The sequence below is a fragment of the Rhinatrema bivittatum genome, unplaced genomic scaffold (genome assembly GCF_901001135.1).
Source record: "Rhinatrema bivittatum unplaced genomic scaffold, aRhiBiv1.1, whole genome shotgun sequence".
Classification (NCBI taxonomy): Eukaryota; Metazoa; Chordata; class Amphibia; order Gymnophiona; family Rhinatrematidae; genus Rhinatrema; species Rhinatrema bivittatum.
Window position 1 is genome coordinate 23,304 of NW_021820532.1, and position 71,764 is coordinate 95,067.

Consider the following 71,764-nt stretch of genomic DNA (forward strand, 5'->3'; position numbering starts at 1 on the left):
TGGCAGGTCTGGTACTGATGGTATCGGACTGGGGATGTGGGGTGTTGGGGGCATGGCAGGTCTGGTACTGATGGTATCAGACTGGGGATGTGGGGTGTTGGGGGGGCATGGCAGGGTGTGGTACTGATGGTATCAAACTAGGGATGTGGGGTGTTGGGGGCATGGCAGGTGTGGTATTGATGGTATCAGACTGGGGATGTGGGGTGTTGGGGGCAGGGCAGGTTGTGGTACTGATGGTATCAGACTGGGGATGTGGGGTGTTGGGGGCATGGCAGGTGTGGTATTGATGGTATCAGACTGGGGATGTGGGGGTGTTGGGGGCATGGCAGGTGTGGTATTGATGGTATCAGACTGGGGATGTGGGGGTGTTGGGGGCAGGGCAGGTGTGGTACTGATGGTATCAGACTGGGGATGTGGGGGTGTTGGGGGCATGGCAGGTGTGGTATTGATGGTATCAGACTGGGGATGTGGGGGTGTTGGGGGCATGGCAAGGTGTGGTATTGATGGTATCAGACTGTGGGATGTGGGGGTGTTGGGTGGCAGGCAGGTGTGGTATTGGAATGGTATCAGACTGGGGGATGTGGGGGCATTGGGGGGCATGGTAGGTGTGGTATTGATGGTATCAGACTGGGGATGTGGGGGCGTTAGGGGCATTGGGCAGAGTGTGGTATTGATGGTATCAGACTGGGGGATGTGGGGGTTGCTGGGGGGCATTGGCAGGTGTGGTATTGATGGTATCAGACTGGGGATGTGGGGTGTTGGGAGGGCATGGCAGGTGTGGTATTGATGGTATCAGACGTGGGATGTGGGGGTGTGTTGGGGGCATGGCAGGGTGTGGTACTGAATGGTATCAGACTGGGGATGTGGGGGTGTTGGGGGCATGGCAGGTGTGGTATTGATGGTATCAGACGGGGATGTGGGGTGTTGGGGGCATGGCAGGGTGTGGTATTGATGGTATCAGACTGGGGATGTGGGGGTGTTTGGGGGCATGGCAGGTGTGGTATTGATGGTATCAGACTGGGGATGTGGGGTGGTGTTGGGGCATGGTAGGTTTGTATTGATGGTATCAGACTGGGGATGTGGGGGGTGTTGGGGGCATGGGCAGGTGTGGTATTGATGGTATCAGACTGGGGATGTGGGGTGTTGGGGCATGGCAGGTGTGGTATTGATGTTATCAGACTGGGGATGTGGGGTGTTGGGGGCATGGCAGGTGTGGTATTGATGGGTATCAGACTGGGGGATGTGGGGGTGTGGGGCATGGTAGGTTGTGGTATTGATGGTATCAGACTGGGGATGTGGGGGTGTTGGGGGCATGGCAGGTGTGGTATTGATGGTATCAGACTGGGATTGGGGTGTTGGGGGCATGGCAGGTGTGGTATTGATGGTATCAGACTGGGGATGTGGGGTGGTGGGGGCAGGTCAGGTGTGGTATTGATGGTATCAGACTGGGATGTTGGGGGTGTTGGGGGCATGGCAGGTGTGGGTATTGATGGTATCAGACTGGGGATGTGGGGATGTTGGGGCATGGCAGGTGTGGTATTGATGGTATCAGACTGGGGATGTGGGGGAGTTGGGGGCATGGCAGGTGTGGGTATTGATGGTATCAGACTGGGATGTGGGGGTGTTGGGGGCATGGTAGGTGTGGTATTGATGGTATCAGACTGGGGATGTGGGGGGTGTTGGGGGCCATGGTAGGTGTGGTATTGATGGTATCAGACTGGGGATTGTGGGGGGGTGTTGGGGGCATGGCAGGTGTGGTATGATGGTATCAGGACTGGGGATGTGGGGGTGTTGGAGGCATGGCAGGTGTGGTATTGATGGTATCAGACTGGGGATGTGGGGGCGTTGGGGGCATGGCAGGTGTGGTAATTGATGGTATCTAGACTGGGGATGTGGGGTGTTGGGGGCATGGCAGGTGTGGTATTGATGGTATCAGACTGGGGATGTGGGGGTGTTGGGGGCATGGCAGGTGGTGGTATTGATGGTATCAGACTGGGGATGTGGGGGTTGTTGGGGGCATGGCAGGTGTGGTATTGATGGTATCAGACTGGGGATGTGGGGGTGTTGGGGGGCATGGCAGGTGTGGTATTGATGGTATCAGACTGGGGATGTGGGGATGTTGGGGGCATGGCAGGTGTGGTATGATGGTATCAGTCTGGGATGTGGGGGTGTTGGGGGCATGGCAGGTGTGGTATTGATGGTATCAGACTGGGGATGTGGGGGTGTTGGGGGCATGGTAGGTTGTGGTATTGATGGTATTCAGACTGGGGATGTGGGGGTGTTGGGGGCATGGTAGGTGTGGTATTGATGGTATCAGACTGGGGATGTGGGGGGTGTTGGGGGCATGGCAGGTGTGGTATTGATGGTATCAGACTGGGGATGTGGGGGGGTGGGTGGGGGGCATGGCAGGTGTGGTATTGATGGTATCAGACTGGGGATGTGGGGGTGTTGGGGGCATGGCAGGTGTGGTACTGATGGTATCAGACTGGGGGATGTAGGGTGTTGGGGGCATGGCAGGTGTGGTATGATGGTATCAGACTGGGGATGTGGGGGTGTTGGGGGCATGGCAGGTTGTGGGGGGTGTTGGGGCATGGCAGGTGTGGGGGGTGTTGGGGGCATGGCAGGTGTGGTACTGATGGTGTCAGAGTGGGGATGTGGGGGTGTTGGGGGCAGGTGTGGTACTGATGGTGTCAGAGTGGGGATATGGGGGTGTTGGGGGCATGGTAGGCGGGGTGTTGATGGATGGTTTTGAGAGCATGGGGATGGCGGGGTGTGGTGTTGAGGGTACGCGGGTTTCTGCTTTACTAATACTGTGTATTGGCTGTTTCACTTGTCAGTAGTCTGAGAGTCCTTTTAGCAGGGTCCTGAGTGTAAGAGCAAATGCTTGTGCTTATTTTAATTTAATAATGAAAGAAGCTATGGTTTGTGTTAGGATTACCAGAGGGATCCAGGTCATCAGGGACAAGCTGCGCCCCGTCCTGGTTTTGCCCCATTGCATGCAGGGACTTGTAGTTTCGATTTCATTACCAGGGACTACAGGTTCATGGATGCATTGAGACAGCAGCAGAACCTCTGGTAACACACTCAGTTACTGGCCCAGTGCAGGGGGTGTGTGCCAGGCTGCTCAGGGGGTAGGAAGTGCAGTTAGTGGAGTTGGTGCTGGCTTTATTTTACTGGTGGTGGGGAGGCCGGCGGGGGCTTTCACATTATTTCCACTTCTTGGGCTTCCAGCTCAGTTGGAAGTGCTCTGGATTGGTCTCCAGCACCATAAGGCTACGCGAGGCTTTCCCCCTTCAGTCCAGCCATGGCAGAGACTCCTCTGACTGAGAGGCACGGGCTGCCGCCTCCCTGGAGCCATGTGCAAGTTGACCATGAGTCTGGCCACTAGGTGTCGCTAGAGTGCCCTCGCTCCTGCACATCCCCAGCCTCTGGAGCAGGAATCGGGCTTGGTCTTCCTCAGCCATCAGGGCTCGCTCCAGCTGTTGACATTGTTTGTTTCATTCTGGGGTGAATGTGCCAGAAAAGAAAACGCTGTGCAGATCCCACACAGGAAAGGGAGCAGGAGCGTCAAATGTTAAAATACAAAGAGCCTACACTCCCCAACTGACCCTGGGGAAGGAGGTGGTGCTGGTTGGGGGGGGGGGGGGGGGAGGAAGCCAGTGTAACCCAGGGTGGCCCTCAGGCCAAAATGTTTGTCCCCCCCAGAGTGAGTGGCACAGACAGACCGGGACTTTCAGGACAGCCATGTTGGATATTTCTGAGATGAGTTTGCACATGGTGGTGACTCCTCTGGTTTGGGGATAATTTGCATATTTCAGACGCTGAGCCGCTGACAGGGTCTCAGGAGGTGGGAGGGATTGTCCATGGGTGAAGAGGAGGCCCCATTTGAAATGCTACTGACAGTGCACGTCGCCAGGGGGGGGGGGGGGGAAAGGGCAAAGCGGGGGATGGGACTGCAGGAAGTAGGCGTGGGCCATTTAGAAAATCCCAGCATGCTTTGCACTGCAGTCTCAGTAAGGGGAATAAATATTTCCCACAGCTGCAGTAAAAATAGAAATCACAACAACAACTCATCTCAGCCATACTATTGCCCTATATGTGTTCTCTTTCCCCCACTACCCCTCTCTCCCTGCCCCACCACCTCATGAAGAGACAGAGGGACCCTAGGAAGAATGGTTTGAAAAGCTGCCCTATCATTTCACTTCCTTGTTAAAGTGCTGGTAACAGGAGAGTAACGCAGGGGCTTGAACCAGCCCCAGGAAAGGCGGAGGCAGAGCCCTCAGGGGAGCACGATGGGGAAATCGCCCCCAAGGCCAGCGATGGGCCTGCTCCAGACCACCAAGCCTCGGTTCGTTTTGTAAAGAAAATGCAACAGCTCTGGCTGTCAGGGGACGTTTGAAACGGATGCTCCCTGAGGCTTCAGGAGGAGAAGGACACTGAAGTCCAAGGCCTGGGATTAGTCGAAGGTGAAGGACTTGCAATAGAGAGAACAGACAGACTTAGTATGCGCCAGCCAATGGCGGGAAACGCCGGGGGGGCCTGGGGGCGAGAGAGAATGCACCACCTACTGGTGGTGCTGATGGAGGAAAATAGCACTAATTATAAATATTTATCAGTGCGTGTGGTTTGGAAACGCCTATCTGGCGGCCCTTGCTTTTTGAACTTTAAATACGGCAGAGTTAGCAGACGTATGAGCAGGGACATCTTCCTTGAGTTGTGTGTGGATGTGTCCACCTGGTTTCTTCTCCTGGGATTTGTACGTAGCTCGAGTGGTGGCTCTCAGGCGACGGGAGGAGTAATAAGCTGGGAAGGCAGGCTACGGCACGAGTCTCCTTAAACGGAGCAGAGACAGCAGGGCAAGGACACTCACTACCTCCTTCCACAGTGCAGTCTTAAAGGACACCTGCCTTTTTCTTCTTAAAGTTCATTTTAACCGCATGCCCAGAGTTTCAGCCTGAGGAAGCTTCTGCGGGCTTATTTCTTACTTGATTCTTTTTGTTGACCAGGTTAGCGCCCGTTTGCACGCGAAGGACGCCGAGAGAGAAGGGAAAGCACCCGGCCACACGCTGACCACGCCACAGCTTTCCAAGGAAGCACAGTCCAGGCCATCTCTCCCTCCAGCATCCGCTGGCAGGAACCAAGCTTCCTTCCACACCCTCCCCAACATCAGCTTCAGCAGCCTGGAGAGGAAGGAGAGGGCCGAGACGACAGAGGCTCAGAGGCTCATGGGAGTCAATCCAAAAGTTACCAAATATCACACCGTCACGTGGCCTCTCAAGCTCACCAGGAAGGAGGAACGTGGAGCACACTCAGCTTCTGGTGAATTCTTAGACGACACAAAACCCCAGCTTGGTACTGAGGGCAGACCTGTCGGACCTGCCTTAGAGTTCAGTCCCTTGGAGTCTCGAAGAAGAACCTTGAGCGCAGGCAGTTCAAAGACCGCCCAGGAAAATTTCAGCTGCCGACGTCGCTCCTTGGGATCTGTCCTGAGCGTTGATCTCCCAAAGGAGCTCGGCATGCCGGGTAACTGCCGGGATGTAATTACAGTCCCGCCCCAGGTGCCAGGAGGAAGGGAAGGAGCAGGGCGGGATCCGGGCCTCCAGCTCAGTGGATCTGCCCGTGGAGAGAGTGGCAGCCTAGAGAAAGGTCCTGAGAAGGAAAGGGTCCCCAGAGATGGGTTTTGGCAGTACTCCTGAGAGTGTGACAGGTGCACAGAGCAAAAGTTCCTGCTTTGAGAAGCCGAGCCTCCGTTTCTCCGACAGCCAGCCCAAGCCTCGAAGGTCTGGCATTGGAGAAGACAGAGCGGCCACCCAGGGCCAGTACTGCCCAGGGAAGGGTTTCCCGGACTTCAGACTGTCTCGTGTCGACATTCTCCATGAGTGGGACAGGCGGGCGGCCATGTTAAACACCTCCAGCGACAGTAGTAGACTAAATATCAAGAGGCCAAAGGAAATAATCCTCAAGCGAGGAGCTCCCTCTCCTGCCGGGCCCCCTGACCCGCACACGAGCAGCACAGCAGCTGGGCTAACTGGCACTGGGGTCAGTGAAGACTTGGAGGCAGCAGATAATCCATTAGAGCTGACCTCTTTGTACAAGGCTGAGGAACAATGCTTAACAGGTATCTCCCCAGAGTCCTCCCCCCCACTGCCACTGCTTAATACGGAGCTCAAAGCCTCAAATCCACTCTCGGTGTTTGAATATGAGACGGACCACCAGCAAGAAGATCTTTCTAAAGCCATTCAGCCCTCAGCAGAGCCCAGTGGTGGTCGTCCTTTTATGGTTTTACCAAATCTGACAAGACTGAAACCAAAGGCTGTCATTCCGGCGACTCTCATGGCATCTTCAGATGCTCTGCACCGGGGGCACGCACTCTTCCAGGAAGTTGAGAACGAGTTGGACGGCCTTTGGAGTAACGTGGAGAGATGCAGGCAGAGATCCTGCTCAGACGTGGTTCACCCAACTGCACAAAGAGAGAAGGAGAAAGGGCCATGCAAGGCCCGAACCCAAGACTATGGGCAACCGATTGTCACTTCAGCATCTGATTTACGGGATGCCGAGTTCACGCCGTCCACTTCAGCTCGGAACCGTGAGGGGGAGAGGAGGACAAGTCTCAGCGTAGACCTGAGAGAGCGCAGGCGCCAGGAAGAGCCCAGGGAGACCTCTCATCAAATAACCTTCTCAGATCTGCCGGGGGCTCCATGTACAGCAGAGGAGGAGGAGGAGACGAATATAGTGGGGGTGAGGCCTGTTTGGGTATTTCTTTATAGATATTTCCTCATTACTAAACCAGGAAAAAAAGCCCCAAGAAATTATGACCTCTCTCTAGGGAGAGCTCCTGGGGGAAAACTGGCACAATAGGATGTGGTCATTGACCCGCTGTGGCGAGGTAACTATGAGCTGCGTGTCACAGTACAATATGCACGCTACAATACAGGGCTACCAAGCTGTACTGTCAGTGCCTAGAGAACAACATGGAATGCACAGAGGGGACCGAGGGGTGCACCAGTGTGTGCGGGGGCACTGACGGGCACACCCATGTGTCAGAGAGGACTGAGGGGCACACCCATGTGTCAGGGAAGATTGAGGAGCACACCCATGTGTCAGAGGGGACTAAAGGGTGCACCAGTGTGTGCGGGGGCACTGACGGGCACACCCATGTGTAAGAGGGGACTGAGGGGCACACCCATGTGTCAGGGAAGATTGAGGAGCACACCCATGTGTCAGAGGGGACTAAAGGGTGCACCAGTGTGTGCGGGGGCACTGACGGGCACACACATGTGTTAGAGAGGACTGAGGGGCACACCCATGTGTCAGAGGGGACTAAAGGGTGCACCAGTGTGTGCGGGGGCACTGACGGGCACACACATGTGTTAGAGAGGACTGAGGGGCACACCCATGTGTCAGGGAAGATTGAGGAGCACACCCATGTGTCAGAGGGGCCTGACGGGCGCACCCATGTGTAAGAGGGACTGAGGGGCACACCCATGTGTCAGAGGGGCCTGACGGGCGCACCCATGTGTAAGAGGGACTGAGGGGCACACCCATGTGTCAGAGGGACTGAGGGGCACACCCATGTGTCAGAGGGGACTGACGGGCGCACCCATGTGTTAGAGAGGACTGAGGGGCACACCCATGTGTCAGGGAAGATTGAGGAGCACACCCATGTGTCAGAGGGGCCTGACGGGCGCACCCATGTGTAAGAGGGACTGAGGGGCACACCCATGTGTCAGAGGGACTGAGGGGCACACCCATGTGTCAGAGGGGCCTGACGGGCGCACCCATGTGTCAGAGGGACTGAGGGGCATACCCATGTGTCAGAGGGGACTGACGGGCGCACCCATGTCTCAGAGGGGCCTGACGGGTGCACCCATGTGTAAGAGGGACTGAGGGGCACACCCATGTGTCAGAGGGGACTGACGGGCGCACCCATGTGTCAGAGGGGCCTGACGGGTGCACCCATGTGTTAGAGAGGACTGAGGGGCACACCCATGTGTCAGGGAAGATTGAGGAGCACACCCATGTGTCAGAGGGGACTGACGGGCGCACCCATGTGTCAGAGGGGACTGACGGGTGCACCCATGTGTCAGAGGGGCCTGACGGGCGCACCCATGTGTTAGAGAGGACTGAGGGGCACACCCATGTGTCAGGGAAGATTGAGGAGCACACCCATGTGTCAGAGGGGACTGACGGGCGCACCCATGTGTCAGAGGGGCCTGAGGGGCGCACCCATGTGTTAGAGAGGACTGAGGGGCACACCCATGTGTCAGGGAAGATTGAGGAGCACACCCATGTGTCAGAGGGGCCTGACGGGCGCACCCATGTGTCAGAGGGACTGAGGGGCACACCCATGTGTCAGAGGGGCCTGACGGGCGCACCCATGTGTAAGAGGGACTGAGGGGCACACCCATGTGTCAGGGAAGATTGAGGAGCACACCCATGTGTCAGAGGGGACTGACGGGCGCACCCATGTGTCAGAGGGGCCTGACGGGCGCACCCATGTGTCAGAGGGGACTGACGGGTGCACCCATGTGCTAGAGAGGACTGAGGGGCACACCCATGTGTCAGGGAAGATTGAGGAGCACATCCATGTGTCAGAGGGGCCTGACGGGCGCACCCATGTGTCAGAGGGGCCTGACGGGCGCACCCATGTGTCAGAGGGACTGAGGGGCACACCCATGTGTCAGAGGGGCCTGACGGGCGCACCCATGTGTAAGAGGGACTGAGGGGCACACCCATGTGTCAGAGGGGACTGACGGGCGCACCCATGTGTCAGAGGGACTGAGGGGCACACCCATGTGTCAGAGGGGCCTGACAGGCGCACCCATGTGTAAGAGGGACTGAGGGGCGCACCCATGTGTCAGGGAAGATTGAGGAGCACAGTCATGTGTCAGAGGGGACTGACGGGCACACCCACGTGTCAGGGAAGATTGAGGAGCACACTCATGTGTCAGAGGGCACTGACGGGCACACCCATGTGTCAGAGGGGACTGAGGGGCACACCCATGTGTCAGGGAAGATTGAGGAGCACAGTCATGTGTCAGAGGGGACTGACGGGCACACCCACGTGTCAGGGAAGATTGAGGAGCACACTCATGTGTCAGAGGGCACTGACGGGCACACCCATGTGTCAGAGGGGACTGAGGGGCACACCCATGTGTCAGGGAAGATTGAGGAGCACACTCATGTGTCAGAGGGCACTGACGGGCACACCCATGTGTCAGAGGGGACTGACGGGCGCACCCATGTGTTAGAGGGGACTGAGGGGCACACCCATGTGTTAGAGGGGACTGACGGGCACACCCATGTGTCAGAGGGACTGAGGGGCGCACCCATGTTTCAGGGAAGATTGAGGAGCACAGTCATGTGTCAGAGGGGACTGACGGGCACACCCATGTGTCAGAGGGACTGAGGGGCGCACCCATGTGTCAGGGAAGATTGAGGAGCACAGTCATGTGTCAGAGGGGACTGACGGGCACACCCACGTGTCAGGGAAGATTGAGGAGCACACTCATGTGTCAGAGGGCACTGACGGGCACACCCATGTGTCAGAGGGGACTGACGGGCGCACCCATGTGTCAGAGGGGCCTGACGGGCGCACCCATGTGTTAGAGAGGACTGAGGGGCACACCCATGTGTCAGGGAAGATTGAGGAGCACACCCATGTGTCAGAGGGGACTGACGGGCGCACCCATGTGTCAGAGGGGACTGACGGGTGCACCCATGTGTCAGAGGGGCCTAACGGGCGCACCCATGTGTCAGAGGGGCCTGACGGGCACACCCATGTGTTAGAGAGGACTGACGGGCGCACCCATGTGTCAGAGGGGCCTGACGGGCGCACCCATGTGTCAGAGGGGCCTGACGGGCACACCCATGTGTCAGAGGGACTGAGGGGCGCACCCATGTGTCAGAGGGGCCTGACGGGCGCACCCATATGTAAGAGGGACTGAGGGGCACACCCATGTGTCAGAGGGGACTGACGGGCGCACCCATGTGTCAGAGGGGCCTGACGGGCGCACTCATGTGTCAGAGGGGACTGACGGGCGCACCCATGTGTCAGAGGGACTGAGGGGCGCACTCATGTGTCAGAGGGGCCTGACGGGCGCACCCATGTGTCAGAGGGACTGAGGGGCACACCCATGTGTAAGAGGGACTGAGGGGCATACCCATGTGTCAGAGGGGACTGACGGGCGCACCCATGTGTCAGAGGGGACTGACGGGCGCACCCATGTGTTAGAGGGGACTGAGGGGCACACCCATGTGTTAGAGGGGACTGACGGGCACACCCATGTGTCAGAGGGACTGAGGGGCGCACCCATGTTTCAGGGAAGATTGAGGAGCACAGTCATGTGTCAGAGGGGACTGACGGGCACACCCATGTGTCAGAGGGACTGAGGGGCGCACCCATGTGTCAGGGAAGATTGAGGAGCACAGTCATGTGTCAGAGGGGACTGACGGGCACACCCACGTGTCAGGGAAGATTGAGGAGCACACTCATGTGTCAGAGTGCACTGACGGGCACACCCATGTGTCAGAGGGGACTGAGGGGCACACCCATGTGTCAGGGAAGATTGAGGAGCACAGTCATGTGTCAGAGGGGACTGACGGGCACACCCACGTGTCAGGGAAGATTGAGGAGCACACTCATGTGTCAGAGGGCACTGACGGGCACACCCATGTGTCAGAGGGGACTGAGGGGCACACCCATGTGTCAGGGAAGATTGAGGAGCACAGTCATTTGTCAGAGGGGACTGTCGAACCTATGCGTGTGTTGCCGAGGCTCATGTCCGAGGGGAGTCACAGGTACATCTGAATGGATATCTTTGATTTTATCGCTCACTTTGTGCTTTCTTCCAGAATCCCCGTGGGGCAGAATTTCTCCTGATGGAAGGAACCTTAGGAAAGAAGCACACATTGCAGCAGGGAGGGAAAAAGGTGCACGCAGCTCGGGAAGTGCTCAGACCTAGCCTCATGAAATCATTTTTGCCTCAATTTTTGGCTTCCTCCTCATACTCTAGGTCGAGATAGGTAGGGTCCAGGCCCTGACTGCATTTTCAGATCTTTGCGTATTCTTTGGGCCCTCGGCAAGGTTGGAAGTGAAAGGACGTGTGAACTTTCTCTTTGAGAACTGGTGCAAAGCCCAAGGGTAAAATGTACACGCGGCCTTTATCCCGTGCAGCCAGGGCTGCCGGATAATCGGGCAGGAAGGGGGTATCGGTCTCCATCAGGGACGAGAGTTTGTGATTGTCGCACTGCTGTGCCCTATGCAGTCCTCAGACTAATTTGTATATTCTGCACCACCTTAACCTGAGCGTGATGAGCTCGGCCTGTGGGGTGAGTATCTCAGAACCTCCTCTAGCACTGCCCAAGGGGGGCCCCTGAGGGACTGACCCAGAAAAGGCATTGACAGATGGCCCCACGGAACGAAAGCAGGAGAGACATTTATAGGGATGGCCACGATAGGACTGACCTATGAGAGGCATTGACACTGGAGGTGCCCGAGAGACTGACCTATGAGAGGCATTGACACTGGAGGTACCTGAGAGACTGACCTATGAGAGGCATTGACACTGGAGGTGCCCGAGAAACTGACCTATGAGATGTATTGACCTGGAGGTACCCGAGAGACTGACCTATGAGAGGCATTGACACTGGAGGTGCCCGAGAAACTGACCTATGAGATGTATTGACACTGGAGGTACCTGAGAGACTGACCTATGAGAGGCATTGACACTGGAGGTACCTGAGAGACTGACCTGTGAGAGGCATTGACACTGGAGGTACCTGAGGGACTGACCTATGAGAGGCATTGACTCTCTAGGTCCCTGAGAGACTGACTTATGAGAGGCATTGACACTGGAGGTAACTGAGAGACTGACCTATGAGAGGCATTGACATGGATAGTCCATGAGAGACTGACCTATGAGAGGCATTGACATGGATAGTCCCTGAGAGACTGACCTATGAGATGTATTGACACTGGAGGTACCTGAGAGACTGACCTATGAGAGGCATTGACACTGGAGGTATCTGAGAGACTGACCTATGAGAGGCATTGACACTGGAGGTCCCTGAGAAACTGACCTATGAGAGGCATTGACACTGGAGGTACCTGAGAGACTGACCTATGAGAGGCATTGACATGGTTAGTCCCTGAGAGACTGACCTATGAGAGGCATTGACATGGATAGTCCCTGAGAGACTGACCTATGAGATGTATTGACACTGGAGGTACCTGAGAGACTGACCTATGAGAGGCATTGACACTGGAGGTATCTAAGAGACTGACCTATGAGAGGCATTGACACTGGAGGTCCCTGAGAAACTGACCTATGAGAGGCATTGACACTGGAGGTACCTGAGGGACTGACCTATGAGAGGCATTGACTCTCTAGGTCCCTGAGAGACTGACTTATGAGAGGCATTGACACTGGAGGTCCCTGAGAGACTGACATATGAGAGGCATTGACTCTCTAGGTCCCTAAGAGACTGACCTATGAGAGGCATTGACACTGGAGGTACCCAAGAGACTGACCTATGAGAGGCATTGACACTGGAGGTACCCGAGAGACTGACCTATGAGAGGCATTGACTCTGGAGGTACCCGAGAGACTGACCTATGAGAGGCATTGACTCTGGAGGTACCTGAGAGACTGACCCATGAGAGGCATTGACTCTGGAGGTACCTGAGAGTCTGACCTATGAGAGGCATTGACTCTGGAGGTACCTGAGAGTCTGACCTATGAGAGGCATTGACTCTGGAGGTACCTGAGAGACTGACCCATGAGAGGCATTGACACTGGAGGTACCTGAGAAACTGACCTATGAGAGACATTGACATGGGTGGCCCATTAGGGCACTGACCCAGGAGAGGCATTGGCATGGGTAGTCCCTGAGGTACTGATCTAGGACAGGTGGGTAGCCCCAAGGGAACTGATACAGGAGAAGCATTGACATGGATCATCTCTAGGAGGCCAATATTCAATAGGCTATTAAGTGGACAAGTTATCTGGCTAATGGTCTCCCATACTCAGTGAGATAAACGTCCCACTGAATATACCAACCTAAAGTTATCCGGTTACCTTTAGCCAGAGAACAGAACCTCTAAGAGAGCGACACATAAGGGGAGTGGCTGATAAAGGGAGACGTCACCCCCTTGCACCCTCCTAGAAACAGCTCAGTCACGCCACGGCAAAAGCCACCATGCAAGGGCAGAGACGTGTGGAGTCGCTGGCGGCCTCTTACCTGTTTCTCGTCCGTCTGGCAGGCAGCCGGTCGCTCCTGGAGCAGGTATCATGCCGTGCTGGTGAGAAGGACCCTCTGCTTCTACCAGGATCGCAAGGACTCCATGAAGGTAAGGGGGAGGGAGGCGTCCAGCTGATTTCACAAATCACGTTAGCCTCTGCGAGGGTCGTTGCTTTGGGTAACTCTGTGAGGTAAGGCGGCACTCCTGGACCCCAGGGTCCTGACTTTGTGTCACCCCCCAGCTAACTATAGCCACCTAGGTTTAGGACACCTCTTCAGCCTGACCAGGCTAAGTCATCCGACTAACTCAGCTCCTCCCAGTCACACCCCTAACTTAGCCTGGAATGGGGACCTCGGTATTTCCACCTCCTTTGTGGACTCCGTTGCCAGCGGCCCCAAGGGAACTTCCAGGATGTGCAGAGGGTTAAAATCTCCCTTTTATAGCACTCGTAGGTATGTCAGGCGACCCTTGCTCTGCCCCCCCGGTCGCTCCCCGTTTGCGGCACCACGTGGCTGCTCTTCGGCGCCCCCTACAGCTCGGCGCCCTAGGCGACCGCCGACGTTCGCCCAATGGACGCGCCGGCCCTGGATAAGTGCCGCCCCTTCTTTTCCAGATGACCCCCAGTGCTCTCTCCCCTACCCCCTTGCATTTCAGTCCCACCCGTCCTGAAGAGGTTATAGCACAGTATGGGACTCGCAGCCTCAGTCAGTGGCAGTCCGGGGATTAGAACTCAGGTGCACAGAGGGAGCCTCGCAGCTGAGGTCCCGCCCCCTCAGCAGTAACCCCATTCTTAGCTGTGATTATTGTCCTGTTATTATGTTTCTGCCTCATTGCCATTCTATCCTGTGTTTGTATTTACTTTTCTTAGTCGCTTTGAACTCCTGAGGGGAAGCAATGCAAAAATTAATAAATGATTGATTGACGAGGTGCAGGGACTATCGGGTTACTCACAAAGCACAGAGGTCCTGCTAATGTTTCTCCTCCTCCTCCCTCTCCTCTTGGCAGAGTCCTGTCTTGGTCACATCTCTGACGCTGAGAGGAGCCGTCTGCTCTCTAGAACTGGACTACACCAAGAAGCCCCACGTCTTCCGACTGCAGTGAGTACTAACACCTTACTGCCTCAGTGCAGTGCCTGGGGTAATGCCTGCAGCTGCAGTGAGTAATATATGTTACCTCTGGGCAGTGGCCAGGAAACCCCCCAGCTGCAGTGAATGTGTTACTGCCTCAGTGCAGTGCCTGGGGTAATGCCTGGCATGACGCCCAGCTGCAGTGAATGTGTTACTGCCTCAGTGCAGTGCCTGCGGTGATGCCTGGCATGGCGCCCAGCTGCAGTGAGTAATATATGTTACCTCTGGGCAGTGGCCAGGAAAACCCCCAGCTGCAGTGAATGTGTGTTACTGCCTCAGTGCAGTGCCTGGGGTAATGCCTGGCATGACGCCCAGCTGCAGTGAATGTGTGTTACTGCCTCAGTGCAGTGCCTGCGGTGATACCTCTATTCCTGCTGTTCCCATGTCCCCTGTCTGCTGCCTGCTTGGCCACTCATCTTAAGAGCCTGCGAGAGGGGAGGCGGCCAGGCAGCGGACTCACACTGTGGGGAAAAAAAAGATGAGTCTGCCGAGGAGGTCTGCAGGAGAGCAGATTTCAAGGCAGCTTGCAGTTCACACACACACACACATTCACACTCACACACACACACACACACACTCATTCATACACACACACACACACTCACACTAAGGAGGCTGAGGCAGGGCAGGGGTACAACAGGACAGGGAGCTGCTGAGTGAAAGAGGACACCTGCAGCCTACAGCAGAGCTGATTTTGAGGCAGTGGCAGGCCAGTAATCACACCACACACACACACACACACACGCACACACACGTCCACACGTCTGGGGCAAGGCGGAGAGCAGAGAAGGAGACCTAGAAGGCAGAGCCCTGCTCTTCAGTAGTAGCCTTGTCTGCTGTGACACTTGCTGGACACTATGGAATATGCAGTGGCTCCTGGACAGAGATATTGGTCCTGGGGTGGGCTGAGGGAAGACAGTGACTGAAAGAAACTTATCTTGGGGGGGCAGTTCATTGTGTCTGGTGAGAGAGAGACTGCTTTAGGGGGAGAGGGTGACAATGACTGGTGAGAGAGACTGGTCAGGGTGGAGGAGGTGACAGCGACGAGAGAGAGACTGGTTTATCAGTGGGATGATAGTGTTGGCCTTTGTGTTGGACACACTGGGCAGTCACCCGGGACACCACCAGTATCACCTATCCTGCTGCAGCATGAAGAGAGGCCCAGTGAGGCTGTGGCAGATCCAATCCCCATGCGGCCCAAAGAAATGGCAAGGCCTGAGAGTGAGAGCCGGTGTGTATGTGTGTGTGTTTGCGTGTGAGAAGGGAAGAGCCTGTATGTGTGTGCGTATGAGGGAGAATGAACATGTGTGTGTGAGAGACCCTGTGTATGTGTGTGTGAGCACTTATATGTCACAAACATGTTTACACACATAATGAGGGAGAGGGGGTGCGTGTGAGAGTATGGGTGTGTGTATGAGGGAGAATGAACGTGTGTGTGAGAGACCCTGTGTGAGTGAGCACTTATATGTCACAAACGTGTATACACACATAATGAGGGAGAGGGGGTGCGTGTGAGAGTATGGGTGTGTATATGGGAAGGGGGAGTGTGTAAGAGAACAAACGTGCCAATATGTCTGAGAAAGGGCTACGTTTGGGCATCCCCTCTCTCCCAATCCATGACGATCCCAGGTATGGAGAGTAGGAGATTTGTTAATCCTTTTTGGTTTTAATTTTGGGGAATTATTTGATGATTCTGCTGTTTTGAAATATTTTATTGGTGTTTTGGGAAATTTATAACATTTTTAAATTACTGGATGTTCTAGTCATCAGATGTTTTGAAATATGTTTTTATTTTATTAGCATGGTTTTACTAGTATTATTCTTGATTTATATTTCTTGATTTCATTGCTGTTTTATGAGGAATAGTATTGTTGCACTGCATACAGCGTCTGGCTTGCTGTGATGTCCAGTTCAGCTTTTATCTATACATTTTATAATTTATGGTTTCTTTATTCTATATTCATCTCCAAATGATACCTATGGATATATTTTGTGTAATTTATGAGGTGTTTAAATATCATCTGAGTAAGATCTTGTATCCATTTTCTAAAATTGTTGATGCAGTGTTATCAAACAATTTTACAAATAGTTTTCCTGGATGGCTAGAACGAGCCAGGGCTTTCTTAATGGCATACATGGCCCTGAGGAACTTTTCTTGTAATGACTTACAGCCAGGTTGCCAGATATAGTTAACGGCAGGCCAAGTTATCATAGTGTAGGGGTGTGCACGATGATAGAGATAAAAATGTGAAGTTTTTTTAGCTCAGCTCTGCTGATGATGTGTGATCCAGGGGCACATTATTCGATAGAAAATGAAAAGTATCTTTATTCTGTAGATGCAGCATTTCTGTATTTCTAGGGCTGGTGGTGGGGACAGCGCAGAGGTCAGGGGGAGGAGAAGTGTGCCCACCCCCTCTAATCCATGTCAGTCTGAGGGAGGAGGGTGTTTGCCCTTCATTCCCACCTCCCCCCATGTGACTTGTGAATGTCGTGGGGGGGGGGGGAGGTTACCTTGAGCTGCCCCTGGGGTCGGGTAACATATGGGGAGGGGGCAGTGGGTGGTCTCATGGAAATTTCAGCAAACTCTTTGGGCCAGTTTGGTCTTTTTCTGCCGTCAGCTGACCTTATCTGGATACTTAACTAAAGTTATCCAGATAAAATTGTCCGGGTAACTTGCTGGGCACTTCACTGAATTATTATCCATTCTGTAATTAGACAATGGGGGTCCGACAGCCCCCGTGGGGGTCTCCCTCCCTGCTGCCCAGTGCAGAAAGCAATGCGGGTGACTCAGCAGCCCCCTGAGGGACCCCCACTCCTTCCTGGCTGAAAAATAGACAAAAACGTGTGGCACCAGGAGGATCCCCTCTCCTCCCAGTCACTCCTCTAATGTTACCCAACAAAGCCCCTGCCCCGGTTCCTTCCCCAGATATCTAAATAAAATGCCAAGGCTGAGTCTGGAACTCACTCCCACCCCCCCGAACCTGCTCCTAGAGCTGTGCCGGATGCTGGCAGGACCCTGGCCAACAGCCCTTCTGCTGGGTGGGCTTGAGAGCTTTCCAGGGTGCCATCAGGAGGCTGGAGCTGGGGGGTGGCAGTAAACCTGTGGGCTTAGGCTCAGGAGCTCCTGTTTGCATCCTTACCCTCCCCTGTCTCTTCTTTCCAGTCTGGCAGACGGCTGGGAGTGTCTCCTGCAAGCTCCATCCGCAGCCCTCACTCAGGAGTGGGTCTCCAAAATCCAGCAAAACGCCGGTGAGAGGCGCAGGCAGACTCCCTGGGAAATGTGATCCCAGCTCTCTCTAGAAAGCTGCACTTTCACCAGTGCTCCCGCTACTTATCCACAGGCTGCCTGCGCAAAGCTTTTCCTTTCTGCAACTTTTTAAAAGCTGAATTCAACTTTGTGCGCTGCGAGCCAGTATAAGGCAAATAATATCGGGATTTTGAAAGCGTTATTTAATGAATGTTTTAGTAAAAATAATTCTATATTAAGTATCTCAGCATGTCATTTCTTTTAAATAAATATAATTCAAAAATACATTTGATCTGCTAAGTATAATTATATAGTAAGTGTATACTTGCTGTTATACCATTTTATGTGCGAGCTGTTTTTGCCATGCACACAGAGTTCATGACCTGTGTGTGCATGCTCAGGCACAATGCTTAGAGGGACCAATGCTTACAGCAAGCAGGTGATGTGGCCACTAACTCGAGTTATAGACACCGTAAGAAGCATCAGTCCAAGCAGCTATTAACATCTATTATTACAACCTTAAAGACATCACTTCCAGCATCTATTAACTTTTATTATATCCACTAAAAGACATAAGAACACAAGATATCCCATACTGGGTCAGACTAACGGTCCATCAAGCCCAGTATTCTGTTTCCAACTTTGACCAATCCAGGCCACAAGTACCTGGCAAGTACCCAAACATTAAGTAGATCCCATGCTACTAATGCCAGTAATAGCCATGGCTATTCCCTAAGTCAACTTGATTAATAGCAGCTTACGGACTTCTCCAAACCTTTTTTTAAACCAAGCCACACTAACTTCCCTAACCACATCCTCTGGCAATGAATTCCAGAGCTTAATTATCATTGAATGAAAAAGAATTGTCTCCAATTTGTTTTTAAATGTTGCTACTTGTTAACTTTATGGCATGTCCCCAGTCCTTCTATTATCCGAAAGAGTAAATAACTGCTTCACATTTATCCATTCTAGACCCTCTCATGATTTTAAACACCTCTATCATATCCCCCCCTCAGCCGTCGCTTCTCCAAGCTGAACAGCCCTAACCTCTTCAGCCTTTCCTCATAGGAGAGCCACTCAAAGAATCTATTAATATCTGTTATACCACACTGAGACCTCACTCCCAGCACCTATTAACTTCTATTATACACCCTAAGAGACATCACTCCCAGCACCAATTAACTTCTATTATACCCCCTAAGAGACATCACTCCCAGCACCTATTAACTTCTATTATACCCCCTAAGAGACATCACTCCCAGCACCTATTAACTTCTATTATACACTCTAAGAGACATCACTCCCAGCACCTATTAACTTCTATTATACCCCCTAAGAGACATCACTCCCAGCACCTATTAACTTCTATTATATTCCCTAAGAGACATCGCTCCCAGCACCTATTAACTTCTATTACACCCCCTAAGAGACATCGCTCCCAGCACCTATTAACTTCTATTATACCCCCTAAGAGACATCACTCCCAGCACCTATTAACTTCTATTATACCCCCTAAGAGACATCACTCCCAGCACCTATTAACTTCTATTATACACCCTAAGAGACATCACTCCCAGCACCAATTAACTTCTATTATACCCCCTAAGAGACATCACTCCCAGCACCTATTAACTTCTGTTATACCCCCTAAGAGACATCACTCCCAGCACCAATTAACTTCTATTATACAACCTAAGAGACATCACTCCCAGCACCTATTAACTTCTATTATACCCCCTAAGAGACATCACTCCCAGCACCTATTAACTTCTGTTATACCCCCTAAGAGACATCACTCCCAGCACCTATTAACTTCTATTATACACCCTAAGAGACATCACTCCCAGCACCTATTAACTTCTATTATACACCCTAAGAGACATCGCTCCCAGCACCTATTAACTTCTATTAAACAACCTAAGAGACATCACTCCCAGCACCTATTAACTTCTATTATACCCCCTAAGAGACATCACTCCCAGCACCTATTAACTTCTATTATACCCCCTAAGAGACATCGCTCCCAGCACCTATTAACTTCTATTATACCCCCTAAGAGACATCGCTCCCAGCACCTATTAACTTCTATTATACACCCTAATAGACATCTCTCCCAGCACCTATTAACTTCTATTATACACTCTAAGAGACATCACTCCCAGCACCTATTAACTTCTATTATACAACCTAAGAGACATCACTCCCAGCACCTATTAACTTCTATTGTACCCCCTAAGAGACATCACTCCCAGCACCTATTAACTTCTATTATACCCCCTAAGAGACATCACTCCCAGCACCTATTAACTTGTATTACAGAGTGTAAGGGACGTGACTTGCAGCGTGTGCTAATGTCCCTTCTTGCTCTCTCCTCTCCTGGAAGCTGTCAGCGAGGGCGATCTCTTCCAGTCATTTGTGCCGGTCCCCAGTGGGAGGAGCTGTTTGGCTGCAGGGTAAGTGCTGGGTTTTAGGGAACGGGATGTCCGATAGTGCAGAGGCTGTTGCATGTGTGTGCAGCGTGTCCTACCCTTGCCTGTCTTTACCTGTGCGTGTTTGGTGTATTAGTGCGACCTGGGTCCTTGTCTCAGCAGGACGGTGTGCAGACAGGGAAAAGGAGCGAGTCCGTGGCAGGCTGTGTAACCCTGCTCTCTCTCTCATAATGGGGCCGATGCAGTATCATGTGTGCACACAAAGCGTGTGTCCCACGCGCACGCATCCCCGGTCTTGGGCGCTGGGCTGTAATATACATAAAAGAACTGGTGTGCTGAAAGGGGCGTGCATGGGATAAATTGTGCGTCCCTAGTGCCTGCATGGCATTGCGCGCCCAGGAGGCGTGGCTGAGCACAGGTAAGGAAAGCTTTCTGTGGTTCCTCTTGCTCAGTATCGCAATGGTATTAAGTAGGAGGAACCACAGAAAAGACTTATATTTTGCTTTTCTGTCCATGGCTTGGGATTGCCTCGAAAGCTCTGGGCTGGCGTTCATTTTTGAGGGATAAAATGTGCGCGTTGGGTGCACAGTTAGGAGACGGAGAGATACTGAGGAGCTGAGGTCACTGCAGGGGGTATCTAGGGTGACGTCAGCTTTGCAACCTGACTCCGTCTCCCATCTGCTGGCAGGGGAGCACATAATTATCGTACCGGCAGTCGTTTCAGGTCTCGTTTTCATACAACCGTGGGAAATTCCGTTTCCCGTGGTTCTGATGATCCGAAAAAAAAACAAACCACCCCGATCCTTCAGATCTAATTATTTACAATCCCCCCCCCCCCCAAAAAAAAAAACTTGCCTAAAGTCCCTGGTGGTCCAGCGGGGGTCCCGGGAGCGATGTCCCCCTCTCGGGCCGTCGGCTGCCAGTAAACAAAATGGCGCCGGTGGCCCTTTGCCCTTACCATGTGACAGGGGCTATCAGTGCCATTGGTCGGTCCCTGTCACATGGTAGGAGCAATGGACGGCCGGCGCCGTAATGTGGTGCGAGCAGGCTCATCAAAGATGAGGCAGAGCTCCCAGAGAAAGTGATTCAGGTTGGACAAGAGGATCCTCCCTCTTCCAGAGGGGGGAGGCCCAAGCCAATGCTGAACCCCCCCCAACTGAAACAAAATGTTACCTTGGCTTTATCAGTCAGGAAAAGGCCCACCTGGAGGACAAAGGCCTTGCCATGAGAATGAGGTGGAGGCGGCAGGCTGTGGCACATGCCTAGGAGCTGGGCTTGGACTCCTGGAGGACGCGCAGATAGAGGCCCAACTGGTAGTGCATCCAGATGAGCCACCAGTCTCTCCAGTGACCTGATCCAAGACATTCCCAGCATGGCCCAGTAGGGCAGCCAGTTCCGCCAGGTCCATGGTCTCAGCAAACTGTAATGGAGGACTCTTGGTGCCAAGGGGTGATTGACACGGCCCAGCAGACTCACCCACTAGCATCGCCTGGTCTGCTGGCGAGCGTGCCCTGGGGCTGGCCCGACTGGAACTTTGCTTATACCAGCCACCTTCCCTGCAGGCTGAGCCCTTGCGTTCTGGCGGCCAGCAGATGTTCGGTGGCTCTCTAGGACAGCGGCAAGAATGAGAGTCCAGAAGCTGGCTGGAGGAATGCAGGACAACAGGAACGTTGGCAACACATTCTGCTACGGCAAGAGACCCGTTGTTGAGGCACTGGAGAGGCGTCTGAAGGGCCCTTAAATACTGAGCTGGATGACCTCATCAGAAGGCATCGTGGGGATTTTTCCACCGTGGCACCCTTAGGAGAGGGAGTTGCGTGCACGCGTCTTAAGCGGTCCTGGAGGAGAGGCAGCACGGGGCTGAGAGACGGCAACATCCCTGCCACAGAGGAGCATCACCGATTGTCTAGGGGTCTACTGCCAGCATTGGAGTGAGTACCACGACTCAAGGGTCCTACCCGTGAGCCACGAATCCTAACAACTAACTGCCGCTTCAGGTTACCATGCAGATTACCCCCATGTTTCTGATGTGGATAGAAACTACCATGCCATGAACATTACCCCATGCCTTCTGTTAAGGGCAGTAACTGCCGCTCTGTGCATGTTACCCCCATGCCTTCTGTTAAGGGTAGTAACTGCCGCTCTGTGCAGGTTACCCCCATGCCTTCTGTTAAGGGCAGTAACTGCCGCTCCATGCAGGTTACCCCCATGCCTTCTGTTAAGGGCAGTAACTGCCGCTCCATGCAGGTTACCCCCATGCCTTCTGTTAAGGATAGTAACTGCCGCTCCATGCAGGTTACCCCCATGCCTTCTGTTAAGGATAGTAACTGCCGCTCCATGCAGGTTACCCTCATGTCTTCTGTTAAGGGTAGTAACTGCCACTCTGTGCAGGTTACCCCATGTCTTCTGTTAAGGGTAGTAACTGCCGCTCCGTGCAGGTTACCCCATGCCTTCTGTTAAGGGTAGTAACTGCCGCTCCGTGCAGGTTACCCCATGCCTTCTGTTAAGGGTAGTAACTGCCGCTCCATGCAGGTTACCCCCATGCCTTCTGTTAGGGGTAGTAACTGCCGCTCCATGCAGGTTACCCCATGCCTTCTGTTAAGGGTAGTAACTGCCGCTCCGTGCAGGTTACCCCATGCCTTCTGTTAAGGGTAGTAACTGCCGCTCCATGCAGGTTACCCCCATGCCTTCTGTTAGGGGTAGTAACTGCCGCTCCATGCAGGTTACCCCCATGCCTTCTGTTAAGGGTAGTAACTGCCGCTCCATGCAGGTTACCCCCATGCCTTCTGTTAAGGGTAGTAACTGCCTCTCCATGCAGGTTACCCCCATGCCTTCTGTTAAGGGTAGTAACTGCCGCTCCATGCAGGTTACCCCCATGCACCCTTTTCATCATTTCCATTCCAGCCTTTAGGTTTGCACAGTGTTTATCCCATGCCCTTTTGAATTTGTTTATTGTTTTCGTCCTTGCCACCTGTTCCACAAGGGCACTCCAGGGATCCCCCCCCCCCCCCCCCCCCCGAAGAAATATTTCCTTATGTTGGTTCTGAGTATTTGCATTTGCAGGATGGGACTGCTCTCTCGTATGCATCCAGTGCAGCCCCTCTGCTGCCCCTTCCTGGCTCCCTCCACCACGACGCCTCTGTCCTTTTTGTAACTGCTGAGTCCCTGGGCCTCGGAGGCCTCCCTTTGCTAGAATGATCCTCCTCCTCCTGGTGAGCCCTAGCGCTCTCCTATCTGAATGTTTCTACCCTCCCTCCCCTTCCTTTCTCTGCTCTGCTGGACTGGATCGGAGCCGGACAGTCTGCGCCATTGGACTGGTTAAATTCGGACTTAGGCAATTGGCAGGATTTGAAAAGATAACTTTACATCCAGCTAAGAAGCTGTGCGGCTGGCCCGGGGGCAGGAAGGGGCAGGTGTGCAGCGTTGTCTGGTAAACGGAGCTGCAGTTAGCGGGAGAAGCTCAGCTCACTCTCTATCAGATAGCAGGGGACAGCCGGGAGCGCTCCCACGCCACTGAATATCCTTCCGCGCCACTGAATATCCTTCCGCCGTTACCTGCCTAACTGTGCGCAGCTCGGCCTCTCCAAGAGGAGGCGGCGGGGGAGGTTCTGCCAGCAGCAGGGGGGCATTTTCATTTGTACTTCCGAGGGGATCAGGGGGTGTTAGGCGCTCGGCGAGATGGTGAGGGAAGGCACAGACCCTTCCTCTTTATTTTGGTGAAAAGCACTACTTACCCGGTTCTCCTTTGAGGTTATCCAGGCACACAAGGCCGCATAATTTACAAAGCTAAGCGGGTTATATTCAGACATAATTGGTTAAGTTTAGGTGCGTAAGGTCAGAGGGGCGTTTAGCCCACTGAACGTGACCCCCGCCGCAGGCCGGGCACCAGCGGATCTACTTCCACCAGATCCGTCTCCTTTTCTGCATGAAATAAAAAAAAAACCTCCACCAGTTCCTACCCCCAACAGTAAGACTACTCTTAAATTATTTGATAACTTCATTCACCCAGTCCTCTTTTATATGGGAGTGAAATCTGGGGTCTATCATTAACCCCAAACTGTACAGAATGGGACAGAGCCCCACCAAAAATCCTACACTTCCGGTGCCGTTAACAGACGCTCCATGCTCCACAGAAACATCGCCAATAATAGGCAGAGCAGAGTGAGGAGGCTTCCCCTTACTGCTCACCATGCAAAAAAAATAATATTCAAATTCTGGGGTCACCTCTGTATCACACACACAAACTCCCTCCACCAGAGTCAGGCTCTCTGAAGCAACACAAAATCCTGGAAAAACCACACTCGGCACCTATAAAGAGCACTAAGACCCAGGACTCATACAGTAACAGACCTTCCTAAGAAAAGGCAGCACTGCAAATATTACACCCAGTCCTAGAACACCAGTACCCCTCCTACTGGGAACACAGAACAAGCAGGACTGCTACAGAACTCTATACAGAAAATACAGACGTGCAGAATATCTGAAGAGAGAGAACCAGAAATGCATTTCCACAAAACACAGAGTGATCAGAGACGCACAATTCCCAGGGCAGAGAGAGAAAATTCAAGACTTCCCCCAAAAGAAGGAGCAGGAAAAACTCAGCCTAATCCTGGGAGGGGAGGTGGGGGAGGGGAAGCAGCAGGAAAGCCTGTGGGATCCTGGCCCCGGGCCAGAAACGGAGCCTGAGCAGGGTCAACACGGACCAGCACCAGAACTTGTGGATTGCCTTTGTTCTTTCTCTTCTGCACTTTGCAGTTTTTTTTCCTTTTCTCACTGTGTTACTTGGCAGCGCATGAACAGTCTGTACTGCCAAGCTGTCTATGCCATTTTCCCTGCAAAGGGCAGAGATGGACAATCACTGGGCAGCTCCTCTGTTTCCCAGCTTTTGGGAAACAATATGCTCAATATCCCTCAATATCCTGCTTTCTGGTTCAATATCCTGCTTTTGGTTCAGTATCCTGCTTTTTGGTTCAATATCCTGCTTTTTGGTTCAATATCCTGCTTTTTGGTTCAATGTCCTGCTTTTTGGTTCAGTGTCCTGCTTTCTGGTTCAGTATCCTGCTTTCTGGTTCACTATCCTGCTTTTTGGTTCACTGTCCTGTTTTCTGGTTCACTATCCTGCTTTTTGGTTCACTGTCCTGCTTTCTGGTTCAATATCCTGCGTTTTGGTTCACTGTCCTGCTTTCTGGTTCAATATCCTGCTTTTTGGTTCAATATCCTGCTTTCTGGTTCAGTATCCTGCTTTCTGGTTCACTGTCCTGCTTTCTGGTTCAATATCCTGCTTTCTGGTTCACTATCCTGCTTTTTGGTTCAGTGTCCTGCTTTTTGGTTCACTATCCTGCTTTCTGGTTCAGTATCCTGCTTTTTGGTTCACTATCCTGCTTTTTGGTTCACTGTCCTGCTTTCTGGTTCACTATCCTGCTTTTTGGTTCACTATCCTGCTTTCTGGTTCACTATCCTGCTTTTTGGTTCACTATCCTGCTTTTTGGTTCACTATCCTGCTTTCTGGTTCACTATCCTGCTTTTTGGTTCACTGTCCTGTTTTCTGGTTCACTATCCTGCTTTTTGGTTCACTGTCCTGCTTTCTGGTTCAATATCCTGCTTTCTGGTTCACTATCCTGCTTTTTGGTTCACTGTCCTGCTTTCTGGTTCACTATCCTGCTTTTTGGTTCACTGTCCTGCTTTCTGGTTCAATATCCTGCTTTCTGGTTCACTATCCTGCTTTTTGGTTCAGTATCCTGCTTTCTGGTTCACTATCCTGCTTTTTGGTTCACTGTCCTGTTTTCTGGTTCACTATCCTGCTTTTTGGTTCACTGTCCTGTTTTCTGGTTCACTATCCTGCTTTTTGGTTCAGTATCCTGCTTTCTGGTTCACTATCCTGCTTTTTGGTTCACTGTCCTGTTTTCTGGTTCACTGTCCTGCTTTCTGGTTCAATATCCTGCTTTCTGGTTCAATATCCTGCTTTCTGGTTGGCTGTATTATAGAACTGTAGGAGCAGGTGCTGAGTGCCTGCAGTACTTAAATCCCAGGAGTAGAGGCTTCCGGTTAACAGCTCGATACAGTAACATTCAGTTGAAGATTTCTCGTCTGTAACGAGCTCGTTGCGCACAATTCCGACGCGTAAGGCAAACCAGCGATACAGTCTCCAGTTTCGCGCGTCCGTAGCGCTTCTTAAAACAGATGCGTAACCCTTCCCCACCCGGCATGTAAATGAACGAATTAGCTGTATAATGAAGGAATTAGCTATTCCCCTCCGATACCGTAACGCGCGCTCAGGTTATCTCATTAGTAACCCGCTGTTTTGCCGCGGCCTTAACGTGTTAGTTTACCGCCTCCCCCTAGTAGGAGTTAGGACTGTGAGTCTAGTAACAAATCCATCGACACCGCTTAAGACACTCAAAAACAATAAAACACAATAAAAAAAAAAAGCGATACAGAGATGATCGAGAAAATGTAATGATGTGGGACACATAAAACCTGTCAGAAGAAAAAATAAAAATTTTTAAATACCTGTCGGAGGGCCGCGTGGGTCCAGGCGGCCGGCGGGCGGCGGGAGCCGGGTGGTCGCGTGTTAAATCTAGGCCGCGGGCGGGTGGGCGCCTGTTCCAGGCAGCAGCGGCAGCGGCGGCGGGGGGACACGCGTTAGTTCGAGACGGCCGGTGGGCGGCGGGTGGTCGCATGTTAAATCTAGGCCGGGTCCGCACAGGCGCGCATTCATTCACTGCCGGGGCAGCCCCCACCGGCAGTGAATGAATGCGCGCCTGTGCGACCCCTGCGATTCGGCGCTCAAGGCAGTCACATGCCGTGACGTCACGGCATGTGACTGCCTTGAGCGCCGAATCGCAGGGGTCGCATTCATTCACTGCCGGTGGGGGCTGCCCCGGCAGTGAATGAATGCGCGCCTGTGCGACCCCTGCGATTCGGCGCTCAAGGCAGTCACATGCTGTGACTGCCTTGAGCGCCGAATCGCAGGGGTCGCACAGGCGTGCATTCATTCAGGCGGAGGAGCCGGCTGCTTTCGCCGCCGGCTCCTCCGCCTGGATGAATGAATGCGCGCCTGTGCGACCCGGCCTAGATTTAACACGCGACCACCCGCCGCCGCCCGCCCGCCGGCCGTCTCGAACTAACGCGTGTCCACCCGCCCCCGCCGCCGCCGCCTGGAACAGGCGCCCACCTGCCCGCGGCCTAGATTTAACACGCGACCACCCGGCTCCCGCCGCCCGCCGGCCGCCTGGACCCACGCGGCCCTCCGACAGGTATTTAAAATTTATTTTTTTTGAACACTCAGGTTTTTACATATTTTTGGTATTTTTTTTTTTCACTTCATGGTGCCTGTCATTTCAAATGTCATTTGAAATGACAGGTACCAGCGCACCCTGGTTACTGTATAGGCGCTGTATTAAGCGCCTATACAGTAAAATGGGTTACGCGGGCATAACCCTTCCCTACCGCTTTAAAGCCGCGGCATGCATTTGCATGCGATTAGAGGAGAGTATCGGGGAGTTAGTGAAGAGAACTGTGCGTGCGGGGAGGAAGGGTGCGCCTGACACTGCCGCACTGTTATTACCGCGGCCTTACTGGATCGACCTGTAAGTTGGCTCGTAAGACCTGCGCTAAGATTTCTAAAATTTCTCCTTCAATAATTGAACTATGTCACCAAAACGCAAGGGTAAGGTGAGGGTTATACCCTCCAGAGCCGTTACCCTCACCTATCCAATTAGAAATAACGCGCTTCATGCCTGTACCTGCTAAAGAGCCAGGAGCCGAGGAGCCAGATGGGCAGAGCGGCGGGGGAGAGCCTGAGAAGGCCACCGGCACAAAGAGAGAACGGCGAAAACGTCGAGGAGGGCCCGGAGGATGACCCCACTTACGGACACGGGCTCGGGGTGGAAGGGAGTGCTGCCGGAGAGAGGCCACGAAATCTGACATCTCCGGAGGTAAACCCCATTTTGGGGCTTGCAGAGAGAGACAAGGAAGCTGAAGGAGAGAGGCATTGAGCCTGGGGCAGCGACCCGGAGAGAGAGCGCCGCAGAACCTGGCCCGGGGAATGTGGCAGGTACAGGGGGAAGGTGGTGCAGTCGGCGCGACCGGCGGTGACCCGAGCCGCCCTCCTGTGGTGACCCTTGATAGACTCTGGGATTTGGTGGGAGGCTTTAAGCATGAGATGAGGATTACCTATCAAGAATTAGACCAAGCTCGTACCAAACAACACCAAGAACTGTCGGAAATGCAGGAGAAATTAACTGTTACCAATGCTCGGATTTCTGAGTTGGAGAAAAAAGATGAGAAAACTCAAGGATTCAAAGCAGTAGTAGCTAAGGATCGTGATCTACTTGCGAGATGTATTGAAACTCCTGAAAATAACGCTAAGAGCCTGAATATTCGTACATTGAATTTTCCTCCAATTGCAGGAGCAACACCATATGTTACTCTTAAAAAGTTTTTCCAAGTGATTTTGGGCTTTCTAGATTCTGAAATGCCTGCGGTAAATCCTTACCCATTTCTAGAAGGGTAAATAGAGATTCCAATAGACCCTTTCAAGACGACTCGACGAATTTCCTCGAGAACTCAGATTTGGTGGTAATCGACAAGGGAACATTATTGGTCTCTCTAATTACAAGCTCAGACGTTAACAAAATTATGAAAATATATTTCAGGAAATTTCCTATAAAATTCCATGATTTAAACGTAAGAATATTTCCGGACCTAGCGTTAATCACACAACAAAGACGTAAAACTTTTCTGGTGTTACGCCAAGATGTGATTGCATTAGGAATCACGTTTTTATTATGCTTTCCTTGCAAATGCTTAGTAAGGAGGAGTGATGAATGTAATATTTTCTTTGCCCCAGAGCAGTTAGCAAGGTTTATAGATTCAAAAGAGCATCTGACATCATCCCCAGAGATACAATAAATAGTACAGCAGGTGTTCTGTGCGCGCATGTTCTTACGGTTTCTTCATAACATTTTCTATATATTGTAAACTCCCGTATACTACCTCGTGATTAGATTCATTGATTGTTAAAAAGGATATTTTCAATAGAATAATATCGTGTAGAAATATCCTTTATTTCTGTTATGAACTGGTGATTGGTTTGTAAAATCTAGAAAAGTCTATAAATGAATTAGAAAAAAATAATAAATCCCAGGAGTAGATCAGCCTCAGGCTCTGTGACCCTCTCTTTCTTTCTTATCCAGAGCGGGAGGGCATCAGTCGGTCCCAGAAGACAGCAGAGAGATCTTCAGGCTGCCACCACCTGCAGCCCCGTTGCATGCATCCCAGGGGAGCCTGGAGGACCCCGGGCAGCTGAAAGGTGAGTCACACGGTCGTGGTGTGGCCTGCAGGGCAGTGGCGTAGCCAGAATTGATTTTTTGGGTGGGCACAAGGTTAACATGGGTGGGCTGTAGGCATGCAGGTCTACTAGTTGTTTTTTTACTGATAAATAATGCCAAATTATGCAGCATAGCATTCACATCTACGCCTAAGTATGAGGTTTACTTAATGATACAAACATAATTCACGGTGATTTGTGGTACATTAGCCTTCTTATTATTACGATTTTATACACGGCTCCTACCTGTCCATAAATTTTGAGAGAGCGGTTGTGTTGCTTATATTTAAATTGCTAACATCTCAAAATATAGATATATATTTTTACCTTTGTTGTCTGATCTTTGTATTTTTCTAATCAGTTGGTCCTGGTCTCTTTTTCCCATTTTTTCCCTTATAGCTCATTTCCTAATTCCTTTTCAGTGTCTTTCTTCTATTACTGTCTTCTTCCCTTCCACACACACACACACACACATACACGCTTTCTCTCACAGACTCCCTCTCACACACTCAAGCTGTCACTCTCATATGCTCTCCCCCCCCCACCCACCCCCCCACAAGCTCACATTCAAGTTCTCACTTTCTCACCCCTCCCCAGGCTTATATTCTTATGCACACACAGACGCACATCCAGGCACCCATTCTCACCCACACACATAAACCCAGACTCCCATTCTCACCCACAAACCCATGCTCCCAGTCTCACCCACACATATTCAAGCTCCCATTCTCATCCATACATATACACATTTAAGGTACTATTCTCACCCACACATACACACATTCAAGCACCCATTCTTATCCACATATTCAAGCTTCCATTCTCACCCACCCACACAAACCCAGGCTCTCATTCTCACCCATATATACACACATTCAAGCTCCCATTCTCACCCACCCACAAACCCAGGCTCCCATTCTCAACCACACATACACACATTCGAGCTCCCATTCACCCACATATTAAAGCTTCCACTCTCACCTACATACACACCCAGGCTCCAGTTTTCACCCACACACACTCCCATTCTCATCCACACATACACATTCAAGCACGTGCACAGCTTCCGCTTTCTCCCCCAGAGCAGGAAGATCAGCTGCCTCTCCTGCTGCCACCGGACTCCTGCTATCTTCGGGCGTCGGGCCATACTGCCCGCCGAACTTCCTGTCGGGGGGGGGGGGGGGAGCGGAAGCACAGCGCACAACGTCCGCTTCCTCCCTCCCCCCCCCCCCAAGCAGGAAGATCGGTGGACCATACGGCCCGACGCCCGAAGAAGATAGCAGGAGGCCGGTGGCAGCAGGAGAGGCAGCTGATCTTCCTGCTTTGGGGGAGAAAGCGGAAGCTGTGCGCAGCGCTTCCGCTCCCCCAAACAGGAAGTTTGGCGGGCCGTTTGGTCCGAAGATAGCAGGAGAACGGGTGGCAGCAGGAGAGGCAGCTGATCTTCCTGCATTGGGGGAGGAAGCGGAAGCTGCCCGCGGCGCTTCCGCTCCCCCCCGAACAGGAAGACCGGTTGGCCATACGGCCGCAGCAGCGCTTCCCCACGTGTGCCGTGATGGCGCGCGTGGCGTGGGTTCTCTTGTTCGCTGTCGCGGGGATGGGATCCCGCGACAGCCTTGCAGTTCCGGTGCCAGTTGGGTGGGCCTGTGTTACCGCTTCCCATGCCGGCGGGGCTGTCCTCCGGGGTCGGCGGGGTTCTGCTTCTGTCCCCGTTGTTCCCGTGGCGCCGGCGGCGCAACTTCCTCCTGCACGGCCCCGACGTTCCCCGAGGACTTCCGTGCTCAGGACCGCCGCCGCGGGCAAATCTCGCGCTAAAGCGCGCCGTGGACACGCCCCCTGACGTCAGACGCCGACCAGCCGCGGTTTGCGCGGGAAAGGATTGACATTTAAACGGAGCTTCCTGCTGAGCTCCTCGCTTCGGCCACAGTGCGCTTGGTGAGTGTTTTGTTTGCTTCCCTGCCTGTCGCTCAGCTCTAGACCCGGACTGAACTTTGATTATTCTGCCTGCTGCCTGCCCAGACCTCGGCCTGCCTCTCTGGATTTCTGTTTGCTGCCTGCTTGAACCCGGACTGACCCAGTGGATTATTTCTGTTTGCTGCCTGCCCTGACCTTGGTCTGCCCCTCTGGATTTCTGTTTGCTGCCTGCCTGGACCCGGACTGAACTTTGATTATTCTGCCTGCTGCCTGCCCAGACCTCGGCCTGCCTCTCTGGATTTCTGTTTGCTGCCTGCCTGAACCCGGACTGACCCAGTGGATTATTTCTGTTTGCTGCCTGCCCTGATCTGGACTCCTTCCCTGGATTATCCTGTTTGCTGCCTGCCTTGACCCGGACCACGGCATTGGATTCTTTTGCCGCCGGTCCCGACCTGGACTGTCGTTTTGGATTCTACTGATCACTGTCTCAGGGGTGTCTCTTCTACATCCAGGAGAGGAGGACTTTCCGTTCCGGTGCTTCCCAGACTCAAGGTAAGCGGTGTCGACCCAGGTTCCACTTAACGAACGTTACAGTTGGCCGAAGCCACAGTTGGCCGAAGCCATGGAACCAGTCGACTTGGCCGCACTCCAGGCAATTCCCGGGATGGCCAATCGAATTCAACAGCAGCAAGGGGTTCTGGACCAAGTCACAGGGGTCTTGGATCGTTTGGTTGCCCGAATGGATGCGTTAGCCCATACCCCGGCTATTCCCATAACCAGTTCTGCCGCAAGTCCTACACCTATTCGGATTCCTCCTCCGCCTCGATTTAATGGAACTGCCACACTGTGTAGAGGATTCATTAATCAGTGTCGAATGCACTTCTCGTTACAGCCCACTTCCTTTCCCAATGACAAGACCAGGACTACCTTTATTCTTTCCTTGTTGGAGGGACCCGCCCTGGCTTGGGCTTCTCCTCTTTGGGAGAGGGATGATCCCCTTCTCTCTAACCTGGACCGATTCTTAAAAGAATTTCGCCTTATTTTTGACGAACCTGGACGTTCTAATTCAGCAGCTACTGAATTACTTCACATTAGGCAGGGATCCCGATCCGTGGGTGAATACGCCATCCAGTTCCGGACATTAGCCTCTGAACTTGCTTGGGGAGAGGATAGTTTGTTGGCAATTTTTCGACAAGGTCTAGCAGAGAACATTAAGGATGAACTTGCTGGCAGAGATCCTCCTGAAACTCTGGAGGGATTAATTCGACTGGCTATCCGCTTAGATTTACGTTTCCAGGAAAGAACACGTGAGCGAGCTGCTTCCCGAAGGATCTTTCGCCTAGCCCCCACTTTTCAGCAGCCTCTTTCGGTTCAATCTGCTGCAGAAGCTTCGAGTGGTACTGATGAACCCATGCAGATTGATAGGGTTCGTCTAACGCCGGAGGAACGTCACAGAAGGAGAACCAAGAATCTCTGTTTATATTGTGCGGGCGCCGGTCATTTCGTCAATAAATGTCCCAACAAGGCGGGAAACTCTCGGACCTAGGACGGGTAGGAGAGGCCTCCCTGGGTCCCACTGGTTCCTCTCCACAACTACTCCTTCCTGTTACCATTTCATTTAAGGAGCAAGTACATTCGGCCCAGGCTTTCATTGATTCAGGCGCTGCCGGTAATTTTATTCAGGAGCAACTGGTTAAGTCATACCAGATTCCGGTCAAACCTCTAGACATTTCCCTCTCTGTTACTTCAGTGTCCGGACATTCTGTAGGTATGCGAATCTGCTACGTCACCGAACCCATCTTGCTTACCACTGGAGTTTTGCACCAAGAACTCATCCAGCTCTATGTGCTTCCATCTTCGGTCAATCAAATCATTTTAGGTCTACCCTGGTTACGGATTCATCAACCCCGGTTGGACTGGGCTTCATTGCAACTCACCTCTTGGAGTCCTTTTTGCTTTCAGAACTGTTTAACGTCTATCCACAGGACCTCCATCCAGTCTACTCAACTCTCTCCTAGTATTCCGGTTCCCTATCAAGACTTCCAGGATGTTTTCAGTAAACAGCGTGCTGAAACCCTGCCACCCCACAGACCGTATGATTGTACTATAGATCTTCTTCCGGACACGATTCCACCCAGGGGGAGGATTTATGCGTTGTCAGAGCCTGAATCCGAGGCGTTACGGCAATACATCAAGGAGAATTTAGCGAATGGGTTTATTCGACCGTCTACATCTCCTGCTGGAGCAGGGTTCTTTTTTGTCAAGAAGAAGGATGGGTCGTTACGACCCTGCATCGACTACCGAGGTCTCAATAGTATCACGAGGAAGAATGTTCGAGCCGACGCCCTCTCCCGCAGTTTTGATCTGGATGAAACTCCGGACCCGCCTCGCTATATCATAGATCCAGCTCGCATTCAGATAGCAGCCACTTTTACAGTTCCGTTGGGGAAAACCGTGGTACCTAAACGCTTGCGTCTCCGGGTTCTTCGCTGGGCTCATGATGCGCGTTTAGCAGGACATCCCGGGATTGCCCGGACCAAGGATCTTCTTTCCAGACGCTATTGGTGGCCCCGCTGGCAACAGGACGTCAAACGGTATGTGGATTCCTGCCCAGTTTGTGCTGCACAGAAGACTCCCCGACGTAAGCCCTTTGGTTTGTTACAACCTCTACCCATTCCTGCTTCCCCGTGGACTCATGTGGCCACGGATTTCATTACGGATCTGCCGCTCTCTGAGGGGAATACCGTTATTTGGGTAGTAGTAGACCGCTTCTCCCGGATGGCACATTTCATTCCTCTACCTGGACTACCCTCTGCCTCCCAGTTAGCCCACCTTTTTATTCAACACATTTTCCGCTTTCACGGTCTCCCCATCAGTATCGTCTCCGACAGGGGGGTCCAGTTTACTGCCTCATTTTGGACTAATTTATGCAAACTTCTTCAGGTCAAGCTTGCCTTTTCATCTGCCTACCATCCTCAATCCAATGGCCTCACTGAAAGGACAAACCAATCTCTAAAGACCTTTCTGCGTACTTACGTTAATCAACGACAGGACAATTGGGCATCTCTTCTGGTTTGGGCCGAAATGTGTCACAACAATCTTCCGTCTCAGGCCACTGGGAAGTCTCCTTTTTTTGTGGTCTTTGGTAGGCATCCTCGTCTTCCCTTGCCAATTGAAGGGTCCTCCAATTGTCCTGCGGTCAATGCCGCTGTTGAATCCATGTCCAGTCTTTGGACGAAGACTAGGGCCTTGTTGCTCCGGAATGCGGCCAAGATGAAGGCTCAAGCGGATAAGGGTCGGTGCATGGCTCCCCTCCTTCGCGCTGGAGATCCTGTCTGGTTGAGCACTCGCAATCTGCGACTACGTTTACCCTCCGCAAAATTTGCTCCTCGCTTCATTGGACCTTTCCCCATTGAGAAACGAATAAACTCTGTCTCCTACAAACTCTGTTTGCCACCCTCCTTACGTATCCACAATGCGTTTCATATCTCTTTATTGAAACCTGCTGTCATGACTTGGCCACATAGGAAGCGTAAGGTCAACTCTACCATAGTTCAGAATGATGATCAATTTGAGGTACAGGACATCCTGGATTCTAGAACAGTGAGGGGGCAGTTACAATATCTAATCTCTTGGAAACACTATGGCCCGGAGGAAAACACGTGGGAATCTGCGACCCATGTGCTTGCCCCCCCGATTAATTCAGCGATTTCACCTTCGATTCCCGCTCAAGCCCGGTCCCCAGAGGCGGGGAGGGGGACCTTGCCGGGGGGGTACTGTTACCGCTTCCCATGCCGGCGGGGCTGTCCTCCGGGGTCGGCGGGGTTCTGCTTCTGTCCCCGTTGTTCCCGTGGCGCCGGCGGCGCAACTTCCTCCTGCACGGCCCCGACGTTCCCCGAGGACTTCCGTGCTCAGGACCGCCGCCGCGGGCAAATCTCGCGCTAAAGCGCGCCGTGGACACGCCCCCTGACGTCAGACGCCGACCAGCCGCGGTTTTGCGCGGGAAAGGATTGACATTTAAACGGAGCTTCCTGCTGAGCTCCTCGCTTCGGCCACAGTGCGCTTGGTGAGTGTTTTGTTTGCTTCCCTGCCTGTCGCTCAGCTCTAGACCCGGACTGAACTTTGATTATTCTGCCTGCTGCCTGCCCAGACCTCGGCCTGCCTCTCTGGATTTCTGTTTGCTGCCTGCTTGAACCCGGACTGACCCAGTGGATTATTTCTGTTTGCTGCCTGCCCTGACCTTGGTCTGCCCCTCTGGATTTCTGTTTGCTGCCTGCCTGGACCCGGACTGAACTTTGATTATTCTGCCTGCTGCCTGCCCAGACCTCGGCCTGCCTCTCTGGATTTCTGTTTGCTGCCTGCCTGAACCCGGACTGACCCAGTGGATTATTTCTGTTTGCTGCCTGCCCTGATCTGGACTCCTTCCCTGGATTATCCTGTTTGCTGCCTGCCTTGACCCGGACCACGGCATTGGATTCTTTTGCCGCCGGTCCCGACCTGGACTGTCGTTTTGGATTCTACTGATCACTGTCTCAGGGGTGTCTCTTCTACATCCAGGAGAGGAGGACTTTCCGTTCCGGTGCTTCCCAGACTCAAGGTAAGCGGTGTCGACCCAGGTTCCACTTAACGAACGTTACAGCCTGGGTCTAAGTTGGGTGGGCACCTGCCCACCCAGGCCCACCCGTGGCTACGCCACTGCTGCAGGGAAGCTAAGACGTGCCCCGCTGAGTCAGACCCTAGGTCCATTCAGCCCAGTTTCCTGTTTCTAGCAGTGGCCAGCCCGGGTCACGAGTTCCCGGTAGCACCCAAAGAGTAGATCCATCCCATACTGCTCACTTCCAGGGATAAGCAGTGGCTTTCCCAAATACACCTGCTTAATAAAGGTTTCCATCTCTTTCCCCCTCCCAGCAGATGGCGACATCACAGCCACTTCTTAGGAGGTGGTGCCGGCAGCAGGAACCCGGCATTTTCTGCCTCCAGCAGGTGGTAGGGACGTTGTTAGGATCGGAGCAGCAGTTCCAGCCCATTAGCAAGCTCCCAGTCCCAGAGGGGACCTTGGTGGAGCTCAGGAGGGGAGAGCAGTTAATAAAATAATAATAATAATAATAATATTAATCTGTGAAATTTTTTCCTGACGCGCACCCAGACACCGCTCCGGGGCACGCGATGCATTATTTAAATGAGGGGTTGCACTAAAAAGGACACGCTAGGGATAAATTGTGCATCCCTAGTGCCTCCTGAGCAGGTTAGGAAAATGGACGTTCAATGAATGGGCGTCCGTTTCCCTAACCTGACCATGGGCAAGATTTGTTTTCCATGCTGCTTCCTGTGGTTCCTCCTACTTAGTATCAGGCGCACGGTGATTTTTTTGCATCGGGGGTAACAGCTAAGAGCACGCATTTACATGTGATGAACGCTATTCGCTAGACCCTGGTCTGGACGCACGTTTTGGAGGCGCTGATCCCCTTACTGCGTCGGGTGTTAGCCTAGCGTGTCCACGAGCTCGTTAGCCTGTGCGTTAGGCTCGGTGCACGACACAGCATCGGCCCCGTAAGAGAGGCTGAGTTTACTGGGCTGGCGCACGCACACTGGGGCTGCACTGGCAGAAGTGCTTACAGGGGAGCAGGTACACAGGGAAGCTGGGTGAGACGGGGAGGGTCGCCACGATAGTTTTGGTGTATCGGCCGCTCCGGGGGTGATGGACAGACCCGACCGTGTACACCGTTGCGGGGCCTGTGGTGTGCACCGTGCATCCGTGGAGAAGGAACCGCTGTGTGCCGCATGCGTTCAGACGGGGGGAGGTCCCCAGGGAGTGCTCGGCTTCATTTTCATTGTCACCGCCTCCAGCTGATCTCTCTCCTTCTCCGGAGCCCCATCTTAACTCCAGCGGCGTCAGATGCGGGTGCCACGTGGCCATCAACTGAGGGGGCTGGCTCGGCGGCCATTTTGTCAGCGGTTCCCACGTGAGCTGGTCCTTGCGATCTGAAGTCCTCGGAGGCCGGTGGGGGTGTGCGGAGGTGCCTCCTACCCTCATCTCACCTGTAGTCTTCCCTCCCAGTGACCGAGGGGGTTTTTTTTTACGGTTCCTGCATCGGGCTGTTTGTGCCTTCAAGAAGCTGGGAAAAGTCCTGTCATGGAGGGAGCAAAGGCCCCTGAGAAGCTTCCTCCCGTTTTGTCTCATCAAGTCCTGGCAAGAGAGGATTATTGAGGCTCCGGGTCCTTCATGGGCAGACCCTGAGGGGTCGGAGGACCACAGGGAAACCGAGAGCTCGGGTCCCGAGGATGATTCTGTCACCCACCTCTTCTTCGGGGATGCAGTTGGGGTTTGATTGTCTCCCCCTGGGAGATGTAAAGTCCCAGGAGACACGGGTATGGCATCCTGTCGTCAGAGGGGTGCGCACGCTCACCAGGGTCTTTCCCCGGCACCCCGAGCTGGAGGAGATGGTGCTTGCGGAGTGGGAATCTCCCGAGTCAGTGCTACAAGGGGTGCGGCAGATGTTGCACCCCCTTCCTCCGACCAGGCTGCAGGCAGCTTCTCAAATCCCGATAGTGGGACGGCTGTGACGAGGTACACCGCCGATCTGGTGGAAGGTTCCTCGGGATCACCTCTGCAGCATTTATTCACTTCCTCGGTGACAGCGGTCCAGATTTCTGTGTGTGCTGCCCTGGTGCTGCATGCGCACCTTCTCTGGAACCGACAGCTTCCAGAGAGTAAGGAAGTGGCGAGGATGGAGTCTGCAGCCGCCATTTGGCTAGTGCACTTTATGATTTGCTCAGCAGTTCTTCTCGCTAATTAGCCCTCTCGGTCACGGTTTCTTTGGCTACGCAATTGGGCAGCAAATTCATGGTCAAAAACACAACTGGGCAAGCTTCCTTTTAAGGGATCACTGCTGTCTGGCGAAGACCTGGATCAGTTGGTGAAAAACCTGGGGGATCCCAAGCCCTAGCAGCTCCCAGAGGATAAGGGTCTGTCCTTTTCCAGGTCCAGCAAGGGTCATAATATAAGAAGCTGCCATACTGGGTGAGAGCAAGGATCCTCAAGCTCAGCATCCTGTTTCCAACCCAGCTACACTAACTGCACTAATCACATCCTCTAGCAACAAATTCAAGAGCTTAATTGTGCGTTGAGTGAAAAATAATTTCTCTGATTTGTTTTCAGTGTGCTACTTACTAACTTCATTGTGAGAAGTGCCTGACCAGAAAACCAATATGGAGAAAAGAAAACTGACCCAGAATCCTCGGTTTCCTTAGCCTGCCTTAGCTGTATGAACTCTAACTGACTTCTTGAGAATGACTTGCAGAATTCATAGGATATCTGGACAGGCAGTCAAGCTGGCTCCATAAGGTGACGCCTACTCATAGGGTCACAGAAAGCAGAAGACAACAGCGGGAACTTCAGGCTATCCGATCATAATAAAAGGCACTATTCTCAGGAATATCTATAAAAACAACTTCAGATATGTTAATTGCCCTGACCAGCAAGATTCTAACAGAACAAAGGACTATCTAGAGAGTGATGGTAAATGGGCCCCACCTGGCAGAAGTAATCAGGGCAGTTCAGGGATAGTCACATCATGCTGTTGACATGACAACCTATGTAAATGATTCTTTGGGCAGTCACACAACCCTCTAGAATCTTCTACCATTGTACAATATTGAATGTTATCTATAAAAGAAGGGTCATGTCCTGTATACAGGGAGATGCTGGTCAATTTGTCAGAGAAAGGGTATCCATTATCCAGCATCTACCTATACTGATCAATAAAACAAAATTATAGTTTCTACAAAGTCTAAGTGTTCTTGTATCCCTGGATATAAGCGTAGGTTATATCCAGGGATATAACCATACCTTTTAATTATGTTATTTATATGTTTTAATTATATGTTTTAATTTATATGTTTTAATTTATATGTTTTAATTATGTTATATATAACCGTACCTTTTAATTATGTTATTAACCCCATATATCTTAACCCAAGTTAATTCGACCTGTTCATTGTAAGACATTTACTTGTCATTGTTATTGTTGAGAATGTAAACCGAATTGATCAATAATTCTGTTATTGGAAAGTCGGTATAGAAAAATGCTAAATAAATAAATAAATAGGTTGCGCTTAACAATGGAGTGCCCCCTAGTCCTTGTATTATCCAAAAGAGTAAACAACCAATTCACATTTACCCGTTTTAGACCTCTCATGATCTTAAAGACCGACGATTTCAATGTGTTATCCACTATGACGCCTAGATCTCTTTCTTGGGTGGTAGCTCCTAATATGGAACCTAACATCGTGTAACTACAGCAATGGTTATTTTTCCCTATATGCATCACCTTGCACTTGTCCACATTAAATTTCATCTGCCATTTGGATGCCCAATCTTCCAGTCTTGTAATGTCCTTCTGCAATTTATCACAGTCTGCTTGTGATTTAACTACTCTGAATAATTTTGTGTCATCCGCAAATTTGATAACCTCACTCGTTGTATTCCTTTCCAGATCATTTATAAATATATTAAAAAGCACCGGTCCAAGTATAGATCCCTGAGGCACTCCACTGTTTACCTTTTTTCCATGCAAAAACTGACCATTTAATCCTACTCTGTTTCCTGTCTTTTAAACAGATTGCAATCCACAAAAGGACATCGCCTCCTATCCCATGACTTTTTAGTTTTCTTAGAAGCCTCACATGAGGGACTTTGTCAGATGCTTTCTGAAAATACAAATACACTACATCTACCGGTTCACCTTTGTCCACATGTTTATTCACCCCTTCCAAAAAATGTAGCAGATTTGTGAGGCAAGACTTGCCCTGGGTAAAGCCATGCTGACTTTGTTCCATTAAACCAAGTCTTTCTATATGTTCTGTGATTTTGGTCTTTAGAACACGTTCAACTATTTTTCCTGGCACTGAAGTCAGGCTCATCAGTCTATATTTTCCCAGATCACCCCTGGAGCCCTTTTTAAATATCTGGATTACATTGGCCATCTTCCAGTCTTCAGGTACAACGGATGATTTTAATGATAGGTTACAAATTAATTGAAATAGGTCTGAAATTTCATTTTTGAGTTCTTTCAGAACCCTGGGGTGTATACCATCCAGTCCAGGTGATTTACTACTCATCAGTTTGTCAATCAGGCCTACCACATCTTCTAGGTTTACCATGATTTGGTTACCTATGAAATCATTGCCTATGAAAACCTTCTCCGGAAAGGGTATCTCCCCAACATCCTCTTCAGTAAACACCAAAGCAAAAAAAATCGTTTAATCTTTCCGCAATGGCCTTATCTTCCCTAAATGCTCCATTTACCCCTCGATCATCTAACGGTCCAACCGACTCCCTCGCAGGCTTTCTGCTTCATGTATATTTTTTAAAGTTTTTATTATGAGTTTTTGCCTCTATGGCCAACTTCTTTTCAAATTCTCTCTTCTACCCATAAAGATTCTACTATGCATTTAGTCTCTTGCAGGATATTTATCTTGTTGCACTCTATGCCATCCTGAACATAAAGTGTCATCCCCTCCCCCTCAACTACCGAGTTGGTCCACCCTACCACTGTGATATAATTTGTAACCTGGTATAACACTATCCTGCTTCCACCAGGTCTCTGAGATTTCATTTTTACCTCTTCATTCAATATTATACACTCTAACTCTCCCATCTTACTTCTTAGATGTCTAGCATTGGCATACATACATTTTAAAGTATGTTTTTTGTTTGTATTGACAACCTGCTTATCACTTTACAGGGATAATTTGGGATCTGTTAACTCGGGTGGTTCTTTACTTATGGGCACATGGACTACTTTTGCTTTTATTGGAACCTTTCTGTTGGGATACCCTAACTCTGTTTCATTAGTATCTTTCGAAGATATCTCCTTCCAAACTATGTATTGCTGAGCAACTATTGGCTTTCCCCTTGTTCTGGTTTAAAAGCTGCTCTATCTCCTTTTTAAAGGTTAGTGCCAGCAGTCTGGTTCCACCCTGGTTAAGGTGGAGCCCATCCCTTCGGAAGAGACTCCCCCTTCCCCAAAAGGTTCCCCAGTTCCTTACAAAACTGAATCCCTCTTCCTTGCACCATCGTCTCATCCACACATTGAGACTCCGGAGCTCTGCCTGCCTCTGGGGACCTGCGCGTGGAACAGGGAGCATTTCAGAGAATGCTACCCTGGAGGTTCTGGATTTAAGCTTTCTACCTAAGAACCTAAATTTGGCTTCCAGAACCTCCCTCCCACACTTTCCTATGTCGTTGGTGCCCACATGTACCAGGACAGCCGGCTCCTCCCCAGCACTGTCTAAAATCCTATCTAGGTGACGCGTGAGGTTGTGCCACCTTCGCACCAGGCAGGCAAGTTACCAGGAGATCCTCACGCCCACCAGCCACCCAGCTGTCTACATTTGTAATAATCAAATCACCAACTATGACGGCCGACCTAACCCTTCCCTCCTGAGCAATAGCCCTGGGAGACTCGTCCTTGGTGTGAGAAGACAGTGTATCACCTGGAGAGCAGGTCCTTGCTATCTGATCACTTCCTGCTACTCCAGGGTGATGCTCTCTGACCAGGGGACCTTCCTCCTCCAAGGCAGCACTGGTGCTGCCAGATTGGAGTTGGGACTTGGCTACTATGCCCTTGAACGTCTCCTCTATATATATCTCTGTCTGTCTCAGCTCCTCCAGTTCTGCACTCTGGCCTCCAGAGATCGGACTTGTTCTCTGAGAGCCAGGAACTCTTCACAGGGGGTACACACATGCAACCTCTCACCAACTTGTAAAAAATCATACATGTGACACTCGATGCAAAAGATTATAAGGCTGGACTGCTGCCTTCATCATAATATTGTTGATTTCTTAGTTAAGTTTAAGTTGCTAAGGGAGTAGGGATGAGTAAATTACTGTCCTTTAAACTTGTGGTGTACTTGCTGTTAATCTGGTAGTGACCTGGAAGGGGATTATTAAACTTTTGATAAGGGCTGTGGCAAGCCTGTGTTTAGATAAAACCCTGATTTATGTTTAATGTGGAAGTGTTTCTTGCCTATAAAATCAAAGAATGAGCTAGGGGTGGATGGGAGGGAGGGAAAGGCAGACACTGCAATTACCTACCTTATGCTAGCTTTTTATTTCAGGCGCACACACTAAAGAATATATTTCACCAAACGTTTTACATGCTAAAGATTTCCCAAAGCGCAATACTCACCAGTCCTCTTCAGCCGGCAGCAAAATCTGCTTATCTTCTCAGTGCTCCCACAGGGGCAGGGGCAGTCTGGGGACTCCAGGCGTTACAGGACAGGCCTTTGGTTCTGCCTCCCACAAATTTCCCACGCCTAGAAGCGGGGTCAGTCCTTTTGTGGCTTCAGAAAGACGAGGTCCGATGCCGGGCCTTCCTCAGCGGGTCTGCTCCCTTCTAACCCTGATAGGGGGGGGGGGGGGGGGGCTCGCTTATAGGGGTTCCACAGAGAGTGGACCCATATTACATCGGATCAGTGGGTATTAGAGGTCATCCGCACTGGATCTGCAGCAGCCGCTTTGTGATGTCTTCATGCTCTCCCCTGGTTCTGTGGCCAATCAGCAGGCAGTCCTGCTCCAGCTCCTGTGGGCAGTGGTCCCTGTTCCCCCAGCCGAGCTGGGGCAGAGTCACCATTCCATGTACTTCATGGTGCTCAGGACGGAAGGGTCTTTCCACCCTATTATGGATCTCAAAGGGGCGAACAGCAGGTTGCAGGTTACCCACGTTCGTATGGAAGCTCTGCAGCCTCTTCTCACCGCGGATCGGCAGGGGTAGTATCTCTGCCGTCTCGATTTGGCAGAGGCCTAACTGCACATCCTGACACGGCTCCGGATCAGAAGCCCCTGCGCTTTGAGTGCTGTAAGAGCGTTTTGAGTTCCATTTGCTGCCTTTCTTAAAAAGATACCCAGCTATGTAGCGCCCTGCGTATTTACCAAGGTAATGGTAGCAGTAGCGGTGGTGCTCAGACGCGAAGGCTTTATAGTTCACCTCTATCTGTACGACACGGTTAATTCATGCAAAGTCTCGTCAGGAGGACACACGCATGTCCAACCGGGTAGTCCATGTTTTAGAAGACTTAGGTGGGCAGTCGATTTTGCAAAAAGCAGGTGCGGAGGTCGCCGAGCCTCCTGCTTTCCTACAGATTGGGAAGACTTGCAGGCCCTTGGATTGACAGTAACCTGCACAGAGAGGCAGTTACTACCCTTAACAGAAGGCATGGGGTAACCTGCACAGAGAGGCAGTTACTACCCTTAACAGAAGGCATGGGGTAACCTGCACAGAGAGGCAGTTACTGCCCTTAACAGAAGGCATGGGGGTAACCTGCACAGAGAGGCAGTTACTGCCCTTAACAGAAGGCATGGGGTAACCTGCACGGAGAGGCAGTTACTGCCCTTAACAGAAGGCATGGGGTAACCTGCACGGAGCGGCAGTTACTACCCTTAACAGAAGGCATGGGGTAACCTGCACGGAGAGGCAGTTACTGCCCTTAACAGAAGGCATGGGGTAACCTGCACGGAGAGGCAGTTACTGCCCTTAACAGAAGGCATGGGGGTAACCTGCACAGAGAGGCAGTTACTGCCCTTAACAGAAGGCATGGGGGTAACCTGCACAGAGAGGCAGTTACTGCCCTTAACAGAAGGTATGGGGGTAACCTGCACGGAGCGGCAGTTACTACCCTTAACAGAAGGCATGGGGTAACCTGCACAGAGAGGCAGTTACTACCCTTAACAGAAGGCATGGGGGTAACCTGCACGGAGCGGCAGTTACTGCCCTTAACAGAAGGTATGGGGGTAACCTGCACAGAGCAGCAGTTACTACCCTTAACAGAAGGCATGGGGGTAACCCGCACGGAGTGGCAGTTACTGCCCTTAACAGAAGGCATGGGGGTAACCCGCACAGAGCGGCAGTTACTACCCTTAACAGAAGGCATGGGGGTAACCCACACGGAGCGGCAGTTACTACCCTTAACAGAAGGCATGGGGGTAACCCGCACGGAGTGGCAGTTACTACCCTTAACAGAAGGCATGGGGGTATCCTGCACAGAGCGGCAGTTACTACCCTTAACAGAAGGCATGGGGTAACCTGCATGGAGCATCAGTTACTACCCTTAACAGAAGGCATGGGGGTAACTTGCATGGAGCGGCAGTTACTACCCTTAACAGAAGGCATGGGGGTAACCTGCATGGAGCGGCAGTTACCACCCTTAACAGAAGGCATGGGGGTAACCTGCATAGAGCAGCAGTTACTGCCCTTAACAGAAGGAATGGGGGTAACTTGCATGGAGCGGCAGTTACTACCCTTAACAGAAGGAATGGGGGTAACTTGCATGGAGCAGCAGTTACTACCCTTAACAGAAGGCATGGGGGTAACCTGCATGGAGCGGCAGTTACCACCCTTAACAGAAGGCATGGGGGTAACCTGCATAGAGCAGCAGTTACTGCCCTTAACAGAAGGAATGGGGGTAACTTGCATGGAGCGGCAGTTACTTCCCTTAACAGAAGGCATGGGGTAACCTGCATAGAGCAGCAGTTACTGCCCTTAACAGAAGGAATGGGGGTAACTTGCATGGAGCGGCAGTTACTACCCTTAACAGAAGGAATGGGGGTAACTTGCATGGAGCAGCAGTTACTACCCTTAACAGAAGGAATGGGGGTAACTTGCATGGAGTGGCAGATACGTCTCTAAAATAAAAAAAAAAAGTTGTTGAGCAGACTGGATGGACAACTTGCCACTCTTTCTGGAATCATTTACTTTTTTTAAAATTGTTTTCATTTGTTGTTCCTGCTGCCCCTCCTCCTTTCATCCAGCCAGGGCCATTCCTCCTGGTCTTACACCTTAATTACTACAAAACGTAATCTGGATGGCATCCGATCCAGTAGCACCGAGGTGTAAATTCTGTCCCAGCATCCCCTGCAGTGTAGGAGGGGCCTAAGGAAGAAGGCGTCCGCGTGCAGCCACTCCCAGATCTTCAGAGCTGGACCCCTCCCCCGTACACTGCTCTGAGGCCCTTTTTCAGATCGTGTGGGAGCCTTTAATTTGAACATATGGCACTAGATATGTAATTTCTGCTCTTCCACATTCCTGTGAATCAGGCACTCATTAACACCAGTCACAGATTAATTAGCAGTCATGGTCCTGACAGAAACCTTTCTAGCTAAGAGGGAGAGTTAAGGAGGTTCAACCCTGGATTTACCTGTAGCAGCTCCCTGGGATGCTGCAGCTTCATGGGCACATGCAACTGTGACTGCAGCTCCTGTGGGTACTCAGGGCATGGTCAGGCAGTGTCTGCAGCTCCTGTGGGTACCTATGGGCGTGGTCAGGCAGTGTCTGCAGCTCCTGTGGGTACTCAGGGCATGGTCAGGCAGTGACTGCAGCTCCTGTGGGTACTCAGGGCATGGTCAGGCAGTGTCTGCAGCTCCTGTGGGTACCTATGGGCGTGGTCAGGCAGTGTCTGCAGCTCCTGTGGGTACTCAGGGCGTGGTCAGGCAGTGATTGCAGCTCCTGTGGGTACCTATGGGTGTGGACAGGCAGTGTCTGCAGCTCCTGTGGGTACTCAGGGCATGGTCAGGCAGTGTCTGCAGCTCCTGTGGGTACTCAGGGCATGGTCCGGCAGTGACTGCAGCTCCTGTGGGTACTCAGGGCATGGTCAGGCAGTGACTGCAGCTCCTGTGGGTACCTATGGGCGTGGTCAGGCAGTGACTGCAGCTCCTGTGGGTACTCAGGGCATGGTCCAGGCAGTGACTGCAGCTCCTGTGGGTACCTATGGGCGTGGTCAGGCAGTGTCTGCAGCTCCTGTGGGTACTCAGGGCATGGTCAGGCAGTGACTGCAGCTCCTGTGGGTACCTATGGGTGTGGACAGGCAGTGACTGCAGCTCCTGTGGGTACTCAGGGCGTGGTCAGGCAGTGACTGCAGCTCCTGTGGGTCCTCATGGGTGTGGACAGGCAGTGACTGCAGCTCCTGTGGGTACTCAGGGCGTGGTCAGGCAGTGTCTGCAGCTCCTGTGGGTACTCAGGGCGTGGTCAGGCAGTGTCTGCAGCTCCTGTGGGTACTCAGGGCGTGGTCAGGCAGTGTCTGCAGCTCCTGTGGGTACTCAGGGCGTGGTCAGGCAGTGACTGCAGCTCCTGTGGGTACCTATGGGCGTGGTCAGGCAGTGTCTGCAGCTCCTGTGGGTACTCAGGGCGTGGTCAGGCAGTGTCTGCAGCTCCTGTGGGTACTCAGGGCATGGTCAGGCAGTGACTGCAGCTCCTGTGGGTACTCAGGGCATGGTCAGGCAGTGACTGCAGCTCCTGTGGGTACCTATGGGCGTGGTCAGGCAGTGACTGCAGCTCCTGTGGGTACTCAGGGCATGGTCAGGCAGTGACTGCAGCTCCTGTGGGTACCTATGGGCGTGGTCAGGCAGTGTCTGCAGCTCCTGTGGGTACTCAGGGCATGGTCAGGCAGTGACTGCAGCTCCTGTGGGTACCTATGGGTGTGGACAGGCAGTGACTGCAGCTCCTGTGGGTACTCAGGGCGTGGTCAGGCAGTGACTGCAGCTCCTGTGGGTCCTCATGGGTGTGGACAGGCAGTGACTGCAGCTCCTGTGGGTACTCAGGGCGTGGTCAGGCAGTGTCTGCAGCTCCTGTGGGTACTCAGGGCGTGGTCAGGCAGTGACTGCAGCTCCTGTGGGTACTCAGGGCGTGGTCAGACAGTGTCTGCAGCTCCTGTGGGTACTCAGGGCGTGGTCAGGCAGTGTCTGCAGCTCCTGTGGGTACTCAGGGCGTGGTCAGGCAGTGACTGCAGCTCCTGTGGGTACTCAGGGCATGGTCAGGCAGTGACTGCAGCTCCTGTGGGTACCTATGGGCGTGGTCAGGCAGTGTCTGCAGCTCCTGTGGGTACTCAGGGCGTGGTCAGGCAGTGTCTGCAGCTCCTGTGGGTACTCAGGGCATGGTCAGGCAGTGACTGCAGCTCCTGTGGGTACTCAGGGCATGGTCAGGCAGTGTCTGCAGCTCCTGTGGGTTCCCATGGGTGTGGACAGGCAGTGACTGCAGCTCCTGTGGGTACCCATGGGCGTGGGGGGCATGGACAGGCAGTGACTGCAGCTCCTGTGGGTCCTCATGAGCGTGGACAGGCAGTGACTGCAGCTCCTGTGGGTACCCTCGGCTGTGGACAGGCCCATGGAAATATTTGTCTGTGGGCAGATACACTGAAGTCACAAATCTTTGATGCCCAGCATTAGTGATAGTTGGGTGGAATGTCACACTTGTACTCAGTAAACGTTTGTTTCCTTTTGCCATGTTTCAGATACCTTTCTCCAGCGAGCTGTGGGGAAGGAGCAGCTGCAGAGTTCGCCCACTGGGTCTCCAAGGCTAAAGGCTAACAGCTGCCATGACAAGGACCCTGCACTGACAACTAGAAATAGGCGGTCCTTTTCTTTAAACACTGGTACGTGGAATATGTGCATGTACACGGAGATCTCTCAATGGGCACTCGCACAAGCTGTGGAGTCCTGATTGATTTTCTCCCATGGCTACCCAGGTCTATGCAGAGCAGTGATGGAAGTAGCTCTGAAGCGAGCTGCATCCCAGTTTCTCAGCCACAGAGGTCACAGCTACTTCCACTGCATACGTGGGAATACACAGAAAGAACCGGAGGCCACACACACAGACTCTCTGATGAGAGCCAGATGGGAAGTGTGAGAAAGGGTGGGAGTGCATGATGGTTCCCTGTTAAGAGCCAAATGACAGGTGTGAATGCAAGACAGCTTTCTCCATGGACACGCAGGATGAACCCTGCCACATAATGTTGATGGCAATTCATGGCACCGTATATGAAGAGTGACATAGCGGCGTTTAAAAGAGGACTGGAGAAGTTCCAATTGCAGGCTGTTAACCCGCAATTGGACGCGCGTTTCCCTTACCCCTTATTCAGTAAGGGGCGGAAAACGCACGTCCAACCCGCGGCACCTAATAGGGCCCTCAACATGCAAATGCATGTTGAGGGCCCTATTAGTTATTCCCGCGTGATTCACTAAGTAAAATGTGCAGCCAAGCCGCACATTTTACTTTCAGAAACTAGCGCCGACCCAAAAGTAGGCGCTAATTTCTTCCGGCACCGGGAAAGTGCACAGAAAAGCAGTAAAAACTGCTTTTCTGTGCACCCTCTGACTTAATATCTTGGCGATATTAAATCGGAGGTGCCGAAGGGTAAAAAAAAGTAAAAAAAAAAAAATTTTTGAAGTTGGTCAGCGGCTGTCAGGTCGAAAACCGGCCGGTCAGTTTTGCCGGCGTCCGGTGTCCGAGCCCATGGATGTCAGCGGGCTCGAGAACTGATGCCGGCAAAATTGAGCGTCGGCTGTCAAACCCGCTGACAGCCGCCGCTCTGGGCCAAAAGGAGGCGCTAGGGCCGCGCTAGTGTCCCTAGCGCCTCCTTTTGCTCATTTCTACCACCGAGCCTAATTTAAATACTGAACCGCGCGCACAGGCGAGTGGCCCGCTCTCCCACGGACTTTACTGAATCGGCCCGACAGTTATTAGCCAGGCAGACTTGGGAAAGCCGGCGCTCACTTATCCCCGGGAGTGAGAGACAAGAAAGAGATCAATTGTCAGGGATCTGACGGACACTTATGACCCGGACTGGCCGCTGTAGGACACAGGATGTGGGCTCGATGGGCCTCAGTCTGACCCAGCAGGGCGCTTCTTATGCTCTTACCTCACTCCACACAGAATTACCTGTTCCAGGCAACTTTGCTTTCTGTTTCAGCCGCACAGCAGCAAGTGCCTTGTGTTTCATCGCCCGACGAGGCCACTGAGATGAGAAGCAGCTCCACGCATTCGCTGTATGCCAGGGACCACTGCCCCTCCTCGGGTGCTAGCCAGTGGCGAGCCAGGGGCCAGACCACGCTGCCACAAAAGCAGCAGCAGGAAAGGAGCCAGGAGGTCACACCCCAGGGCAGGAGCCTCAAGATGAAACGCTGGGACAGACAGACTGCAAGGAGCCCTGAAAGGACTCTCTGCGAGCTGCAGCAGGAGTGGGGTCACAGGATCCCGCCAAGCACAAAGAACAAATCTGTCTTCAAGATGATCTTCCAGAAGAAGGATTAAACGGGACTGCAGCAAGCCCCTCCTGACTCTCGGACAGTGACCAGCAGGGGTCAGAGAACAGGTCACGCCTTTCACGGGAGAGCCACAGATTACTTCTGTGTAAAGCTGGGAATGCTGAGGAGTTACATATTGCAATGGGGCACCATGACAGTCTCCCTGCCCTCCTCTCACATATCCTGGGTGTCTCATCACCTCACACCCATCGTGGGGGGTCTCAGGACGCGGTAACTGCCCCCCACATACACCTCACATCCATCTTGGGGGTCTCAGGACGCGGTGACTGCCCCCCTTCATACACCTCACATCCATCTTGGGGGTCTCAGGACGCGGTGACTGCTCCCCTTCATACACCTCACACCCATCTTGGGGGTCTCAGGACGCGGTGACTGCTCCCCTTCATACACCTCACACCCATCTTGGGGGTCTCAGGACACAGTGACTGCTCCCCTTCATACACCTCACACCCATCGTGGGGGTCTCAGGATGCAGTGACTGCTCCCCTTCATACACCTCACACCCATCTTGGGGGTCTCAGGATGCAGTGACTGCTCCCCTTCATACACCTCACACTCATCTTGGGGGTCTCAGGACGCGGTGACTGCTCCCCTTCATACACCTCACACTCATCTTGGGGGTCTCAGGACGCGGTGACTGCTCCCCTTCATACACCTCACACCCATCTTGGGGGTCTCAGGACGCAGTGACTGCTCCCCTTCATACACCTCACACCCATCTTGGGGGTCTCAGGACGCGGTGACTGCTCCCCTTCATACACCTCACACTCATCTTGGGGGTCTCAGGACGCGGTGACTGCTCCCCTTCATACACCTCACACACATCTTGGGGGTCTCAGGACGCGGTGACTGCTCCCCTTCATACACCTCACACCCATCATGGGGGTCTCAGGACGCGGTGACTGCTCCCCTTCATACACCTCACATCCATCTTGGGGGTCTCAGGATGCAGTGACTGCTCCCCTTCATACAACTCACACTCATCTTGGGGGTCTCAGGACGCGGTGACTGCTCCCCTTCATACACCTCACATCCATCTTGGGGGTCTCAGGATGCAGTGACTGCTCCCCTTCATACACCTCACACTCATCTTGGGGGTCTCAGGATGCAGTGACTGCTCCCCTTCATACACCTCACAATCATCTTGGGGGTCTCAGGACGCAGTGACTGCTCCCCCACATACACCTCACATCCATCTTGGGGGTCTCAGGACGCAGTGACTGCTCCCCTTCATACACCTCACACCCATCTTGGGGGTCTCAGGACGCAGTGACTGCTCCCCTTCATACACCTCACACCCATCTTGGGGGTCTCAGGTCACAGTGACTGCTCCCCTTCATACACCTCACACGCATCGTGGGGGTCTCGGGACGCAGTGACTGCTCCCCTTCATACACCTCACACTCATCTTGGGGGTCTCAGGACGCAGTGACTGCTCCCCTTCATACACCTCACACCCATCTTGGGGGTCTCAGGATGCAGTGACTGCTCCCCCACAAACACCTCACATCCATCTTGGGGGTCTCAGGATGCAGTGACTGCTCCCCTTCATACACCTCACACTCATCTTGGGGGTCTCAGGTCACAGTGACTGCTCCCCTTCATACACCTCACACCCATCTTGGGGGTCTCAGGATGCAGTGACTGCTCCCCTTCATACACCTCACACCCATCTTGGGGGTCTCAGGATGCAGTGACTGCTCCCCTTCATACACCTCACACCCATCTTGGGGGTCTCAGGATGCAGTGACTGCTCCCCTTCATACACCTCACACTCATCTTGGGGGTCTCAGGACGCAGTGACTGCTCCCCTTCATACACCTCACACCCATCTTGGGGGTCTCAGGATGCAGTGACTGCTCCCCCACATACACCTCACATCCATCTTGGGGGTCTCAGGACGCGGTTACTGCCCCCCTTCATACACCTCACACTCATCTTGGGGGTCTCAGGTCACAGTGACTGCTCCCCTTCATACACCTCACACCCATCTTGGGGGTCTCAGGATGCAGTGACTGCTCCCCCACATACACCTCACATCCATCTTGGGGGTCTCAGGACGCGGTGACTGCCCCCCTTCATACACCTCACACCCATCTTGGGGGTCTCAGGATGCAGTGACTGCTCCCCTTCATACACCTCACACCCATCTTGGGGGTCTCAGGATGCAGTGACTGCTCCCCTTCATACACCTCACACTCATCTTGGGGGTCTCAGGATGCAGTGACTGCTCCCCTTCATACACCTCACAATCATCTTGGGGGTCTCAGGACGCAGTGACTGCTCCCCTTCATACACCTCACACCCATCTTGGGGGTCTCAGGATGCAGTGACTGCTCCCCCACATACACCTCACATCCATCTTGGGGGTCTCAGGACGCGGTGACTGCCCCCCTTCATACACCTCACACTCATCTTGGGGGTCTCAGGTCACAGTGACTGCTCCCCTTCATACACCTCACACTCATCTTGGGGGTTTCAGGTCACAGTGACTGCCCCCCTTCATACACCTCACACTCATCTTGGGGGTCTCAGGATGCAGTGACTGCTCCCCTTCATACACCTCACAATCATCTTGGGGGTCTCAGGACGCAGTGACTGCTCCCCTTCATACACCTCACACCCATCTTGGGGGTCTCAGGACGCAGTGACTGCTCCCCTTCATACACCTCACACACATCTTGGGGGTCTCAGGACGCAGTGACTGCCCCCCTTCATACACCTCACACCCATCTTGGGGGTCTCAGGACGCAGTGACTGCTCCCCTTCATACACCTCACACCCATCTTGGGGGTCTCAGGACGCAGTGACTGCTCCCCTTCATACACCTCACACACATCTTGGGGGTCTCAGGATGCAGTGACTGCTCCCCTTCATACACCTCACACCCATCTTGGGGGTCTCAGGACGCAGTGACTGCTCCCCTTCATACACCTCACACCCATCTTGGGGGTCTCAGGACGCAGTGACTGCCCCCCTTCATACACCTCACACTCATCTTGGGGGTCTCAGGACGCAGTGACTGCTCCCCTTCATTCACCTCACACACATCTTGGGGGTCTCAGGACGCAGTGACTGCTCCCCTTCATTCACCTCACACATATCTTGGGGGTCTCAGGACGCAGTGACTGCTCCCCTTCATTCACCTCACACACATCTTGGGGGTCTCAGGACGCAGTGACTGCTCCCCTTCATTCACCTCACACACATCTTGGGGGTCTCAGGACGCAGTGACTGCCCCCCTTCATACACCTCACACTCATCTTGGGGGTCTCAGGACGCAGTGACTGCTCCCCTTCATTCACCTCACACACATCTTGGGGGTCTCAGGACGCAGTGACTGCTCCCCTTCATTCACCTCACACCCATCTTGGGGGTCTCAGGACGCAGTGACTGCTCCCCTTCATTCACCTCACACACATCTTGGGGGTCTCAGGACGCAGTGACTGCTCCCCTTCATTCACCTCACACACATCTTGGGGGTCTCAGGACGCAGTGACTGCTCCCCTTCATTCACCTCACACACATCTTGGGGGTCTCAGGATGCAGTGACTGCTCCCCCACATACACCTCACATCCATCTTGGGGGTCTCAGGACGCAGTGACTGCTCCCTTTCATTCACCTCACACACATCTTGGGGGTCTCAGGACGCAGTGACTGCTCCCCTTCATACACCTCACACCCATCTTGGGGGTCTCAGGACGCAGTGACTGCTCCCCTTCATTCACCTCACACACATCTTGGGGGTCTCAGGACGCAGTGACTGCTCCCCTTCATTCACCTCACACACATCTTGGGGGTCTCAGGACGCAGTGACTGCTCCCCTTCATACACCTCACACACATCTTGGGGGTCTCAGGACGCAGTGACTGCTCCCCTTCATACACCTCACACCCATCTTGGGGGTCTCAGGACGCAGTGACTGCTCCCCTTCATACACCTCACACCCATCTTGGGGGTATCAGGACGCGGTGACTGCCCCCCTTCATACACCTCACACCCATCTTGGGGGTCTCAGGACGCAGTGACTGCCCCCCTTCATACACCTCATATCCATCGTGGGGGGTCTCAGGACGTGGTGACTGCTCCCCTTCATACACCTCACACCCATCTTGGGGTCTCAGGACGCGGTGACTGCCCCCCTTCATACACCTCACACCCATCTTGGGGGTCTCAGGACGCAGTGACTGCTCCCCTTCATACACCTCACACCCATCTTGGGGGTCTCAGGACGCAGTGACAGTGACATCCCCCGCACAGCCTGCCCCTCCATCACATTCACCTGTGGTAAAGCTGGTGCAGAGAGCGCTCTGCACCAGACCTAAGTGCATTTCATGGAAGGCAGAGAGCGCTCTGCCTTCCATGAAACGCACTTAGGTCTTGTTAATTATTTTCTCCCTAAGGAGAGATCTCTGCAGACCCCAGGGAAGGGATTATATAAATGGATGGATTTTATATATCTCCCCAGGAATAATACACCCCTGTCCTGTCTCGGCAGAACAAACTTTACTTATATTTTATATCTATCAAAAAACCAACAATAAGAATCGCATCGGTCGACTTAGCCAGGAGTCTTGTATTCTATTCTGAAACCAAAAATGCACAAACTACTCAACCCCCTTCTTTAATCTTTGCATTGCATAACATTGGCTCTCTTTCTTGATTCTTCCTGCATAACCTAATAGTGGCTTTCTTTCATTAAATCCAAGGCTTATAAACCCCAGTCCTTATCTTTAGAAACGAATCTGTATCGGCTTTGGGGAAACAAAGCAATCAGGCTGACGTGGCCATGTTTCGTGGCATCGGTGGCTGCTGCAGGACGTGGCCTTCTTGTAAGAAGCTTGGATTTAATGAGAGAGCGAGCAAATGTCATGCACTGCAAGGATTAAAGCAATCAGGCCGGCATGGCCATGTTTCGTGGCATCGGTGGCTGCTTCAGGACGTGGCCTTCTTGTAAGAAGCTTGGATTTAATGAGAGAGCCAATGTCATGCACTGCAAGGATTAAAGCAATCAGGCCGACGTGGCCATGTTTTGTGGCATCGGTGGCTGCTTCAGGACGTGGCCTTCTTGTAAGAAGCTTGGATTTAATGAGAGAGCCAATGTCATGCACTGCAAGGATTAAAACAGGGGGGTTCCCAGCCACGGCAGCAAGCGGCTCGCAGCTCTGGGATCAGGGGGCGCTGGCTGAGGGTTTTCCCCCTTATATTATTTTATTAGTTTGTGCATTTTGGGATTCAGAATAGAATATTGGACTTGCTGTATTAACAATAAGTCGATAGATGTGATTCTTATTCTTGGTTTCTTGATAGGTATAATAACAAAAATACAAAATATGAATAACGTATACTGGTTTTAAAGTTTGTTCTGCCTAGAGAGGAAAGGGGTGCGTTTTTCTTGGGGAGATAGTGCTTGGATACATTTCAGAGCTCTTTTCTACTTGGATTTTATATAGGACACATTTTATTCCTGTGCCAAGAATTGTTTTAATAAAAATAAAAGAGAAAATGTTTTTCCTTGTTTATGGGGGGAGTCTGTCAGCCCTGAAGAGAGGGGGAGGAGTGGAGGTGTACATCTGGGGGGAGTGTCTGGAATCTAAGAAGAGAAAGGTAGGAGTGGGGAGAGGTGTCTGGGGGAGTGAGAGCAGTAGAGGTGGGGACGTGTCAGGAAAGGTGAGGGGTAGGAGTGGCTGATGACATCGGGGATGTGAGGGTTAGAAGTGGAGAGGTGCTTTTGGAGGAGTGCAAGGGATAGAGGTGGAGATGTGGAGGAATGTGTGGCGGGTGTGAGCAGTAGGTGTGGTAGAGGATATCCAAGGTCGTGAGGGGTGAGAGTGTGGAGGGCTGTGTCTGGGGGAGTGAGAGAGGTAGAGATGGGGATGTGAGGGGAGGGAGAGGAGGGGGTGAGGCTGGGAGTTGTGATGAGTGAGAGGGAGGGATGTGCAGGCGAGGGAGAGCTGAGTGCACACTCCATGCATGACTGCCTGGTCGGATGTTGCTGTGGGAAGCTGCAGCCCTGATAGTAAGTGAGCAGCACGTGCTCTCCTCTCTGCAACCGCAGCACTGATAGTAATGTGAGCAGCACAAGATGTGATCTCCTCTCTGAAGCCGCAGCACTGATAGTAATGTGAGCAGCACAAGATGTGATCTCCTCTCTGAAGCCGCAGCACTGATAGTAATGTGAGCAGCACAAGATGTGATCTCCTCTCTGAAGCCGCAGCACTGATAGTAATGTGAGCAGCACGTGCTCTCCTCTCTGCAGCCGCAGCACTGATAGTAATGTGAGCAGCACAAGATGTGATCTCCTCTCTGAAGCCGCAGCACTGATAGTAATGTGAGCAGCACAAGATGTGATCTCCTCTCTGCAGCCGCAGCACTGATAGTAATGTGAGCAGCACAAGATGTGATCTCCTCTCTGAAGCCGCAGCACTGATAGTAATGTGAGCAGCACGTGCTCTCCTCTCTGCAGCCGCAGCACTGATAGTAATGTGAGCAGCACAAGATGTGATCTCCTCTCTGAAGCCGCAGCACTGATAGTAATGTGAGCAGCACGTGCTCTCCTCTCTGCAGCCGCAGAGCGCTGATAGTAATGTGAGCAGCACGTGCTCTCCTCTCTGCAGCCGCAGCACTGATAGTAATGTGAGCAGCACATGCTCTTCTCTCTGCAGCCACAGCTTGTCCCAGCTCTGGGCCCTCTTCCTTCTCTGTCCTTAGGTCAGGGCTTCCTAAATCAGTCCTGAGGACCCCACAATTTGTTGGGTTTTCAGAATATGCACCATGAATATGCATGAGATACATTTGCATGTTCAGGGTTACGCTCATGCATATCCATGGTGGATATCCTGAAAACTAGAGTAGCTGTGGAGTCCTCAGGACTGGTTAGGAAAGCATTTTATACCCTCCTTCTGGGAGTCCTTTCCTTACCTTTCTGTGCTGTATTCATGCTTTACCTGTATCAGTGTGATGCCTGCATGAGGCTGTGATGAAGATCTGTTCTTCAGTTGTCCATGCTGTATTCATGCTTTACATGTATCAGTGTGACACCTGAATGGGTCTCTGATGAAGATCTGCTCTTCAGCTGTCTGTGCTATATTCATACTTTACGTGTATCAGTGTGACACCCGCATGGGGCTCTGATGAAGATCCTCTCTTCATCTGTCTGTGCTGTATTCATGCTTTATGTGTATCAGTGTGATGTCTGCATGGAGCTCTGATGAAGATCTGCTCTTCATCTGTCCGTGCTGTATTCATGCTTTATGTGTATCAGTGTGATGTCTGCATGGGGCTCTGTTGAAGATCAGCTCTTCAGCTGTCCGTGCTGTATTCATGCTTTATGTGTATCAGTGTGATGTCTGCATGGGGCTGTGATGAAGATCTGCTCTTCAGCTGTCTGTGCTGTATTCCTGTTTTATGTGAATCAGTGTGACATCTATATGGGGCTGTGATGAAGATCTGCTCTGCAGCTGTTTGTGCTGTATTCCTGTTTTATGTGAATCAGTGTGACATCTATATGGGGCTGTGATGAAGATCTGCTCTGCAGCTGTCTGTGCTGTATTCCTGTTTTATGTGAATCAGTGTGACATCTATATGGGGCTGTGATGAAGATCTGCTCTGCAGCTGTCTGTGCTGTATTCCTGTTTTATGTGAATCAGTGTGACATCTATATGGGGCTGTGATGAAGATCTGCTCTGCAGCTGTCTGTGCTGTATTCCTGTTTTATGTGAATCAGTGTGACATCTATATGGGGCTGTGATGAAGATCTGCTCTGCAGCTGTCTGTGCTGTATTCCTGTTTTATGTGAATCAGTGTGACATCTATATGGGGCTGTGATGAAGATCTGCTCTGCAGCTGTCTGTGCTGTATTCCTGTTTTATGTGAATCAGTGTGACATCTATATGGGGCTGTGATGAAGATCTGCTCTGCAGCTGTCTGTGCTGTATTCCTGTTTTATGTGAATCAGTGTGACATCTATATGGGGCTGTGATGAAGATCTGCTCTGCAGCTGTCTGTGCTGTATTCCTGTTTTATGTGAATCAGTGTGACATCTATATGGGGCTGTGATGAAGATCTGCTCTGCAGCTGTCTGTGCTGTATTCCTGTTTTATGTGAATCAGTGTGACATCTATATGGGGCTGTGATGAAGATCTGCTCTGCAGCTGTCTGTGCTGTATTCCTGTATTATGTGAATCAGTGTGACATCTATATGGGGCTGTGATGAAGATCTGCTCTGCAGCTGTCTGTGCTGTATTCCTGTTTTATGTGAATCAGTGTGACATCTATATGGGGCTGTGATGAATATCTGCTCTGCAGCTGTCTGTGCTGTATTCCTGTTTTATGTGAATCAGTGTGACATCTATATGGGGCTGTGATGAAGATCTGCTCTGCAGCTGTCTGTGCTGTATTCCTGTTTTATGTGAATCAGCGTGACATCTATATGGGGCTGTGATGAAGATCTGCTCTGCAGCTGTCTGTGCTGTATTCCTGTTTTATGTGAATCAGCGTGACATCTATATGGGGCTGTGATGAAGATCTGCTCTGCAGCTGTCTGTGCTGTATTCCTGTTTTATGTGAATCAGCGTGACATCTATATGGGGCTGTGATGAAGATCTGCTCTGCAGCTGTCTGTGCTGTATTCCTGTTTTATGTGAATCAGTGTGACATCTATATGGGGCTGTGATGAAGATCTGCTCTGCAGCTGTTTGTACTCTTTGACACCTTTTTCCATACACAAATAGCTGAGGCATGCTGGGTTCATGCTTCTCGCTGGCTGGCCTTCCATTTCACAGCAGTGATTTATTATCTAACAGTAAAGCTCGCTCCATGGCAGACAAGCAGATGGCTGGTTTTAGTATCTAAGCTGTGCAGCAGCCCTGCATGTCTTTTAAATTCATTTACTGCTGGACCTGGAGGCTCCGGGCACTTGGTTTGTATCATCTAAATGTTTGGATTCCACCTCATTTCTTTCTTTCAAGGATTCAATAGGTTCTGGGACTGATGGGCCTTGGGGAGCGCGCTTACTCCATGGGCTGCACAATCTGCGCTGGAGCCAAAAAGGGAGGCAGATTTGGATCCTGACATGGGAATCGCGGAGCAGGCTGGGGGGGAGGGAGAAAGCAGAAAGGGGACCGGGGGGATCAGGGAATGCTGAGCAGGGAGGACAAATACAATGATATTTACCACCTCTATACGAGTATGGTGCAGACGCGGATAATCATATGATCCTGCCCCAAAGAGCTTACAGGGTATGAGCCCACTGGTGCACGCAGCAGAGCGCACAGTTTAAGCTGCAGTTGTGTGCACATTCTTTGTGTGCAAACGTTACTGCCGATACAGCAAGGGGTTTTGGGCAGAAGAATGTGTAGGGGTTAGCACCCTCTCATGCAAATCCCATGCTAATGAGAGCATTAGCTGTTACCCCCTAAAGCAGAGGGGTGCGCTGGCTTCACTCAGGTTTTCTTGCTGCTGGTCAGCCCTGGAGTAAAGTTTCCAGCTCGAGCAGGGCTTAACCTGTGGTGGAAGTCTGGCAGGCACTGGGTGTCCTGCTCCAGCCCCTCCACTCCACCAGCAGGGAAGGAGGGGAGGGGGTGAGCCTGGAGCAGGTGGAACAGGAAACAGGCTGATCCTTAATCCAGCCCCTGGAGGAAGCAGAGCACAGCAGAGAGGGCTGGAGCTGCTTATCCTGAGATGGGGACAGACACGGTGGCCTTCATTTTTGTGCAATTTCCCAGCACAATTAAGAAGCCTGGGGGGAGGGGGAGAATGGGGGGGAGTGGCTGCCACTACTGCTGGGTTTGTTTCCTGGTCCCAGTGCTGCTCCTCATGCTAGCGCCCTGGGTCGCACTGTATTTTCCCCTGATGGGAGGGGGAAGGGGTGAGGATACCTGGGAACTCTCCAGATTTGGCCTCCAGACTCTGGAATTCTGATCAAATGGCCGGGCCAACACCTGAAAACGCGGGGTGCCCTGCTGCAAGAGGCCGGAATAGAAATGGCTGGAGCAGTGCGGGGTTGCAGGAGGACGGGAAGAAGCACGCGGCCGTGCAACAGGAGCAAGACGAGCAGGAGCGTATCCCCTCCCCAGCGTGGGACAAGGAACTGCAGATGCACGCAGGCGTCTGCCTGCCGTCCTCTCCGGCGTCCCCGGTCCGGCTTGGGCGCTGCCTCCCGCCGTGCTGTCCAGTTGCCTTAGGGGGCGCGCGCCGTGCGGCCCTGCTTCAAGTACCTTCCTTGGCGTGAACCTCAGGGGCGTCCCCCCTGTGATGACGTCATGCATCCCGGATACAAATAGCCTACGCGATTGCTAGCCGTCGAGTTAGCAAAGGTTTCCTAACGGATGGGATTCGCTCTCCGTACCTTGCTACTCTGCCTCCACTATTGGACTACTCTATTTGGGGTACCCGCTCCTCGGGGGTCTCTCTCTCTTCTCTTTCAGGTCGCTGTCTGGAACCGGTACTCGCTCCTCGAGGGCCCATGTTCCTGGACTCGCTACCTGGACTTCTCTTCTGCCTGGAAGACACTGCTGCCTACACCATCAGTGAGTTACCATCTACTTCTCTCAGAGCTGTTCCCTGGAACCAGGTACTCGCTCCTCGAGGGCCTGCCTTTACTTCAGTCCCTGTGCTCCATACCGAGAGACCGCTGTGTACTATACCACCGAGGCTCTATTCCTGAACCCTGCATATATATTGCTTGTACACCCAATCTCAGTCTCTCTCCACTACAGCACAGCCATTGTGGGATCACTGTGCCAGAGCCTGAGGGACTACAAGCCCAGCCGGGCTACATTCCTGCTCACTACCGCCACCTCTGGTGGCTCATCTATACTGCTTAATAAAAGATCTAACTGTGTGTGTGCCCTAAAGCTGAGCCTGACCTGTGGCCCCTCACGGGACTTCCGCCGTGGACGTGGTCAGCAGCCACAGAGTCCAGGGGTCCACCCAGATCCTTACAAATAATAACAGAGTGTGAGAATAAGTATGTGTGTGAGTGAACGTGTGAGTTTGCATGTGTGTGTATCAGAGTGCATGAATATGTGGAAGAGAGAGAAGTGAGTGAGTGTGAGAATAAGTATGTGTGTGAGTGAACGTGTGAGTTTGCATGTGTGTGTATGAGTGCATGAGTATGTGGAAGAGAGAGAAGTGAGTGAGTGTGAGAATAAGTGTGTGTGTGAGTGAACGTTGTGAGTTTGCATGTGTGTGTATCAGAGTGCATGAATATGTGGAAGATAGAGAGAAGTGAGTAAGTGTGACAATGAGTATGTGGAAGAGAAAGAGAAGTGAGTGAGTGTGAGTGAGTATGTGTGTGAGTGAATATGTGAGTTTGCATGTGTGTGTATGAGTGCATGAGTATGTGGAAGAGGGAGAGAAGAGAGTGTGAGTGAACGTGTGAGTTTGCATGTGTGTGTTTGAGTGCTTGAGTATATGGAAGAGGGAGAGATGTGAGTGAGTGTGTGAGAAAAAGTGTGTGTGTGAGTGAACGGGTGACTTTGCATGTGTGTGTATCAGAGTGCATGAGTATGTGGAAGATAGAGAGAAGTGAGTAAGTGTGACAATGAGTATGTGGAAGAGAAAGAGAAGTGAGTGAGTGTGAGAATGAGTATGTGTGTGAGTGAATATGTGACTTTGCATGTGTGTGTATGAGTGCATGAGTATGTGGAAGAGGGAGAGAAGTGAGTGTGTGAGAATGAGTATGTGTGTGAGTGTGAGTGAACTCCCCGTGAGAAATGGCGACTCCCCGTCCCTTCCCTCCACACCAAGAAATGGCGACTCCCCGTTCCTTCCTTCCTTCCATCACCGGGTGTGTGCTAGCAGGGAAGAGGGGGCAGTGGCAGGAATCTGCCTGCACATGCAAGGGGTGAATCTCTCTCAGGGAAAGACAGCAAGTCAAGCTTGAAACCTTTAATTAGTCCTCGCTAGTTATTTCCGCCTGACTAACTCATTGCATGGAAGCGAGGGCTCGAGGGGTTAGATAAAACATTCTGCTCTTTCGTCCCCCACTCTGCCTGCCCAGCCAGTGCCTCCTTCAGGTTCCTTGGACTCCTCCGAGGTGATGCCTGACCAGGGATAAGATTGCAGGAAAATATCAGCCCGGGTTTTACATTCTGGCCTTTGTGCTGTTCAGAGTAGAAATAGCCTGGGGACCTGTTCTTATTAAGTCCCCGGTGTACACAGTAGTGCAAGGCGTGAAGTCTTCTTACAGCTGCAGACACGTGGGCGCCTGGAGCAACAGAACTGCTGTCCCCTGAGCTCCTGTCACCTCCCCATTCAGCCTATTGGTTGGCTGAGGAATGTCTGACCAATGGCCCTGGGGGGAGAGTGGGCAGGAAGTACTTGCCTCCTCTACTACTGCTCTCACCTCCCCCTGCAGCTTATTGGCTGACTATAGAATGTCTGACCAATGAGCCGCAGAGGGATAGAGAGCAGCAGGAGTGTAGGAGACGCAGCCTTCTAGCTTTTGGTCTGCCCTGATGGAGGGACTGTGAAAGGGAACGAGGATCTGAGAGAGGGGCAGAGGAGCTATACATAGAAACATAAAAATGACGGCAGAAGAAGACCAAACGGTCCATCCAGTCTGCCCAGCAAGCTTTCACACTTTTTTTTTCTATTACTCTTGTCCCTTTAAATAATTTTTTTGGTTCTATTTCCCTTCCATCCCCGCCATCGTAGACAGCAGTGCTGGAGCTGCATCTAAGTGAAGTATCCGGCTAATTGGTTTGGGGTTGTAACTGCTGTAATAAGCAAGCTACTCCCATGCTTGTTTACCCAGCCTGTGCAATTCAGTCCTTGTTGGTTGTTTGAATGTAAATCCTCTTTTCTTCATTCTCCCTGCCGTTGAAGCAGTGAGCTGTGTTGGATATGTATTCTAAGTGAAGTATCAGGCTTGATTTGGGGTAGTAACCGCCGTAACAAGCAAGCTACACCCATGCTTATTTGTTTTACCCAGATGGTAATTCAGTCCTTGTTGGTAGATGTCTGAATATAAAACATCTTTTCTTCATTCCCCCTGCCATTGAAGCATAGAGCTATGCTGGATATGCATTGAAAGTGAAGTATCAGGCATTTTTGGTTTGGGGTAGTAACCGCCGTAACAAGCAAGCTACTCCCCTGCTTTTATGTGGATGCAAATCCTTTTTTCCACATTTCCTCTTGCCGTTGAAGCATAGAGCAATGTTGGAGTCGCATTAACAGTGAGTATGTTTATTGAAAAAGGATATTAATCTCCAGGTAGTAGCAGTCATTCCCACAAGCAAGCCACCCCCATGCCTCTTCTCTTCATTCACGTCCTCTAGACTTTATGGATCCACAGTGTTTATCCCACGCCCCTTTGAAATCCTTCACAGTTTTGGTCTTCACCACTTCCTCCGGAAGGGCATTCCAGGCATCCACCACCCTCTCCGTGAAGAAATACTTCCTGACATTGGTTCTGAGTCTTCCTCCCTGGAGTTTTAAATCGTGACCCCTGGTTCTGCTGATTTTTTTGCAACGGAAAAGGTTTGACGTTGTCTTTGGATCATTAAATATACGGAGGCGGGAGAGGGATGAGGGGGCCTGAGAGAGGTACAGGCAGAGGTGGGGAGATGGATAGGGAATTCTGATTGCGAGACAGGAAGAGTTGCTGTAAAAGATGAAACAGCCTGGGAGAGAGAATGATATAAATCAAATAAATAAATATATACTGCTGAGAGGTTCCGGGGGAGGAACTGAAAGAGAGGGAGGATGACACTGCAGCTGTGTGAGAGGTTTGGGAGAGATTAGGACTGGAAGGGGAACTCAGGTTGTGAGGGGAAAGACATGGGCAGTGGGGGTCAAGGGGTTAGGCAAGCAGGAATAGGGGGGGTCCTTTCTGCTTGGGCCTCGAGGCTCCGCAGCAATGCATGGAGCCGCAGGACCTGCTGATGTTCACGAATTGCATCTGTAATCTTTGAAGATCCAGCAGAGAATGTCAGCTCGCAAGTTAATGGATCCTCCATCTTCGTTTGCCACAGCGTCAATAATAATTCTCTGTGTGCCTGCGAGGATCGTAAATAAGCCTTTTTACTGGAGGAATACGGGTAACCCTCTCCATAAATCTTCTGGCCAAGATTTGGGCCCAAAGGTCAATGGTGACTGCTTTTAAAACATAGAAAATTGTTTCGTTCAATTGGTTTGTGGTACAGTCATTTTTGTAGACTGCATGTGCTTTTTATTATTGTAATGGCCAAAAAAGTAATGGTGGTTTGATGCTCGTTCAATGTGAACTTTCAAATATTTATCTTGAATATTCCACCAGTGATGAAACATTTTTAATTCCTCCACTGATCCATTCCAGATCGGGATAACAGTATCAGTGAATAATATGTGTGTTGCAAAACTGAGCCATACAAAATGATCTTCAAAATCGGGATCATAAACCTTGCTAATATCTGGATCCATGGTGGCCCCACATAGTATGGCCCTAAATCGTAAAGAAAAAAAATATCCTTCAAATCCAAAAGAATTATTGCATAACCCCAAGTCTGCTTTTTGTGTTAAATGCTGTAGGAATTCATGTGTTCTTATTTATTTAATTTATTTAAGATCACTTGTATCCTGCACCCTCCAAAGTTCAGGGCGGGTAACATAAAAACATTTATAAAATTCATAACAAATTGGTGCATTCATATGTAAACAATGACAATTCATAATAAAATCAATCAACAGATATTTAAACACACAACAACAATGTTGGTACGCCCTTGCTGAGATGAAGTATATTAGCTGATTAACTGCCGGTGTCGGGTGGTATTAAATCTTTAAAAGCTTGAATGACCAAATGAGTTTAGAAGGCTTTCTTCAATTCCTTTTTGTTATTGATATTACAAAGCTGAAATGGTAAAGAGTTCCAAAATGTAGGACTGGCAATTATCAAAATGCCTTCCATAGTGCAGGCGAGACGAGCTTGGCGCTGTGAAGGAATTTCGAGTAGCTGTTCTTTGGATGAACGCAATGATCTGCTGGGAGTGTAAAGCTTGCACGTTGCTTGTGTCCATGGGGAAGTGATGATGTATTTTATGTTATGGATGATGAGAGCTAGTTTGTATTGAATGCTGCATGACACTGGTAGCCAACGGAGTGAAAACAGGACTGGTGAAATATGGTTGCGTACGTTGGAACTTGTCAGTAAACGCGCTGTGTGATCTGCAGTGCATGAAGGACGTTTGGTGGTAGGATGCTGAAAAGTGAATTACAATAGTCATATGAAGAACAGTTCTGAAATCATTTCGATCTAAATATGGTTTAATGGGTCTTAACATTTTCAATTTCAAAAACGAAGCTTTTGTAATATGTGAAATGTGTGGTTTCATTGATAGAGATGAATCGAATATGACACCAAGGGTTCTGTACCTTCTTAGATATCTGAAAAGTTTGATTATTATAGGAAAATGATCTGGAATCTCATATTTAATACAGCAGCCTAGAAGAATAATTTCAGGGGTTTTTTTTTTTTTAAGATTTAGTGCTAGCCGGTGGTGTGACAACCAGCTTTTTATCCTGGAGAGACAGAGCTGAGCAAAGTTGACAGTAGCAGTCCCAGATGTTTTTAAAAGGAAAAAGATCTGAATATTGTCTGCACAAATTTAATACAGGAGGCCAAGGGTTGAGAGTAGGGTACAGAGGGGAAGCTCTGCAAATGTTAAACAGGGCAGCAGATAGGCAGAGCCCTGGGGTGCACCAATAGTAATGGGGGGTCATGAAGAGGAAGAGGAGGCTATGTGCACTTGGTAGGAGCGGTCAGAGAGAGAGGAGGAAAACAAAGAGAGGACTGGCCCAGTACCAGTCAAACGAGTTATCAGAATATTGCGGTTTAGTGTAAGATTAAACATAACAAGCGCCAGTATCAAATCCTCTGAGCAGCGTATCAGTGCTAGACAAAAGAAGAATTTCGGTAGCATGGAAACGACGGCATGAGGATTGATACTGATCAATAACTGAATGTTTATCAAGAAATTCTGTTAACTGAAGTAGGACACATGATTCAATTACTTTTGTAAGAAAAGAAAGTGAAAATATCGACCAAAGGTTAACAGGATCGTTATAATTGGAAACATTGGACAGTTGCTGTTTTTAAGAAGTGAGAGCATGTGTCCTGAAGATAAGGAGCAGTTAATGATCTGTGGTATTGAGTCCAGAATTATAACCCTAGAGATTTTTTAACAATGCTGTTGAAGAAGGATTCAGAGGTGATGACAGTGAATTAAGTTTGTTAATAATTTGTTGTAGCGATTGATTCAGATTCCGTGCAGAGAGGCAGTCTGTGATTGCTGGCAGGAGGAGTATATTTGGGAAAGGTAGCACACATGCTAGCCATCTTATCTGAGAGAAACCAGGCAAATATTTTGCATGAGATTGTGGATGAATCTGAAAATTGTGGGGGGTTAAAAGTTGAGGTCAGATTATGAACTGTGCCGAAAAGTTCTCGTGGCCTTTGCATGGCTTCTTTAGATTGTTTTGAGAAGACATTTTCTTGGCTAAATTAATGGCTCTCCTATATTCATCAAGCAGATCTCGATGGGATTCTATTTATTTATTTATTTATTTGGAGATTTTTATATACCGCGGTACGTAAAGGTCTACATCACCTCGGTTTACAGTAAACAATAACTTAGCACAAGGCTTTACAAGTAACCGGTTATACAGTAAGTGAACAATAAATAGCAACAGGTTTTACATAAAACAGTTAATAGTAATGTAAACAATCAACTTCAACAGTAGGTGACAACTTTATACAGGAAAACTGATTTTCAAGTAGAATTAATTTTCAGGTTAGACATTGATCATCTATAGTATGCTTGTTCAAACAACCATGTTTTGAGGTTTTGTTTGAAAGTTTTGTGGCAGGATTCTAGATTTGCTGGTGACGGATTAAGTCTCCATCTTGCTTCTGCCCATCTCAGAGATTGGTTTTGAAGTGTAAGGGATGGTTTATACCATTTCCCATTTAGCTCTGGTTGTGCGCTTATTAGTGTAAAGTTTCAATGGTGCCAAGTGATCGGTGATAGATTGAATTGTCTCATGCTAGTTTAGCACCAGATTGTCTAATGAATCGTCTGGAAAAGTGTAGCGCGCAGATTGTAAATGACCTTTGAAATCTGTGGGATCAATGTGGGGGCGTCTACGAAACGCTGATTGCACCTGAGGTGCAGGTAATGTCCTGCTAACCATTTATTAAGTAATGGTTGGACCATGGTACCGTGTCTGTTTGAATGTTTTGACCTGATGTGAAAATTAGGCCAATGTGTTTCCAACTTTGTGAGTTGGAACATGGATAATTGAGTCCATCCCCATGTGTCTAAAAGAGCTGAAAGTGAGGTACATGAAGGGGATGGATTTTTGAGATTGATATGAAGATTGAAATCACCTAGTAGAAGACTTTTAATAGGGTGTATTGGAGCATTAGCTTATGCATTCGTAAAATGGAGAACTATTGTGTTGCAAAAGAGCAGGGGGACAATAGGTGAGACATACGTTGAATTGCTTAGAAGTCATAATTAATATTTCAAAAGGTGAGGGAACTGAAGTCTGAATATAATTTTGCTTGAAGAAAATTAAAAGTCCTCCTCCTCCTCCTCTTTGCTGTTGTCTAGGCTGAGAAAAGTATGTAGGGCCGCTAGGGCAGAATTGGGTTAGTGATGGACGTGCACCAGCTTTCAGGAATGCACAGGCACAAAGGGTTGCAATTTGAAAGTCAATCATAGATGAAGGGGGCCTTTTCTGTTATAGATTGAGCATTGATTTACATTATGGGAAGAACAATAGACACAGGTATTAATTTTTGGTTAATTAAAGGGATTTATTTATTTATTTAAAGAGTCTTCTATACCGACGTTAGTCGAAACATCACATTGGTTTACATCGAAATATAGGACGGAAATTACAAAAAACAGGGGAGGGGGTAAGGGGTACAAAGAACCAATAGGAAAGCAAGAAGGCATAGAAACAAAACAACAGGTGAAACTAGCAACAAATCAAACAAGTGAACTATCAAGCCTTGAAGACAAAATCAGAGTCAAATTCAGAGCAATATGACATCACAGTTCAATCAAATATTATTAATATTTGATATTAATCAAAGCTGGCCTGCTGGGTCGTGCTGAGCGTGGTCTGTGATGTAATCCTCTATAGCAGCCATGGCCTGCAGTAACTGAGATGTCCGATGTAGAGCAGGACATGGTGTTAAAGTGAAGGTAACTTTAGGTAACTTAACTAAATGCTGCTCAGGTGTGCAGGAAGGAGCGCAGAGGTGCGCGCGCCTCCGGCGTCCTGCGACTATTCTTATACAGAGCTCCCCCAGATGCTGCAATAAGGGGATGGGACTCCAGCGGTAGGGTGGGAACTGCGCTGGGGACCGGGGAAAGCAGGCAGGCAGCAACTCCCATGATCCAGGTAGGTAGCTGAACAGTCCAAGCAGATAATACAAGCAGCAGGATTACGGTCGGTTTCCTCCGGCGTCCTGTATCCGTTCTTGTAGACAGCAGCGCCCCCGCTCTTGGTCAGCTGGAGACTGTAGATGATATTATCTTAATGAATGCTTCTGGAGGTATACTTGTATACAAAGATACTGTATCCAGGGCTGCCTGCCACATATCTTGTGACATCTCTGCTGTTTCCTATAAATTCCTAACTGTAGGAAATTAATTCCTAACATAAGATTTTAATTGCATTACAAATGGTTCAGCGGTTCCCTTAGCAGAGAGCATAGGCCATTTGTTGCGTTTGATGGTCCGCGGGCCTGTCTCCAACCCCGAGCCCGGGGAAACAAACTCAGACACCGGGGAAGGGCCCTGAATGGGCGTCTGGCAGGCCACCATGCTCAGTCTGCTTCTGACGGCACCACTCTCCCCGGGTTCTCCCTGGAGTGCTGCAGGGATCGGTGTGAGCGATATTGCGGATGGGATAGAAGGTAAGGTTTGTCTTTTTGCTGATGATATTTAAGATCTGCAACAGAGTGGACAAGCCAGAAGGACTGGAGAGAATGAGACGGGATTTAAGAAAGCTGGAAGAGTGGTCGAAGATATGACAGCTGAGATTCAATGCCAAGAAGTGCAGAGTCATGCATCTGGGGAGTGGAAATCCAAAAGAACTGTATTCGATGGGGGGTGAAGGCTGATGTGCACGGAGCAGGAGAGGGACCTTGGGGTGATAGTGTCTAAAGATCTGAATTCGGTGAAACAATGTGACAAGGCAATAGCTAAAGCCAGAAGAATGCTGGGCTGCATAGAGGGAGGAATATCGAGTAAGACAAGGGAAGTGATTATCCCCTTGTACAGGTCCTTGGTGAGGCCTCACCTGGAGTACTGTGTTCAGTGCTGGAGACTGTATCTCCGAAGGGACAGAGACAGGATGGAGGCGATCCAGAGAAGGGCGACCAAAAAGGTGGATGGTCTTCATCGAATGACTTATGAGGAGAGATTGAAGAATCTAAATATGTACACCCTGGAGGAAAGGAGGAGCAGAGGTGATATGATACAGACTTTCAGATACTTGAAAGGTTTCAATGATCCAAAGTCAACGACAAACCTTTTCCATTGGAAAAAAATCAGCAGAACCAGGGGTCACGATTTAAAACTCCAAGGAGGAAGACTCAGAACTAATGTCAGGAAGTATTTCTTCACGGAGAGGGTGGTGGATGCCTGGAATGCCCTTCCGGAGAAAGTGGTGAAGATCAAAACTGTGAAGGACTTCAAAGAGGTGTGGGATAAACACTGTGGATCCATAAAGTCTAGAGGATGTGAATGAAGAGAAGAGGCATAGGGGGGCTTGCGGGAATGACGGCTACTACCTGGAGATTAATACCCTTATTCAATAAACATACACACGGTTAATGCGACTCCAACATTGCTCTATGCTTCAACGGCAAGAGGAAATGTGGTAAAAAGGATTTACATTCACAAAAAACAGGGGAGTAGCTCCCCCAAACCAAATAAGTCTGATACTTCACTTTCAATGCATATCCAACATAGCTCTCTGCTTCAACGGCAGGGGGGAAAGAGGAAAAGAGGATTTATATTCAGGCAACAACCAACAAGGACTGAATTACATAATCTGGGTGTAGCTTGCTTGTTACGGCGGTTACTACCCTGAATCAATTAAGCCTGATACTTCACTTGGAATACATATCCAGCGCAACTCACTGCTTCAATGGCAGGGGGAATGAAGAAAGGAGGTTTTATATTCAGACAACAACCAACAAGGACTGAATGGCACAGGCTGGGTAAAAAAATAAGCATGGGAGTAGCTTGCTTATTGCAGCAGTTACTATCCCTAACCAATTAAGCTTGATACTTCACTTAGATGCAGCTCCAGCACTGCTCTCTACATCAATGGCGGGGGTGGAAGGTAACTAGAACCAAAAAGTTACTAATAAGGGCCAAGAGTAACAGATAAGTATGAGAAAAAAAAAGTGAAAGCTTGCTGGGCAGACTTGATGGGCCGTTTGGTCTTCTTCTGCCGTCATTTCTGTGTTTGAATGTAAAGTTCACGCACTCCTGGTGCTAATACATTTAAAGGGTCTGCGGCAGAAAAGGCCAGCGGCACTCAATGATGACCTAACTAAAGCCTATAAAAGGCCACTGCAGCAGCTCCTCCTTGCCCTAGCAATAGATCCACTACTGTCTACATGTAGGGGGTTTGCTAGTAGAGGGGCGGGGGTCCAGGGATGGGGTATTTGTCTTATAATCTGTATCACACAAAGCAAACTAAGAAAAAAGCCACACTGACTAAGTCTTGTGTGAAACAATGAAGAGCTAAATTCTTCTGTATAATATATACACAAAACGGGTGCTTTTGAGAACACCTGAGACAAATAACAAAACAGAGTATATACAATATATCAGCATAAGAAACGAGTAATTTCCACAGCTAATAGTGTATAATTATATACAAAGGCCTAGCAAAAGTTACCACCGTCCTGAAAAGTGCCTTCCAAACCTTCTCAGTTGTTTGGTACTCAAGCAGCTCTCGTGTGGCAGGCTGGACTGCACAGGGAATTCTGGGTCTCTGCCAAGCTGGCCGTGCTATTCTAAGTGGCTCCTAGCAGGAATTCCTAGATTCTACTGTGTACTAAACTTTTATATACCTCTTGGACTACACATGCTCAGAAGGGATTTCTTTGTCTAACTTTCTGAACTATTGCCAAGCTACTGATAAAAAAAAACTTACTGCGTATGTTCTCTGGACCACTCTAAAATGGTAAATTCCTTATGTTTTGTTCATATTCCCTATTTGTCATAAATGTTATTATGTGACTACTACCTAAAATATTATTTTGATTATAGATTATGTTAAGTTTAAAGGCTATCTGTAATAGTATAAATGAAAGGAATCATATAATTCAGATAGAAATACTACTATTAAATCACTATTAAATCACTATCGGGCCGATACAGTACAGTGCGCTCCGATGGCTTCCTCCGATGGAGCGCTCTGTTAACCCGCTATTGGACGCGCGTTTTCCCTTACCCCATATTCAGTAAGGGGCAGAAAACGCGCCGAACCTAATAGCGCCCTCAACATGCAAATGCATATTGATGGCCCTATTAGGTATTCCTGCGCGATTCAGAAAGTAAAATGTGCCGCCAAGCCACACATTTTACGTTCAGAAATTAGCGCCTACCCAAAGGTAGGCGCTAATTTCTTCAGGCACCGGGAAAGTGCACAGAAAAGCAGTAAAAACCTGTATGAAAGGACCTGTAAATACTGTATGCAATTTTATAATATTCTTCTTAATAAAACGTTTTATTGAAACTAATCCTGGGTATATATACCAGGTGTTTTTCAGCTTCACCTTTCTGCAGACTTATGCTATGCTTGTCTGATACAGCCAGTCAAGGTCAAGATTTAACTCTCAATATGCTTGCTGGCTTTAAGTACATAGTGGTCTTATACTTTTAATTAAGTCTTATCTCCATTTTGTGCTGGGTGACCTTGAAGCTTGTGGGCTTCAAGTTAGAGAAAGGGACAGCTACTGGGGGAACCTTGAAGGGGAGCCATGGGTTATGAAGGTAGGAGGAAGCTGTGAAGGGGAGCCATGGGCTATGAATGAAGAGGGGGGGGGGGACGACTCTGGGCTATGAAGGGAGGAGGAAGCTGTAAAGGAAGACCATGGGCTGTAGGTGAAGAAGGGGGGACGGACTGTGGGCTATGAAGGGAGGAGGAAGCTACAATGAGGGGACATGGGCTGTGGGCAAAGAAGGGGGAGAACTGTAGGCTGATGTAAAGTGAGAGCTAGCGGGGGGGGGGGGGGGGGGACACTGTGTGTAAGGTATTCCAGGCTGCTTCTAGCAGAGGGAGAAAAGGGACAATGATTGCACAGCATGAAGCAAAATGTTCCTCAGTGACACAAAACTACATGCAATCCTTATAAACA

The 71,764-nt window shown here is 50.9% G+C and overlaps 1 protein-coding gene across 2 annotated transcripts; it reads left to right on the top strand.

The window, feature by feature from the left end:
* Positions 1–4,862: 4,862 nt before the first annotated feature.
* On the top strand, positions 4,863–49,979 carry LOC115081704. Of its 2 annotated transcripts, XM_029586126.1 has the most exons (9): positions 4,863–6,738; positions 10,855–10,932; positions 13,265–13,351; positions 14,249–14,340; positions 17,534–17,619; positions 20,001–20,070; positions 29,244–29,359; positions 47,573–47,713; positions 49,031–49,979. In XM_029586126.1, the coding sequence occupies exons 1-9, from the start codon at positions 5,674–5,676 to the stop codon at positions 49,369–49,371; spliced, it is 2,076 nt and encodes a 691-aa protein (XP_029441986.1). In that variant the 5' UTR covers positions 4,863–5,673; the 3' UTR covers positions 49,372–49,979. The 2 variants fall into 2 exon arrangements, with proteins under 2 accessions (XP_029441986.1, XP_029441987.1); XM_029586127.1 differs by lacking the exons at positions 47,573–47,713; positions 49,031–49,979 and adding an exon at positions 38,448–39,252.
* Positions 49,980–71,764: the final 21,785 nt, after the last annotated feature.

Bases quoted from the DNA above. Each gene is read 5' to 3' on its own strand.
- LOC115081704 (XM_029586126.1), top strand. From the start codon at position 5,674: ATGGGTTTTGGCAGTACTCCTGAGAGTGTGACAGGTGCACAGAGCAAA. The intron at 6,739-10,854 runs GTGAGGCCTGTT...GCTTTCTTCCAG, and splicing joins AGGAGACGAATATAGTGGGG to AATCCCCGTGGGGCAGAATT. The intron at 47,714-49,030 runs GTACGTGGAATA...TTTCTGTTTCAG, and splicing joins GTCCTTTTCTTTAAACACTG to CCGCACAGCAGCAAGTGCCT.